Source organism: Lathamus discolor, chromosome 3 (genome assembly GCF_037157495.1).
Source record: "Lathamus discolor isolate bLatDis1 chromosome 3, bLatDis1.hap1, whole genome shotgun sequence".
Classification (NCBI taxonomy): domain Eukaryota; kingdom Metazoa; phylum Chordata; class Aves; order Psittaciformes; family Psittacidae; genus Lathamus; species Lathamus discolor.
The window spans coordinates 65263247-65324194 of NC_088886.1; the positions used below are offsets into that span (position 1 = coordinate 65263247).

At 47.2% G+C, this 60948-nt stretch overlaps 2 protein-coding genes, 2 long non-coding RNA genes and 1 pseudogene across 5 annotated transcripts; 3 read left to right on the forward strand and 2 right to left on the reverse strand.

The window, feature by feature from the left end:
• The first annotated feature begins 859 nt into the window (after window positions 1–859).
• On the forward strand, window positions 860–6078 carry LOC136009618 (pancreatic alpha-amylase-like). Of its 2 annotated transcripts, XM_065669608.1 has the most exons (11): window positions 860–1038; window positions 1508–1751; window positions 2334–2480; window positions 2688–2885; window positions 3710–3940; window positions 4314–4447; window positions 4538–4660; window positions 4774–4873; window positions 5079–5200; window positions 5311–5436; window positions 5762–6078. In XM_065669608.1, the coding sequence occupies exons 2-11, from the start codon at window positions 1584–1586 to the stop codon at window positions 5949–5951; spliced, it is 1539 nt and encodes a 512-aa protein (XP_065525680.1). In that variant the 5' UTR covers window positions 860–1038; window positions 1508–1583; the 3' UTR covers window positions 5952–6078. The 2 variants fall into 2 exon arrangements, with proteins under 2 accessions (XP_065525680.1, XP_065525682.1); XM_065669610.1 differs by lacking the exons at window positions 860–1038; window positions 1508–1751 and adding an exon at window positions 2066–2206.
• A 3599-nt stretch (window positions 6079–9677) lies between these two features.
• Window positions 9678–14790, forward strand: LOC136011028 (pancreatic alpha-amylase). The gene is made up of 11 exons (XM_065672714.1): window positions 9678–9856; window positions 10326–10569; window positions 11152–11298; window positions 11506–11703; window positions 12538–12768; window positions 13142–13275; window positions 13366–13488; window positions 13602–13701; window positions 13902–14023; window positions 14134–14259; window positions 14585–14790. Exons 2-11 carry the CDS (start codon window positions 10402–10404, stop codon window positions 14772–14774), a joined length of 1539 nt encoding a protein of 512 aa, XP_065528786.1. The 5' UTR covers window positions 9678–9856; window positions 10326–10401; the 3' UTR covers window positions 14775–14790.
• Window positions 14791–26839: 12049 nt separating this feature from the next.
• Window positions 26840–32019, reverse strand: LOC136011029 (uncharacterized). The gene is made up of 3 exons (XR_010611153.1): window positions 31881–32019; window positions 30494–30612; window positions 26840–27220 (listed from the first exon to the last, which is right to left on the reverse strand). It is a non-coding gene; the product is annotated as an uncharacterized LOC136011029 (long non-coding RNA).
• A 6645-nt stretch (window positions 32020–38664) lies between these two features.
• Window positions 38665–53218, reverse strand: LOC136009620 (uncharacterized). The gene is made up of 4 exons (XR_010610600.1): window positions 53075–53218; window positions 50662–50773; window positions 43902–43993; window positions 38665–40006 (listed from the first exon to the last, which is right to left on the reverse strand). It is a non-coding gene; the product is annotated as an uncharacterized LOC136009620 (long non-coding RNA).
• Window positions 41431–42489, forward strand: LOC136009619 (G-protein coupled receptor 35-like; annotated as a pseudogene).
• Window positions 53219–60948: the final 7730 nt, after the last annotated feature.

Genomic DNA, 60948 nt, shown 5'->3' on the forward strand with positions numbered 1-60948 from the left:
GGTCTCATTTTGAAGCCTGGAACCCACATCCTCCGGGGGTCCGCTGCCACCAGGTTTCCAACTCTATGGGGAGATGAAATGGATTAAACCACACAGTTTTCAAACGGGGGCGGCAGAGGGCTGGGTTCCCATCTGCCTTGTGTTGGAACACCCCTGAAATCATTTTCTACCCGTTGCGTCCGGCTGTCAAGGACCGGTCCTTCCTCTTTTTTGGCTGATAACATCGTGTTTCGGGAGCAAACGCAGGTCACTGGAAACACAATGTCAGGCAGCGATATGCCATGACATCAGTGGAAGCACACCGGGACCAGCGATGTAGAAATTAACTGGGTGCACGTTTTTGGTTGCTCTTGTTAGTACTGAGGAATGGTGGGGAGGGGTCTGTGCTCACTTGACCGGTAATCGCAAGATGTGTAATCATCTTACAGGTTCCTTGCTGTCAGCGAGTAGGCAAGGTCGTTTGCAATAATTTAGTCTGTCATAGTTGTAGTGGAAAAAGAAACCTTTCATAAGGCCCGTGACATGTAAACGAACAGGTGGGCAAATGGGCCCCGCTTCTGCTTTTTGTCCTTGAAGACCGATTCTGGCAAGGAGAAGAAGGCATGTGACATGTTCAGTGGCGTGGCTACTTTCAGAAAGAGCATGCCTGTGACAGTTGAGCTATAAAGTGCACTGAGGTTTCTTTTATCTTGCAGTGGGTGTGCCGTTTGGCAGATTCTTTGGTTTCCTCACAGATATTCCTTGAATGTCAGGGTCTCCCTGCTCTCCATGTTCTCTCAGAGTGTTGTTATATCCTTGCTGCGAGTAGAGAGAATAATCCCTTTAGAGCTGACTTTGGGTTTCCTTCCTTGACTCAGGTGAACCACTGGTCACTGAAACTGCTGGTCAGCGTTACGCAGAGTCTCTGTTGGAGAGGGAACCACGTGCAGCTCCAATCACGTTTAATCGTGTAGAACAACATTTGCTCTGTGCAACTGAGGGAAGAAAACCAGCAGAGACTGGGCAGCGATGCCAGAAAACCGTCAGACATGAAAAAAGGTCAGTTTGTGGTTACCAGTGTGGCTCACCCGGTGCAGCCCTCCCCCCGCCCCCCCCCCCAGCCCTGCGACGTATTGTGCGATACTTCTGTTAGTGACTCGAGAGGTAGCCTGGTTTGAGCTCGGACTAATCCTGAGCCCTGGACACCTGCGAATGCTGGCAAAGTCATTCCTTCTGCTAGCACTGTTAAAGTTCCAGGTGTCTTTTTATCGCCTTCCTTTCCTGTTTCCTTGCAGAGCCCCCCTTGAGGGTCTGTGCGTTACTTCTTGGAATCCCTTGGATATCCATGCTTGCACGATTGGAAAGAGTACGATTCTGAATTTGGGTTTACGATAAAGTACAATCATTGTGAAAAGGTGTTTTATCTTCAGCTGTTGGGCAATCCAGGAAGAAACAAAACGGAAGAAGGGTATCGAGCCAGCTAGCCAAATAATAACTGATAGCATCTGCTCTGTGTGAATTTTGACAGCTGCGGTAGGAACCGTGTCATCTTGCAGGAGTATAAATTGCCAGCAGAGAGACCGCAGCCCCACACTGAAGGCATCATGCGAGTCCTCCTCCTGCTCGCAGCTCTAGGGTTCTGCTGGGGGCAGTACAACCCCAACACTCAGGCCGGGAGGACGTCTATCGTACATCTCTTTGAATGGCGCTGGGCCGATATTGCTCTTGAGTGTGAGCGCTATTTAGCTCCTTATGGATTCGGAGGAGTTCAGGTAAGCTGTTTCCTGTGAGTAGGTCGGGAAACGGCAGCGTAGCATTCGATTAATAAATCAGAATGCCTGAATTAGAGCCAGCCAGCCCCAAGTCACTTTGGGGGTGGGAAGGGGAGGACGGAAGCAGTAACCCCACAGCCTGCAGGGCCAGTGCCTGATCTTGTTTCTCTAGCACATCAGTTAGAAAGGGGCACGCTTTCTTCTGAAGGGCTTCCGCCGAAAAGCTCGGTTTTCCTCTTTGCCTTCTTCCAAGGGATGCGCATAAGAATTGAGGTTTGGCTTTCCTAAGTAGTCACTATTGCAGTGAAAAGAATTCCTGTGTCTTCAGCCCTGCCATGTGCGTGTCCATGGAAGCAGGCCCACGCTGGACCCGGGCAGCCCACAGGAACGAAAGCAAACTTCTTTCTTGCCAGCCTGCAAGAGAGACACCTCGCAGAGCTGAGCTCACGCTGTGGGTGAGAGAGACTGGGTTAGGCGCGAGCCTGCCCCTGAGGGGCGGAGGTGCCGAGTGCAGGTGTGACCCTTAAAACCTTGAAATAAACCCAGTGGATTTCCTCTCAAAGCGCACCATTTCCTCCGCAGGTTTCACCTCCAAATGAAAACATTGTCGTTACTAACCCAAACAGACCCTGGTGGGAAAGATACCAGCCCATCAGCTACAAGCTCTGCACTCGGTCAGGAAATGAAGACGAGTTCAGAGACATGGTGACCAGATGCAACAACGTTGGAGTAAGTGCACTGACAATCTGTATCTGGTACGGCAAGGAGTGCCGTATCAGCTGAGGGAATTTAGTGCTTCTCTCCTCAAAGGAGGCATCAACTGAGAACGAACTGTAGGGGACCAGCAAATTCGAGTGAATGGTGATGTGATGGAGCTCTGTCTCTCCCTTCCCCATCTCTGCAAACCATACTGAAATGCACTTGTTGCTTTTCCAGGTGCGCATTTATGTGGATGCTGTCGTCAACCACATGTGTGGCTCCGGGGGTGGCTCAGGCACTCATTCTACCTGCGGAAGCTACTTTAATGCCGGCAACAGAGAATTTCCAGCTGTGCCGTACTCTGCCTGGGATTTCAATGATGGCAAATGTAAAACTCGAAGTGGAGAAATTGAAAGTTATAGTGATAAATATCAGGTAACTTTCTCGGACAAAAGTTGGAAAGCTTTTTCTTTTCTTGCTTTTCTAATTTGTCTGCTTGTTGGGTTTTGTGTTTTGTTTTGTTCTCCTTTTCTTAAACCCTGCTGTGTAAACATTACAGGGAGGCCAAAGAAAGGCATTGGTTTCTCACCGAAGCTGTGCTTGGTCACCTGACAACTGAATGAAGTAGTGAGCATGGGGTCAAGAAAGGCACTTCTCGTGCCAAACGTTCCAAGTACTGAGAAATCAAGAACCCTCCGCACATGTTGCCCGTAGGCACATGCAGGACCTGGCTCCTGCAGTGGGCCCAGTGTGCTCAGCTCAGCCAGTGAGCTCTTTCTTACAGCTCGTAAACTCAGCTGATATTGATCAGGAGCCCCCATGGAAACCTGACAGCAGCGCAAACTGGGCCCTTGGCTGAGCGACTGACTCGTTTTGGTTGGTGACGCGTGTGGCAGTTCTTTTCGCAAGGTTGCCGCTCCTCCTTCGGGGTTGAGATAAAGACAAGCTGAACAGGGAAGGCAAAAGCCACACACGCAAGCAAAGCGGAACGATGAATTCAGTCAGCACTTGCCGACCGTAGGCAGTTGTTCAGCCATCTCCAGGACAGTGGGGCTACATCACAAACCCTCCTCTCTCCCAGCGTCCCCCCTTCCTTCTTCTTCCCACAGCTTTATTATGCCGAGCATGAGGTCATATGGCAAACAAACAGAATTGATTTCATGGCTCTAAAGGTGTAAGCATGTCACTGGAAGGTGTTACAAGCTGACAGAGTGGCACCTCCTAACTCTTCTGGGGTTTTTTTTCCCTTCATTTTCCAGATCCGGGACTGTCGCTTGTCTGGCCTTCTTGATCTGGCCCTGGAGAAGGACTATGTCCGCTCAGAAGTTGCTCAGTACATGAACCATCTCATTGATATTGGCGTAGCAGGCTTCCGAATTGATGCTGCCAAGCATATGTGGCCTGAGGACATTAAAGCATTTCTGGACAAGCTGAAAGATCTAAATACTCGATGGTTTTCTGCAGGAACAAGACCTTTCATTTACCAGGAGGTAATCTCCATCTTTTCTCCTCAATGGTTTGCCTTTGTCTTTAGTACCTCTTGTACCTCCCTCCTTCGGAGGCCTTTGCTGTAGAGAGAGCTAGGCTTTTCTTGGGAGCAGCCCTGCAGCCCTAAGTACTTCTCTAAAAATGCCTCCACATCTTCTTGCCCTTGAGCTTCACCTCTTCTTTCTTTAGTCGTGTTCTCTCACACGTGTTCACCGTGTATTCTGCCAACTCTGAGCTGACCTGCACAGGAGAAATAAACATACTTGAATCTTTTCTCTCCAAGTGTAAGGCAAGAGCTAATGCTGCGGCCTGTACACTGCCTTTTTTGTCTCTGTGAGACAAGAACAGGGGCACAGTTTCTCCTCTGTGTACCAGGTAATTGACTTGGGTGGAGAGCCGATCACAGGCAGTGAGTACTTTGGAAACGGCCGAGTGACGGAATTCAAATACGGTGCCAGACTGGGGACGGTGATCCGCAAGTGGAATGGAGAAAAGATGTCTTACTTAAAGTAAGGATGAAGATGTTGCGACTTACGCACTGGGGTAGCCTGGGTACAGCGGTGGCCAGGGTAAGTTCAAGTCTCTGTGTTTTTGGCCAGGAACTGGGGAGAAGGCTGGGGCTTTGTGCCTTCCGACAGAGCCCTGGTCTTTGTGGATAATCACGACAACCAGCGGGGGCACGGGGCCGGTGGGGCTTCCATTCTGACCTTCTGGGACGCCAGGTAAAGGACGGCTCTTGTCTGGGCGGTGCTTCTTCCGTCTGCTTGTTTGCGTCTCTGTTTTCTGGCACGGTTTCTCGTCCCATGTCTCGTGACTCTCTTTGTCCAACCAACAGGCTTTATAAAATGGCAGTTGGTTTCATGCTCGCTCATCCGTATGGGTTCACACGTGTGATGTCAAGTTTTCGCTGGCCAAGACATTTTGTAAACGGACAGGTAAGCTCGTCATGCTGAACAGAGCTTCGTGGTGAAAGAGGACCAGAAGAGGGCCAGAGAAGCGGTCTGGCGTGTTCAGATTAGTGAAGTGATTTCTCTGTCCCACGTGGGATCTAGCAGGTGGACGCCCCACCTAGCTTTTGTCTACAGATAGGCTCTCTGAATTTTTCAGTGAGAAGTTTTAACCTTCTCCTTTGAACTACAGGACGTCAATGACTGGGTTGGACCACCAAGTAACTCCGATGGATCAACAAAGGCCGTTACGATCAACGCAGACACTACCTGTGGCAATGACTGGGTTTGTGAACATCGCTGGCATCAAATCCGGTAGGTCGCTGTGGAGACGAAAAGAAGTAAGAGTTGTTGCTTTTGCTTCGAATTCCTCGTGGCTTTAGAGCCCTCGCAGCCCCAGGGACAGCAATCCCTTGCATTTTCAGGAACATGGTTGTCTTCCGTAACGTGGTGGACGGTCAGCCTTTCTCCAACTGGTGGGACAACGGCAGCAACCAAGTAGCTTTTGGCCGCGGCAATAAAGGCTTCATCGTTTTCAATAACGATGACTGGTAAGTCAGTGGGAGAAGACCGTGTCCTCAGAGAAGAGCACAGCATCCCTGACGAGCAACGCTGATGGGAAGGGGAATGGCCTTTTCTCCTGATGAGGGCGCTCGCGCCAGCCTGCGCCAGAGATCCTTGGCTCGCATGCCTGGTCTAGAGAGCCAAAATGGGAGCGCAGGGAGCAAAGCGGGGATAGGATCGGAAAGCTCACCCTCTACATTGCCAAATGTTCAAAGTGAGGGAGTAGCATCAGGTTCAGAAAGCCTCTATACCCGGTTTGAATTACCTGTTTGGGAAGCACTGGATAAAGAGGTTCCACTTCTTTTCACGCAGGGATATGAACGTCAGTTTGCAAACTGGGCTGCCTGCTGGTACCTACTGTGATGTTATTTCTGGAGATAAGGAGGGCAACCGATGCACTGGGAGTCAGGTGTATGTTTCTGGGGACGGAATGGCTAATTTCCAGATTAGTAACCAGGCTGAAGATCCATTCATGGCAATTCACGTTAATGCCAAGTTGTAACTCGGGAGAAACATCCTTCTCCGTTTGGTCTCTGCATTACCGTTTCCCCCGTAACCGGTGACTCCCTGGTATTTGAACAGCAGTGATTCTCTGTATCTAGTGATTAATAAATGTCAAGCAAATTGAAGAGTCGTGTATTTTCCCTTACTGAACCGGACGGTAACTTTATCGCGTCACAAGTAGTGGCAGTGCAGTGCTGTGTTTTAAGGCAATGCAGCACTCCGTTTCCCACATCAGAGAAAGAGGGGAGAGCGTAAAATACAAGAAATAAATGGGACCCAAAGCAACACGTGGGCGAGTTAGAAACGTGTTACTTCTAGGGCCGATACGTACTGACACATCTACATCCCAGATGAGCCACGCTGTGGGCAGTCAGCTGCCAGTAGTGCGTAGGCACCCAGGAGAGTTGGATCTGTTCCTTGCGGCAAAGCAAAGCCCGGGCTCTGCATCAGCAGAGGAAGCTGGGCCATGCCAATTCAGTTATTCCAGCCCATGACACCAGTCAAGCCAGCGGGCTGCCTGGTTCACAGTCCGCCTCTGCCTGTACAGATCTAAAGCACAGACCTTACCTGGTTAGCCGCAGTGTCCTGCTGGGAACAAATGTTCACTGTGGCCGTTCCAAAGGTGCCTGAGAAGGGCGCCGTTTACTCAAGCATCGGTTAGAGCTCTGGACAGTGGCGTCAACGCCAGCATATGCTTGTCTCTGTGGAGGGCTTGGCTTGCCTATCCAGTAACATCTCTGAGCACTACGCAGAAGGAGCACAGACTTGGCGGCTTTCCCGACTTCATTGTCAGCCGTGAGGAAATGCCGAGGTCAGTGTGAGTCTGCTTTAAGTCAGAATGTCTGCTTGGCTACAATACTCATTGCAACGCAGTCCTGAGGGGCCACTGTCAGAGGAACGCCCGGACGTCTTCTTTTTGTGGTCAAGGTGTACTCCTAGGGACAGGCCTGCCTTTTGTGGTGGGAGAGGGAGAGCGTGCAGCTGCTGGAGGGTGGATAATGGCTCTCAGCGTGCCCAAGGGCTCCGGGTGCCTGGCAAGGCAGCGATGGTGTGGGAGGAAGGGGCCAGGTAGTGTGCCTGTCCCAGAGGCCAGACCTTCCGCCTGTCTCCGTTGCTCGCTGTGGCCAGCACCGCCTTGCTGAGGGCAGGGGACCTGCAGGCAAAACACAGCCCCTGGGGCTGCTCCCTGGAGCGGTGTCAAAGAGTGGGAGAGCCGTGTGGCAGGATGGTAAGAGCTATTTGCAAACCTGTCGCTTGCCACCAGGGTCAGGGCAGGGAGCCCTTCTGCTCTTTGGAAGCAGACAGGCTCCTCTCTTCGTCATGCAAACGGGGCTGGCAAAGGGATGGATCCACATCTACTTTGTGCTACAACATCCCTGAAGCCATTCTTCAGGAAAGCTGGTCTAAAAGCGTGACATCTCATGTAGCGGCGTGACAGTGGCAGTATCTTGGCAGCTGAAAACTGCCCATCAAGGTGATGACTGTGTCTCCCCTGTGGCATGACTTTCTAGGTCTTTCAGCTAGGACAGCTTTATCTTTTCCGGTAATAGCTGTGTCTGTGCTTCTCTGAGACCACTGTTTGCTACCCTTCCTGGGGTTGCCAGGGGTCTTGCTGTGGCAGATAACCACTGAAATCTGAGCACTGTTTCCTTCCTGAGAGGAGGGCAATCTCAGCCTTGGAGCGTATTAAGATACTCACCTGTCTGGAGAGCAGCAGTCAATGTAGACGTTCTTGTTTTGTGAAGATGATAAGTGAAGTCTAAGATCTCTCTGTGAGCAGCCTTAAGACTGCCATCTACCTTAGTCTTGTACGGATTCCTTTCTAATAATCCGTCTGGGGATGCTTGGATGGTGCGCTTAAGACGCAGGTGCGCTTAACTGCCTTTACGTACCCTTCAAGCCATCATCATGATACAACACAGCAGTATTGCTTATTCACTTGGTGAAGCTGAACAGCAGCAGGGTGGACGATAACATAGGGATTGGTCTGACTGGGTCAGAGTCGAATGCTCTCAGACCAGCTTCTTTTAGCTATTCCACACATGCAGGGCGTAACGTTTAATATCCAGTCTGCTTAGTTGAAGAAAACTGATGCTAGATCCTTTTTCTGACTCAGCCGTGTGATACAAAATATACTGCAATCGTAATACAAACGTGACACCTGGCAAAACAGAACAATTGCGATATACGGTTCGACCACAGTATCGGCGTGATCTCCGTTAGTGGAGTCTATAATACCCTCGCTGTCAGGATGCCGGGCATCTCCTGTCACTGGAAAGAAGTACGTGGGTTGAAGCCAGCTAGAGCCCATTGCCATCTTTGGAAAAATCTTCTGTTAGCTCTTTAGTTTTTAGAATCTCTGTTGTGCTGAGCCATGTGTAAACTCCCCACACCTGTCTGGCTAAACCAGGAAGACACTGATATTGTTTGAATTATTTCAGGGATAGAGTGTTATCATTGCAGCAGATGCACTCCAATGACATGGCTGTTTACCTAAAATAAAGGCCACCCTCCAGCCCTCTTTGTGCTAAGATAAGTCAGCATTCTTTGCAACACCTGTGGACAACCAGCACCTGCATTATTTTCCACGAGGCTCCTGGCCAGGTCACTTTCCTCTCTCCTCTGAGCTTTGTTCTTGTGTCAGGGTTTACTGCTCAGTCACATGCTGGTACGTCTTGCGTACACATTGACGCTGCAGCACCGCACTGGGAAACCGCTGCCATTGTTAGCATGGTAGCGATGGGCAGAGCTGTAATACGGCCACATAGGGACATAGAAGAACAGGCCCGCTTGAAAGCAGTTTTACTCAAGTTAGTAAGTAAAGTCAAGTTTGACATTTGCAGTGTCAAAGCCTGCTCATGAGGAGGTCTCATTTTGAAGCCTGGAACCCACATCCTCCGGGGGTCCGCTGCCACCAGGTTTCCAACTCTATGGGGAGATGAAATGGATTAAACCACACAGTTTTCAAACGGGGGCGGCAGAGGGCTGGGTTCCCATCTGCCTTGTGTTGGAACACCCCTGAAATCATTTTCTACCCGTTGCGTCCGGCTGTCAAGGACCGGTCCTTCCTCTTTTTTGGCTGATAACATCGTGTTTCGGGAGCAAACGCAGGTCACTGGAAACACAATGTCAGGCAGCGATATGCCATGACATCAGTGGAAGCACACCGGGACCAGCGATGTAGAAATTAACTGGGTGCACGTTTTTGGTTGCTCTTGTTAGTACTGAGGAATGGTGGGGAGGGGTCTGTGCTCACTTGACCGGTAATCGCAAGATGTGTAATCATCTTACAGGTTCCTTGCTGTCAGCGAGTAGGCAAGGTCGTTTGCAGTAATTTAGTCTGTCATAGTTGTAGTGGAAAAAGAAACCTTTCATAAGGCCCGTGACATGTAAACGAACAGGTGGGCAAATGGGCCCCGCTTCTGCTTTTTGTCCTTGAAGACCGATTCTGGCAAGGAGAAGAAGGCATGTGACATGTTCAGTGGCGTGGCTACTTTCAGAAAGAGCATGCCTGTGACAGTTGAGCTATAAAGTGCACTGAGGTTTCTTTTATCTTGCAGTGGGTGTGCCGTTTGGCAGATTCTTTGGTTTCCTCACAGATATTCCTTGAATGTCAGGGTCTCCCTGCTCTCCATGTTCTCTCAGAGTGTTGTTATATCCTTGCTGCGAGTAGAGAGAATAATCCCTTTAGAGCTGACTTTGGGTTTCCTTCCTTGACTCAGGTGAACCACTGGTCACTGAAACTGCTGGTCAGCGTTACGCAGAGTCTCTGTTGGAGAGGGAACCACGTGCAGCTCCAATCACGTTTAATCGTGTAGAACAACATTTGCTCTGTGCAACTGAGGGAAGAAAACCAGCAGAGACTGGGCAGCGATGCCAGAAAACCGTCAGACATGAAAAAAGGTCAGTTTGTGGTTACCAGTGTGGCTCACCCGGTGCAGCCCTCCCCCCGCCCCCCCCCCCAGCCCTGCGACGTATTGTGCGATACTTCTGTTAGTGACTCGAGAGGTAGCCTGGTTTGAGCTCGGACTAATCCTGAGCCCTGGACACCTGCGAATGCTGGCAAAGTCATTCCTTCTGCTAGCACTGTTAAAGTTCCAGGTGTCTTTTTATCGCCTTCCTTTCCTGTTTCCTTGCAGAGCCCCCCTTGAGGGTCTGTGCGTTACTTCTTGGAATCCCTTGGATATCCATGCTTGCACGATTGGAAAGAGTACGATTCTGAATTTGGGTTTACGATAAAGTACAGTCATTGTGAAAAGGTGTTTTATCTTCAGCTGTTGGGCAATCCAGGAAGAAACAAAACGGAAGAAGGGTATCGAGCCAGCTAGCCAAATAATAACTGATAGCATCTGCTCTGTGTGAATTTTGACAGCTGCGGTAGGAACCGTGTCATCTTGCAGGAGTATAAATTGCCAGCAGAGAGACCGCAGCCCCACACTGAAGGCATCATGCGAGTCCTCCTCCTGCTCGCAGCTCTAGGGTTCTGCTGGGGGCAGTACAACCCCAACACTCAGGCCGGGAGGACGTCTATCGTACATCTCTTTGAATGGCGCTGGGCCGATATTGCTCTTGAGTGTGAGCGCTATTTAGCTCCTTATGGATTCGGAGGAGTTCAGGTAAGCTGTTTCCTGTGAGTAGGTCGGGAAACGGCAGCGTAGCATTCGATTAATAAATCAGAATGCCTGAATTAGAGCCAGCCAGCCCCAAGTCACTTTGGGGTTGGGAAGGGGAGGACGGAAGCAGTAACCCCACAGCCTGCAGGGCCAGTGCCTGATCTTGTTTCTCTAGCACATCAGTTAGAAAGGGGCACGCTTTCTTCTGAAGGGCTTCCGCCGAAAAGCTCGGTTTTCCTCTTTGCCTTCTTCCAAGGGATGCGCATAAGAATTGAGGTTTGGCTTTCCTAAGTAGTCACTACTGCAGTGAAAAGAATTCCTGTGTCTTCAGCCCTGCCATGTGCGTGTCCATGGAAGCAGGCCCACGCTGGACCCGGGCAGCCCACAGGAACGAAAGCAAACTTCTTTCTTGCCAGCCTGCAAGAGAGACACCTCGCAGAGCTGAGCTCACGCTGTGGGTGAGAGAGACTGGGTTAGGCGCGAGCCTGCCCCTGAGGGGCGGAGGTGCCGAGTGCAGGTGTGACCCTTAAAACCTTGAAATAAACCCAGTGGATTTCCCCTCAAAGCGCACCATTTCCTCCGCAGGTTTCACCTCCAAATGAAAACATTGTCATTACTAACCCAAACAGACCCTGGTGGGAAAGATACCAGCCCATCAGCTACAAGCTCTGCACTCGGTCAGGAAATGAAGACGAGTTCAGAGACATGGTGACCAGATGCAACAACGTTGGAGTAAGTGCACTGACAGTCTGTATCTGGTACGGCAAGGAGTGCCGTATCAGCTGAGGGAATTTAGTGCTTCTCTCCTCAAAGGAGGCATCAACTGAGAACGAACTGTAGGGGACCAGCAAGTACAAGTGAATGGTGATGTGGTGGAGCTCTGTCTCTCCCTTCCCCATCTCTGCAAACCATACTGAAATGCACTTGTTGCTTTTCCAGGTGCGCATTTATGTGGATGCTGTCGTCAACCACATGTGTGGCTCCGGGGGTGGCTCAGGCACTCATTCTACCTGCGGAAGCTACTTTAATGCCGGCAACAGAGAATTTCCAGCTGTGCCGTACTCTGCCTGGGATTTCAATGATGGCAAATGTAAAACTCGAAGTGGAGAAATTGAAAGTTATAGTGATAAATATCAGGTAACTTTCTCGGACAAAAGTTGGAAAGCTTTTTCTTTTCTTGCTTTTCTAATTTGTCTGCTTGTTGGGTTTTGTGTTTTGTTTTGTTCTCCTTTTCTTAAACCCTGCTGTGTAAACATTACAGGGAGGCCAAAGAAAGGCATTGGTTTCTCACCGAAGCTGTGCTTGGTCACCTGACAACTGAATGAAGTAGTGAGCATGGGGTCAAGAAAGGCACTTCTCGTGCCAAACGTTCCAAGTACTGAGAAATCAAGAACCCTCCGCACATGTTGCCCGTAGGCACGTGCAGGACCTGGCTCCTGCAGTGGGCCCAGTGTGCTCAGCTCAGCCGGTGGGCTCTTTCTTACAGCTCGTAAACTCAGCTGATATTGATCTGGAGCCCCCATGGAAACCTGACAGCAGCGCAAACTGGGCCCTTGGCTGAGCGACTGACTCGTTTTGGTTGGTGACGCGTGTGGCAGTTCTTTTCTCAAGGTTGCTGCTCCTCCTTCGGGGTTGAGATAAAGACAAGCTGAACAGGGAAGGCAAAAGCCACACACGCAAGCAAAGCGGAACGATGAATTCAGTCAGCACTTGCCGACCGTAGGCAGTTGTTCAGCCATCTCCAGGACAGTGGGGCTACATCACAAACCCTCCTCTCTCCCAGCGTCCCCCTTCCTTCTTCTTTGCACAGCTTTATATGTCAAGCATGAGGTCATATGGTAAAGGAGAGATACAAACAAACAGAATTGATTTCATGGCTCTAAAGATGTAAGCATTTCACTGGAAGGTGTTACAAGCTGACAGAGTGGCACCTCCTAACTCTTCTGGGGTTTTTTTCCCTTTACTTTTCAGGTCCGGGACTGTCGCTTGTCTAGCCTTCTTGATCTGGCCCTGGAGAAGGACTATGTCCGCTCAGAAGTTGCTCAGTACATGAACCATCTCATTGATATTGGCGTAGCAGGCTTCCGAATTGATGCTGCCAAGCATATGTGGCCTGGGGACATTAAAGCATTTCTGGACAAGCTGAAAGATCTAAATACTCGATGGTTTTCTGCAGGAACAAGACCTTTCATTTACCAGGAGGTAATCTCCATCTTTTCTCCTCAATGGTTTGCCTTTGTCTTTAGTACCTCTTGTACCTCCCTCCTTCGGAGGCCTTTGCTGTAGAGAGAGCTAGGCTTTTCTTGGGAGCAGCCCTGCAGCCCTAAGTACTTCTCTAAAAATGCCTCCACATCTTCTTGCCCTTGAGCTTCACCTCTTCTTTCTTTAGTCGTGTTCTCTCACACGTGTTCACCGTGTATTCTGCCAACTCTGAGCTGACCTGCACAGGAGAAATAAACATACTTGAATCTTTTCTCTCCAAGTGTAAGGCAAGAGCTAATGCTGCGGCCTGTACACTGCCTTTTTTGTCTCTGTGAGACAAGAACAGGGGCACAGTTTCTCCTCTGTGTACCAGGTAATTGACTTGGGTGGAGAGCCGATCACAGGCAGTGAGTACTTTGGAAACGGCCGAGTGACGGAATTCAAATACGGTGCCAAACTGGGGACGGTGATCCGCAAGTGGAATGGAGAAAAGATGTCTTACTTAAAGTAAGGATGAAGATGTTGCGACTTACGCACTGGGGTAGCCTGGGTACAGCGGTGGCCAGGGTAAGTTCAAGTCTCTGTGTTTTTGGCCAGGAACTGGGGAGAAGGCTGGGGCTTTGTGCCTTCCGACAGAGCCCTGGTCTTTGTGGATAATCACGACAACCAGCGGGGGCACGGGGCCGGTGGGGCTTCCATTCTGACCTTCTGGGACGCCAGGTAAAGGACGGCTCTTGTCTGGGCGGTGCTTCTTCCGTCTGCTTGTTTGCGTCTCTGTTTTCTGGCACGGTTTCTCGTCCCATGTCTCGTGACTCCCTTTGTCCAACCAACAGGCTTTATAAAATGGCAGTTGGTTTCATGCTCGCTCATCCCTATGGGTTCACACGTGTGATGTCAAGTTTTCGCTGGCCAAGATATTTTGTAAACGGACAGGTAAGCTCGTCATGCTGAACAGAGCTTCGTGGTGAAAGAGGACCAGAAGAGGGCCAGAGAAGCGGTCTGGCGTGTTCAGATTAGTGATTTCTCTGTCCCACGTGGGATCCAGCAGGTGGACGCCCCACCTAGCTTTTGTCTACAGATAGGCTCTCTGAATTTTTCAGTGAGAAGTTTTAACCTTCTCCTTTGAACTACAGGACGTCAATGACTGGGTTGGACCACCAAGTAACTCCGATGGATCAACAAAGGCCGTTACGATCAACGCAGACACTACCTGTGGCAATGACTGGGTTTGTGAACATCGCTGGCGTCAAATCCGGTAGGTCGCTGTGGAGACGAAAAGAAGTAAGAGCTGTTGCTTTTGCTTCGAATTCCTCGTGGCTTTAGAGCCCTCGCAGCCCCAGGGACAGCAATCCCTTGCATTTTCAGGAACATGGTTGTCTTCCGTAACGTGGTGGACGGTCAGCCTTTCTCCAACTGGTGGGACAACGGCAGCAACCAAGTGGCTTTTGGCCGCGGCAATAAAGGCTTCATCGTTTTCAATAACGATGACTGGTAAGTCAGTGGGAGAAGACCGTGTCCTCAGAGAAGAGCACAGCATCCCTGACGAGCAACGCTGATGGGAAGGGGAATGGCCTTTTCTCCTGATGAGGGCGCTCGCGCCAGCCTGCGCCAGAGATCCTTGGCTCGCATGCCTGGTCTAGAGAGCCAAAATGGGAGCGCAGGGAGCAAAGCGGGGATAGGATCGGAAAGCTCACCCTCTACATTGCCAAATGTTCAAAGTGAGGGAGTAGCATCAGGTTCAGAAAGCCTCTATACCCGGTTTGAATTACCTGTTTGGGAAGCACTGGATAAAGAGGTTCCACTTCTTTTCACGCAGGGATATGAACGTCAGTTTGCAAACTGGGCTGCCTGCTGGTACCTACTGTGATGTTATTTCTGGAGATAAGGAGGGCAACCGATGCACTGGGAGTCAGGTGTATGTTTCTGGGGACGGAATGGCTAATTTCCAGATTAGTAACCAGGCTGAAGATCCATTCATGGCAATTCACGTTAATGCCAAGTTGTAACTCGGGAGAAACATCCTTCTCCATTTGGTCTCTGCGTTACCGTTTCCCCCGTAACCGGTGACTCCCTGGTATTTGAACAGCAGTGATTCTCTGTATCTAGGGAATAATAAATGTCAAGCAAATTGAAGAGTCATGTATTTTCCCTTACTGAACCGGACGGTAACTTTATCGCGTCACAAGTAGTGGCAGTGCAGTGCTGTGTTTTAAGGCGATGCAGCACTCCGTTTCCCACATCAGAGAAAGAGGGGAGAGTGTAAAATAGAAGAAATAAATGGGACCTAAAGCAACATGTGGGCGAGTTAGAAACGCTGCAATCGTAATACTGCAATCGTGGAGTTTTTAGAATCTCTGTTGTGCTGAGCCATGTGTAAACTCCCCACACCTGTCTGGCTAAACCAGGAAGATACTGATATTGTTTGAATTATTTCAGGGATAGAGTGTTATCATTGCAGCAGATGCACTCCAATGACATGGCTGTTTACCTAAAATAAAGGCCACCCTCCAGCCCTCTTTGTGCTAAGATCAAGTCAGCATTCTTTGCAACACCTGTGGAAAACCAACACCTGCGGAAAACCAACACCTGCATTATTTTCCATGAGGCTCCTGGCCAGGTCACTTTCCTCTCTCCTCTGAGCTTTGTTCTTGTGTCAAGGTTTACTGCTCAGTCACATGCTGGTACGTCTTGCATACACATTGAGGCTGCAGCACCGCACTGGGAAAACACTGCCATTGTTATCATTTTATTGATGGGCAGAACTGTAATACAGCCACACAGGGACATAGAAGAGCAGGCCCGCTTAAAAGCAGTTTGCACCTTGTTAGTATTAGAGGTTGTTCAAAAATAGCATTCTTTTGAAGCACAGAGTATGTCTGTCACCCAAAGCTTACATCTTTAAGCACAGAGTGTGTCTGTTTAATTCATGGTATTTCAAACCCTTTCCTTCCTTCCTTTAGTAACTTAGCCCCAGCCCCAATATTGCAAAGTCTTAACATTACAGAACCTTAATATTGCAAAGCCTCAATGTTAGAAAACCTTAATATTGCAAAGCCTCATCCCCAGTATGCAAACCCAACTGTGTTTGTCTCTCGTGCATGATTTTTCCTCATAGCGAAAACTGCCATTTCCTTTTCACAGAATCATAGAATGGTTTGAGTTGGAAAGGATCTTAAGTTCATTCACTTCCAAACCCCCCTGCCACAGGAAGGGACACCACACACCAGACCATGTCATTCAAGACTGTCCACCCTGGCCTTGAACACTGCCAGGATGGATCATCCACAACCTCTCTGGACAACCTCTTCCAGGGCCTCACCACCGTCACAGTAAAGAACTTCTCCCATATATCTGACCTGAACTTCCCCTCTTTAAGTCTGAACCTGTTATCCCTTGTCCTGTCACTACAGTCCCTGATGAAGAGTCCCTCCCCAGCATCCTTGTAGTCCCCCTTCACATACTGGAAGGCTGCTGTGAGGTCTCCACACAGACTTCTCCAGGCTGAACAGCCCCAACTTTCTGAGCCTGTCTTCATACGGGATGTGCTCCAGGCTCTGATCATCCTCGTGGCCTTCTCTGGACTTTTTTAGTAAGTATCCACCCAAAGCAATTGTAAATGCAGTTGTACAGACACAACTCTGACAAAGTATTACAGTACCCCAGAAATAATAGGTCTTTATACCTAACGACCAGAAGTCTGTTTGGCTTGACGTACTTAATTCTAGCTATGCACTTTGCAGAACAACTGAAACACTTCTAACAGTGGCAATATGAGCAGGATGGAATGTGAAGCATGGGACAGATTTTTGCTTGAATTCTCTAGTGAGTGGGAAGAATTTGCAGGGGTGGGGGAAAGGGTGAAGTCCAGGGATGGAGTTCAAGAAGATGCCATCTCTTTCATTTTGCATAGTGCATGTGGAAATGACTTGGAGAAGAAATCTTGCTTCAAAGTGGAGAAAAGAAGTTTCAAAGTTCAATATAAACCTCTTCCCATTCAGTACCATGGCTGTAGCTAGTCTACATAATACACAAGTTGCCAGGTGCAGACCTAATAACTGAAAAATGGGAAAGTTGCCAAGTGGGAGGTCAGGAAATGTTTTAATTTCCAAAGTGAGAGTTTGTTTCCATTCATAGTGCAAATGGGATCCGTTAAATTCAGTCACACCTTGTATTTATCTGTCACACCAGCAGTTAATCCCATGAATTTCAATACCATTGTAATGTTGTCAGCACTCAGATTTGTCTACATTGTTAACTCCTCTTCTTTCCCCTTTTGATAACTGTCAGTTTTTAAGTACATTGTGTTGTATTTGGATACAACCCAGATACACGTGCCCTGAAGGTAAAAAGCGAACTGGTTTGCTTTCTTCCTGATTCATCCATCTCTTAGTTCAGTTTAATTTGGCTTATATTTTTGTGTTTCATTAGGAACTCTACAAATCAATACTCTTCAGTGGTGATCAACAGAGATTAAATGGTACATTAGAAGTGATACATTTTCATGCTGGTCTGCTTCAACTACTAACTGTGTGCACTTGAGTAACATGCGAAAAGGCAATGCGTGTGTTTGCAGGTTGGGTGCATGGCGGCCCCGGGAAAGTGATTTATCAAACTGACAGCTACGGGCAGTTCTGTGGTCAGAAAGATGCTCCAGTGAGTGAGTACTGGATGCATTCACATACCTCTATTACTCATGCAGTGTGAATAATTTGTGAGGTTTCAAGTTTCTCTGTCTGCTGGGGGTTCTATTGGGAAGCTGAAGAAACAGCAACACTTACTGTATTTTTATACCACATAAAGGCCAGAAATAGATGAGTTGCTCAGCGCATGCGTAGGTCCAAATTATTACTAGAATGCAGTTGTTTTCATTATTTAGAGAATTTTTTTTTGTAAAGGATCAACATAGCTTAAAGATGGCATCACTAACTGCATAGCAAGTGACTAGCTGGCACAGCTTCTAACTACCCAAGTTTGGATCGTTAATTCTTTTATCGACCTTGGAGCAAGAGTAGTCCTAAAGCATTGTTGCCTCATTCTTAGTTTTTCTCAACATGCATCAAGTAACAGTAAAGACCATAAGGAAGAATTTCCTGGGGTTTTATTTCTGGTGTTTACCCAGTGCCAGTAGAGAGGAGACTTAGAGGTCTGGGAGACAGGCAGCTGTAAGCACACCTTCCCTGGGATATCTGCTGAGCAGCTTGCTTTGCTTGTCTCTGTTTCCCAGTGGTTTTAAATTCTGAATTGTGAGAGTTAAATTAATCCACTGATCTCGATGAGCACTTCTGCATGGAAATAGCTGCTCAGGAAGGAAAGATGTCACCTTGATGTTTCCTCTGAAAAATCTAAGTGCTTTATGAAACAGAATTGTAAAGACAGTTTGTTTTTTCCCCCTCAACTTCTCCCTTTTAAAAAGTAAGTTATGCCCTTGTCACTGTCAAGAGGCTCAAGGCTCTGCAGGAAGCAAACAGAAGCTAGTGTTCGGTAACAGCTCTTTGCTTCTTCTTTCTTTTCCCATTTAGTTTTCTAATGGGGAAAAAACGTGAGGAAGCCTCTGTCCAAAGGGCATTCAGAAAGGAAGGAGCAGGAGATAGGGAGTGGAACAGAGGCAGAGCTAGGACTTCATATCCGCCAAAGTTTTTGTTACAGAAGAAACAGACTAAATGGTGTAAGAAGACCTGTTCTACCCTCTGAGATTCTTCACAGCAGTTTTTGGAGAGCCCAACTTCCTGAAGAGGAAAAACTAGGAGCAAAAGTTGTTGTGTTGCGTGTTCCCCTCACTGCATCCCTTCTCTGCTCCCCTTCTCACTCCCAATTTGCCCTTGTGCCCACTGAGATCAGTAGGAAGCAGTGGTCAATTGGGTTTGGGAGCCTCAGCCACACAGTGTCCGTGCACGGTGTGGTGTATAGCCAGACGTGTGTCTCTGTTATCATCCACTACCACTTCTTCTTCTGCTTTTTACACTCCCATTCCTTCTTTCTCTTTGTTAACCAAGACTTCCCTTTGGTTATTTTTTACAATGTGATATCCAGTTCCTATCCAAAAATGTCCCTTCATCTATACAATTGCTGGAGAATAATGCAGCTGCTGAGACTGCATTTTGGCACTTAATGGCTATGTTGAGGAGTTTCTCATGAAAATGTAAGCCAAAGAGAGACATAATGCAACCTACTGGGAAAGCAAGAGTGTTCGTGGCAATAGGCCAGGAGGCCCCTCTGAACAGATCCCTCTGGTCCCTAAAAGTGGAGGTGTGGGATGTGCTCTTCATGCCTCCACTGCTGGCATTGTCGGGGTTTTCTGATGTCCCGAAAGCAAGCACTGTGAAAGGCTAACCCAGGACTTTGGTTTTCCTGAGTCTCTAAGGCCTTAGTCTGAGAAGTTTTCCTTGGAAAGTGATCACAGTCTCTGTGTTTTGAGTCTTGTGCTTGGAACAAGCATTCACAGCAGTCTCACTGAGGAGTAGTCATGAGCACTGTCAAGAACCTATTGAAGAGTGATGACATTTCAGTCCAAAAGTCCACTCTGTTGATTTGAAGAAATCACAGCTAATGTCAGTGAAACTGGTTTTACCAGGATGTGTGGTTTGTTACCAGTGCACCGTAGAACAGACCTTGGTGAAAACAATTGAACCTTGTAAAATGTCAGGCAGTTCAGCTAATCCCAGTTTTAAAGGGAACTTGAATGTGCAGTGAAATTCCAGAAGCTGTCAAGTGTGAAGATTCTGGGGTGCAAACTCCTCAGACTATCCCTTCTTTACATCACGGGAGGTTTATCAGGGTTACCAGCACATGCTATTATCATTCTGTTTCCTGGCCAGCTGCTTTTAGGTTTCAGCCGTAAAAACCTTTTGATTGATTGTGGTGCCACCTTCTGACCAGCCGGAAATAGCCAGCTTTCACAGTGTAGCGTTTGTCGATAGTGATTTCGCCCGAAGGGCACACACAGTATGTTCAGTGCAAGCAGAGGGACCACAGAGTTTTTGCAGGGGTATTTTACAGACCTCACTTCTCAGAGGCAGGACTACAGATGCCTGTAACAGTGCCTAGGTTGTTTCAGTTTAAAACCGTGCTGTGAAAACACTTTCTCAAAAGTTAGCATTCTTTAGCTCACACAGTCCTTTAGACCAAATGCTTCTGGTTTCAGAGATGTCTTGGCATGAAATACCCAGGGTCTGCTTGGGATTTGTTTGGGGTTTTTTTTGTTCGTTTGTTTTGTGTTTGCAATATGACCAATCACAATAATAGAATTTAAATATCAATATATGCTGTCAGGTTTTGAATGGTAGGATGTGCAAGCACCCATAATTAGAACATTAATTATGTCCACTTCCATAGGAACAAGACCATTTTGTTTCACTCCAACATTCTGAAATGTACCAGCCCCATAGTGTTAATAAACCTCCAGTGTCCTACAACACAGGTGACTGAAATACCAAGATTGCCTCTTAGTCATGGTGCTTAAGAACTAGACATATATTTGTTTGATTTAAAAATTCATATCCTTCAAAATATAACATGGTTGCTTTATAGATGACCTGTAGCACAACGGTCTCTGTAGCCTGTCGTGGTCAGAAAAAAATAAATCAGTGCATGCAGAAAATACTTCTGATTGACATCTAGGGTTTTCCAAAGTAGACGTGTTCAAGAAGATGTGCATATCCCCAGTGACAGGAGTATCTGGGTATGAGGCTGAGGGAGCTGGGTCTCTTTAGTTTGGAGAAGAGGAGACTGAGGGGTGACCTCATCAATGTTTACAAATATGTAAAGGGTGAGTGTCAGGACGATGGAGCTAGGCTTTTTTCAGTGATGTCCAGTGATAGGACAAGGGGCAATGGGTGTAAACTGGAGCATAGGAGGTTCCATGTGAACATCAGGAAAAACTTTTTTACTGTGAGAGTGACAGAGCACTGGAACAGGCTGCCCAGGGGGGCTGTGGAGTCTCCTACGTTGGAGATATTCAAGGCCCGCCTGGACAAGTTCCTGTGTGATGTACTGTAGGTTACCCTGCTCTTGCAGGGGGGTTGGACTAGATGATCTTTTGAGGTCCCTTCCAACCCTTGGGATTCTGTGGCACTTTGAAAAGTGAAGCTTGTTCTTGCCTTGTGCCACAGTTCATACTCCCTTGGCTATGCTGCAGCATCTCATGAAGCTGTGAAATAAACCCAGTCACTGAGCTTGTGCAGGTTAACCTCATCCTTCTGATGTTTTTTCTACAAAACCGTTTCACTGACCTGCTTTGTTGTACAATTGCACAAACAGTTATGCTCATCTGTTCCACCATCTAAGGCGACAATGTATGGCATGGGGTAGGTCAGAGGACTTAGGTGATGGGCTGCTCTGATACAACTTTGTTGCCAGAGTAATTGTACTGTGTAACTAAACTGCAGGTGACCGAGTATGGTCTTGGCCATGTTGACAATATTCAGTGAGGTCCGGTATTAATTCGGATGAGGTTTGTTACATGGTCACCAATTTACTGATTCCAGATGTTAAGTGTCTTTGACTATCATTTAAAAATGCTTCCCATTCCAGCTTGCCCTTACTCCTGATCCCTGTCTTTGATAGATGTTTCTGGCCTATCAGTTAGTGTGACTGTATGGACTATTTGACACAGCTGAAGAGATGGAAATCTCCAGCAAGGAAGAGCAAGAACCCTCTTAACACTGACCAGCTGCTGTCGGAATGGAAACTTTCTGTCAGCAGCAGCTTTGCTCCAGGAATCCCTGTCTGTGCACATGCAGGTACTGACACTGTTACCCTGCAGTCTTTAGACAGTCCAGCCTGTTCAGAAATCCTGAGGTCATCGTGTGGGATTTGACTGGGGCTGTGGGCAAGTTTGCAGTGGTCACAAATAGAGTAAGGTGAAATACTTGTTGAAGGAGAGTTTGGGGGAGCACAGTAGTTATTTTGTTTATTTCCAAATGTACAACATCTCCAAAGCAGAGAATGGTTTCGGTTGTTCGCTCCTGCAGATGGTTAATTCTCCTGTCTCTTGTGAAAAGGCTCGTTTGATAATTCCTCTTTTGAGCTACGAGCAAGGTCTTTCATTCCTGTCCCATTCATATCAAACAGCAGGAGGGAAAAACCCAGTAACCAGTGTGGGAAAAGCTTCAGTTCTCGAGTAAGACACTGGATTTGCAAACTGTTATTACAGTTCACTGGATTCATAGACAGCGTGTTTCGTTGCCTGTTTCATAGCTGGGAAGCTGAGGTTAGAGTGAAGTGTATACTTGTTAGTTACCTGTTGTCCCAGCAAGACAAAACTTCTTTGTTCCTTGGCCTGTGGGTAGTGTGCAGGACTGTAGCACTCGTGTAGAAAGACCTCTTGCAGCATCTGCCCTGTTCTGAGAATTAGTACAAGATCTTTTTGCTAAAGTCCTTCAGGTGAATCACGTATGATGGAATCCCTTGAGGTGAAGCACGGCTTCATGCATGATGTCCTTTGGTACTTGGATAGCAGAGCTTTGCAAAGCGTATTTGGTTAGCACAGCTCTAGAAGCAGTCAGCAGCCTTCTGGAAAAGGCTGAAACTTGCTAAACAGATGGACTTCAGACTACATGGGAGTGTTTAGCAGAACTAAGGAGTCAGACCGGCTGTACACTTGCATGGTTCCAGAGCCCAGCAGAGCCTTTTGGGGGCATGGGACAACTGCTTCTCCATTCCATGAATCCTAACTTCTGAGTGGATGTTTCCCTCACTCCCCAATCCTTGCCTGATTTCTCAGGTAAATCTGGTTTATGATAGCTGTACATCAAGTGCTGAGAATTTCATTCCTGGCACATGCACCCTTCCTGCTTTTTTTCCCAGCAGACTGGAAGCTCTGCATATCCACTGGGATGTGTAGAGCTGACAGAGATACAGGCGGTGCTTGATGTGCCAGGTAAGGGGAGAGATTTTGAAAGTATTTACCAAAGAATTTGAGAAGTACTCACCTAGGAAATCACAAAGTGTCCCTTTCTAAATGCTGCAGTAAACATTACTGAAAGCAATTCCATAAAACAGGGCACTTTTACAGGTGGCCTTTTTTCTTGCTTTTTGATTGCACTGACTTTCCTTACCCTTCTCTATCCCCAGTGTGTCTTCTTTTCTTGCAGCTTTGTGTCTCAAAGTGCCCAGACAAGTTTGTGACCTACATTGATGTTCAGACTTCCTACAGATACAAACCCGATCAGTGGAATTACTTCAAGCAGTTCTGAAAACCTGGTTTTAAGAGTCTTTGCAAGGTCTGTATATACCAGGAGGTGATGGAATACTTTTTTTCTTCAAGTAATGTGTAATATGCATGATTTTACTCAGCTACAGCAAAGCTTTGAATTATTCTTATTTCACCATATAAGGAGTTATCCCATACATATGCTTTGACAGTGACTTGGGCAGGGATGAAGGTCTTGTATGCACATCAAATCCCTAACTCTTTCAGTGATTACTATTTGCTTAAAGAGTATCTGCAGCTACCCATGGCAAGTATCCTTTAATACTTAAGTATTCCACAGCAGCAGTGTGCCTCAAACCAGTTCTTAAGGCTCCTGAGTTATCTAGAGCTCCTCAGTAATTTAGCTAGGAAAAGAAGTCTGTCTTTCGTGGAACTGATTTTGGACTCGAATGTACTGTGTTATTTCTCCCATCTCTAAACCACCTTGCAATTCGGTTATGTTAGTTGTGTTAAATTCTTACTCTTCTTTAAAAGTAAGGGGGAGGCAAGGAACAATCACCCAGTCATTACTGCCTTACCTGCCTATCCAAAGTGAACAGGTCTTTTCTTTTTTGTCACTAGAAAAATACAGAATAGTATTTTCCCAAATCAAATTGAGAGGCTGGATTATTACATCATTAATGTGTCTTGCAGCTCCACCAGTCAAGTTTGGGGAGGAGGTTACAGAGTCCAGTTTGGGGCATTTTAGTCTGTTGCTCAAGACCTACGTGATGAAGATTGTCCTTCAATGATCATTTGAAACAGGCCTTGTGAGTGGTTCTATTTCTTGCATACATAACCCAGCTCCCTAAACGCAAACATCCTTAATCTCCTCCTAAGGACAGAAAAAGGAGCTGTGCATTTCCCCCAAATGGTAGCCTCCGGAATACTCCCAACAATACGGATAGCCTCACTTACACACCTAAAAGTCCACCTCTGTAAAGTGTCACTGGACAGCACTCTCCGCTGACCCACAAACCAGCTCCCTAAATACAAACATCCAAACCCCGATGCTAAGCCTATGCTGTTAGGACAGAAACCTGGTGCTGGCCATCAGCTACACATGGTGCTCTCTGCAACAGTGCCACCTACACGGCAATCCACCCTTGTTTAGTCGCCTAAAACTCCATCTGTGTAAAGCCTCACTGGACAGCACTCTCAAGTAACAGAGACACCGCCTCCCTAAGTGCGAATGTCCAGACCTTGCTCGAAAGAAAAATGGTTTAGGTCAAACCATGATTTGGGCATTTCCTACACAGGGTGCCCTCCAGAACGGTGCCACCAATATGGATATCCTCACTTACTTACACACCTAAAACTCCATCTGTGTAAACCTCCCTGGAACACACACTCTGCTGACCCACAAACCACCTCCCTAAGTGCCAATGTCCAGACCCTGATGCTAAGCCTAACTTGCCAGGAAAAAGCTGGTGGTGGGCTGCGCAATCCACCCTTTATGTCACTCTTAGTGACGTAAAACTCCATCTGTGTATGGCCTCCCAAGGCAGTGCTCTCAGGCACCCCATAGACCAGCTCCGTAAGTGGGAATGTCCAGAAACTGTGCCTAAACCTAATGTGTTAGGACAAGCACAAACAGCTGGTCCGGTTCTACACAAGGTGCCCTCCAGAATGGTGCCACCAGTATGGATATCCTCACTTACTTACACACCTAAACCTCCATGTGTGTAAAGACTCACTGGACAGCACTCTGGTGAATCACAAACCAGCTCCCTAAGTGTGTATGTCCAGAAGCGACTCCTAAGCCTAATGTGTGAGGCCAAAGCCAAATTGCTGGGCATTTCCTACACATGCTCCCCTCCACAACAGTCCCACCAATATGGATATCCTCACTTACTTACACACTTAAAGTTCCATCTCTGTAAAGCCTCACTGGACAGCCCTCTCTGCTGACCCACACACCAGCTCCTTAAGTGCCACTCTCCACACCCTGCTCCTAAGCCTAATGTGTTAAGACAGAAAGCTGGTGCTGGGCATCAGCTACACGTGGTGCTCTCCACAATAGTGCCACCAACACAGCAATCCACCCTTGCTTAGCCACCTAAAACTCCATCTGTATATGACCTTGCAGAGCAGTGCTTTCAGACACCCCATGAACTAGCTCTGTAAGTGTGAATGTCCAGACACTGTGCCTAAACCCAATGTGTTAGGACAAAAGCAAATAGATGGTCAGGTTCTACACAGGTTGTCCTCCAGAATGGTGCCAACAACTTGGATATCCTCACGTAAACACCTAAAAACTACCTCTATGCAAAGCCTCACTAGAAAGCACTCTCCATGGAAACACAATCCAGCTCCCTAAACACAAATTTGGAAAAAGTCCAGAGGAGGCCATGAGGATGATGAGGGACTGGAGCATCTCCTGTATGAAGATAGGCGGAGAAAATTGGGGCTGTTCAGCCTGAAGAAGGCTGCATGGAGACCTCAGAGCAGCCTTCCAGTACCTGAAAGTGGGCTATAGGGATGCTGGGGATGGACTCTTCATTGGGGACTGTAGTGGCAGGACAAGGGGTAACAGGTTAAAACTTAAACAGGGGAAGTTTAGGTTGGATATAAGGAAGAAATTCTTTCCTGTTAGGGTGGTGAGGCACTGGAATGGGTTGCCCAGGGAGGTTGTGAATGCTGCACCCCTGACAGTGTTCAAGGCCAGGTTGGACAAAGCCTTGGGTAACACAGTTTAGTGTGAGGTGTCCCTGCCCATGACAGGGGGGTTGGAACTAGATGATCTTGAGGTCCTTTCCAACCCTAACTATTCTATGATTCTATAAATGTCCTGACTCTCCTCCTAAGCCTAAGATGTTAGGACAGAAACAGGAGCTGCACATTTCCTACAAATAACCCTCCAGAACAGTCCCACCAATATGGGTATCCTCACTTAAACCTAAAACTACCACTGTGTAAAGCTTCACTGGACAGCACTCTCTGCTGACCCACAAACCCTCCGCAACAGTGCCACCAACACTGCAATCCACCCTTGTTTACCCACCTAAAACTCCATCTCTGTATGACTTTGGAAGGCAGAGCTCTCAGACACCCCATAAACCAGCTCCCTAAGTGTGAATGTCCAAACCCTGTACCTAAACCTAATGTGTTAGGACAAAAACAAGTAACTGGGCACATTCTACACAGGGTGCCCTCTGGAACAGTGCCATTAACATGGCAATCCACCCTTGTTTATCCACCTAAAACTCCATCTGTGTCAAGCCTCACTGGACACCACTTTACGGTAACAGAGACACCAGCTCTCCAAGTGCAAATTTCCAGACCCTCCTCCCACAACCAATGCGTTAGGTCAGAAACAACAATTTGGGGATGTCCTACATACAGTACCCTACAGAAAAGTCCCACCCACATGGATATGCTCACTTGCACACCTAAAACTCCACCTGTGTAAAGCCTCACTGGACAGCACTCTGCGGTGACCACCAAACCAGCTCCTCAAGTGCTAACTTCAAGGGAAGCACAAAGTTCATGCCTAGGGCTCACTGCCGTACTAGGAGATTGCTCTAACTGGGGGTTGCTCTGTGCCCTGCCACCACCCCGACCAGAGCTGCGCCAGTTCGAGGGGACTGTGATGGGTTTGCACACAGTATGGTGAATGAGGAGTAATTTGGGGCTCGCTTAACACAAAGGCATTGATTTGGGGTTGCATGGACCTGGCACGTCAGGCAGTCCCACCACTCTTTCAGGCACTCCCTTGATCACAGTGTTATTTCCACATCCAGCCTATGGTGCTGCAATTAATTCCACCTAACTGGTCCATCTTTGCCTGTCTTACTGCCATTATACCAGTCCATATGCTACGTTATTCCCACCCATCCCAGTTCTGACACCCACAAATGAAGCCAATGCCAAGAAACCAGCTGCCAGCCAGAAAACCATTTCACTTTATTCACCTTTCTATTATTTGTCACCCCATATGCTCATATTCCATAGGTTTCCATGTTGCTGGTTAATAGTCAGAGGGAAAGGGAAGGGGGGATTCTTCTGAAGCGTTTGTTTCCATACGCTTTTCCCCCCTTTCCTTAGCACTGCACAGATGGGTCACGCCTCAGGGTCTCATGACAAAAGCGGCCTTTTCCTGCTGGGGAAAGATGCTGAGAAAGAAACTTTCCTCCAAGCTCTAATCCCAGATTTCTTCAGGCTTCCCACGGCTCTTCCTATGCTAGAGCACAAGAGAGAGCGTGTCCTCCAGGCTATCCCAGCACACCAGTCTGGCTCCAGCGGTCACCCAGCCTTGCACATCTACAAAAATGGCACAGTAACGGAAATTGCCTCTAACAGGAGGAAATAACTTGCAGTGACTGCAAAAGCAAATGTCCCATGAGGTGGAAGGAGCCCACAATTAAAGCTAAAATGCGGTGTTAAAACCAGGGGAGGATGTAACCCTCCCAAAACACTATGGGCAAACCACACGTAGACTCCACTGAAGGCACAAAACCTGAACTGCCAGGGATTGCAGGCCATTAGCTCCTGGACACAGGGCAAGGAGAAAGGAGCTACCTTCAGCCATCACCTCTAAGAGGCATTCCAGTCAAAACAGCAAAAGCCCAGGACTCAGCACTGGGATACGTGGCTCTTTCTTGGCTCCCCCATGCTTGTTTTCTCTCTGGGCCTCAATTGATACATGTGAGAAATGGGGATGATAATAGCCACCTAACAGCAGCAGTCTCAGAAATATTAGTTCTGCTCAAGCAGGTGAGTGTCTGAGCTTACAGAAGCGACCCTGCTGCCATTTCCTGAGCCTGAGGTCTGTTTGTCTGCCCTTAACACTGAATCACCAGCTTGTTTCTGCTCTCTAACAGGGAGTCAGGGTAGTGGTCAGCTAGCAAATGCCCGCTCGAGCATCAACTGCAGCACTGCGAGAGGAGAGGAGGTCTAGGGCTGGCTCTGCCTCAGGACAGGAGCTGGTGCTTGGAATCACCTCCACACGGTGAGCTCCTCTACAGTGCCACCACCATCGTGGCAATCTGCCCTTGCTCTGCCACCTAAAACCCCACCTGCGTACTTCCCCTCTGCCCAGGGCACTTGGGTGTCCTGGAGCACGGCTCCAGAGTGCAAACATCCAGAACCTGCCCCCAGACCCGACATGCCAGGATAGAAAATCGGTGCTGGGCAACACCTACACATGGAGGCCTTCAGAACGGTGCCACCAACATGGCAATTCACCTTTCCTTTGCCACCTTAAACACCATCTGCCTACTTCCCCTATGCTCAGTGTGCTCCAGTGTCCTAGAGCATGGCTACAGGATGCAAACATCCAGCCACTGTTTCCCATGCCCATAGTGCCAGGACAGAAAGCTATCACTGACCTGCCTGGACTGGTGCCACCAATGTGGCGATGCGCCCTTGTTTGCCACTTAAAACACCATCTGTGAACTGCCCCTGCATTCAGCAGAGCACAAGACAAGACTGAATTTGGGGGTCCAGAGCTCCCTAAATGGTCAGTCAGTGGGAGCCTTTTAGTGCTCTTCCACACTTCCCACACTGAGAGACTATGGAGAGGAAATCAAGTGCTGTGATTTTGAACACCCCTAATAAGAGACTCTTGCCAAAACAAGGAGAATCCATATGCAAAACACCACTGTGCTGCAAATGCAAAGCCCCAGAGCAAATTGAATGAGTAAAGAACAGCTCAGATTAAAGTTAGACAGCATCCTGGGTGCTACCTAGTGAGATGACACTTGATCATCTTTCATACCCTTCTAAACCATGCCCAGCTGAAGTCTCTGCTAACCTAAAGGGGATCATTGCCTTGCCACAAAGCAGACAGCTGGAACAGCTGCAGAATGACCCTGCTTCTCTGCTCCAGACCAGCTCCTCACCAGCCAGTCCTTCCACCCCTTTTTTTCCTTCCCATGTTAACACTTTCCACCACAAGAAGGGCTCCCACCCACTGCAAAAACTCAGCTTACACCCTTTGCTTCAATGACCTCAGTTGCCATGCGAGCACATGTATCTCCCCCCAGGACTGCAGCCCCGTAGCTCTGCCAGAAAGGCTCGTTTACAGTTTGCTCCTTCATTATTACTTTTAAAGATTAAATTGCTTCCATTTCAAGGGAAACACTCTGGGAACTCCCACAGGATACAGTCATGCATTCGACCGATGTATTTCAGGGTTACAGACACCTCAACCCCACCTGATTCTCCCCCTCCACATCACAGCATCTACCCATTTCCATCACCCGCCACTTGGTTATTCCTTTCCATCTCTGCAAAACTGACTATGGCATTTGGATATTGCTGTAAAATTTCAAGTTTGGGGAGGAATTTTAAGCGTTTTTAAGTTCTTTTCTCTTTTCAAGGGTGGGGGAAGAACAAGAAAGCGCTAATTTCCTTCCCCAGTGCATCCATTCATCTCTCTGTTCTAAGCCGTGCCGGTTTTCATCTCACAGCTTGACTACTGCAGAGAGGTATATTCCACCCTATTACATTCCATTCCTCCCTCACAATGCGCCTCTAATCCTGACATGCTCAGTGAAATCCAATGCTAAGTCAGTCATTTAAACGGTTTAGGAAAGAGCATAATCCTTCATGTTTTATTACACTGCGTGTTCTGTGGAAACAGCATTACACAAACTGCTAGAACTACAGCAGAGGAAGCCTCAAAAAAGTACAGCATCAAACCCAAAGCAACACAACAATCTGCCATCAAAACCACCCCAACATTCCTCAGCTTGGTTGCAACATCTTTAACAGGAGATATTATCAGCCCTTTCCTTGCTCACAAGTAATCATCCACTTGCCTCCTCCCAACTCAGCCTCCAACTGACCAGGACAAAATGCGTCTTTCCAAGGCAACCCTTAGAACCTGCAGCGGCCTCTCCTCTGCATGTCCAGTTTACAGAGAAACCATTGCAAGGCGGATCGGGCATTTCTGGACATCACTCGCAAACCCCAGTGCAAAGCTTGTCAGCAACAAACAGATGAACTGCTAGGGACGTGAAGGTAGATATGGGCCAAGCTTCCAATCACCAGAAATGCTTTTCCCAGGCCAGCAGAAACCTGGCTTTTAACCTAAGGGCGCAATGACGCTTCCTTCATAACAGACTTTAAGAATTCAAAGTTACTAAGCACCTATCTCTCTTGCTTCAGCTCACACAACTACTTCTTTCTCGTTTTCCTTCCATCACAAGCATTCAAGTCCCAGTAAACATTAGCAAAGCCCTTTACACCTCCCATCAGATTTCCAACACCCGGGTGTGTTTCTTCAGGAGCCTTCCCAGCCAATATAAGTGGCCCAAGCTAATCATACTTGTTACTTAGAGCCATCCTTACTTGCCATCTCTTTCAAACAGACTTCAGCAGGAGCATAAGGAACAACATCTTTCCAGATAGAGCTGAGTCTGATCTAAGCATAGGTATTTTCTACAGAAAGACAGGCTTCAGATTCCTCATCTGTATCTATATACAAAGCTAGCCCCAAATTTCTCAGTTGCTTCTGGGTAATACATAACTTGAAATAAAGCAATTTTACAGGTTGTGTATGATGTACAAAAGCATATAGATATTACTTGCCATCAGACGATGGAGTTCCTGGTATGCAGGGAGAAGATAGAAGGCCTCCCAGCAGTCTTCCCTGGATTTCCCGTACTCTTGCTCTGGATGATCACATACAGACAAGAGCAGCAACAAGGCTGAAGAAAAACAGATAAGAATTAACAACATTAGCCCAGCAAAAGCATTACTAGAGTGCTCTAAGCCTATTTGCTAGTGCAATCCAGCAGCATCACAGCTCCTTGAAACGTCAGGCAGTGCCAAAAAGATGCAACCACTTCGGAGAATGCGCTAGAACCCTGAAAAATGGCTTTAGACTTTCCTGTTTCCCCCTATTTTCCTTTGAACCCTTTGCTTACTGTCCGTGCAGGACTACTGTTGCCAGCACACTCTATTTGCTGCAGCACAGAATGGCCAATACCTGTGTAGCTCACTCAGACCTGAGGCTGAGAAGGACTATTTGGTGCTTCCTGGTGGCAGCTGCCTTCCAGAGGAACATGGAGGGGGGCTAAATAAAAACAGCAAACTGGAAAACGCAGAGAAACAGTGGAAAATTGCTGTTCTTCCTGGTTTACAGGTAGGGAAACTGAGGCACAGACTGCTGAAATCTGTCCAGAGAAGCTCTAAGGGGAAAGGTGGAGAACTTGTAGGCTTTACAAGGACACAACCTGAATCTTCCTTCGATCTAAAGGCCTCACTTTGCCACCTAAAAGTCCATCTGTGCACTGCCTCTCTAGCACCCACTCCTGGGCTTCCCGGAACACAGCACACAGGGCGCAAGCATCCAGCCCCTGCTCCCACAGCCGAGGAGCCAGGACAGAAAGCTGCCACTGGCCATCCCCTACACGGGGTTGCTCGTCATATTGGTGACACTGTTCCAGATGCCTCCATGTGTAGGTGATGCCCAACACCAGCTTTCTGTAGCGGCTCCTCAGCTGTAGGAGCAGGAGATGGATTCTTGTGTTCTATGTGCTGTGATTGAGGATACTCAAGAAAGCTCAACACAAGGGCAGTGAAAAAAATTAAGAGGATAAAGCATGGCTGGACTGCTAGGTTGGTGGAACTGCTCATGAGATCACCAGCTGGAGATGATGGGCAACAACCACCAGGCAACGCTGCCACCTTCACCAAGCTACTGACATTTCAAACATGACTCCTGCTTCCACCTCCTTGTCACTGCTCTACTTTGGGTCTCCTAGCAGTAAAGATTTCAGCTAATAAACCAATACAGAACAGAAGTGGCAAAAAGCAACCTCAGAACTCTGCTTCCAGTAAAAAATATTCGGAGCCCAATAACAAAAAAAGCAAGATGGTCCAATAAGCAACCTTAGGAAACCCTAACACCTTCTATAAAGCACAACCCCTTTGGAAAAGGAAATCTTACAGAGACAGATGTTAATGCACACACCAGGAAACATTGACATATCCTGAAGCCCTTCACTCAGCTGATTCCAGTGCAGCAAACATCAAAACACAACAGCACAAAACACCAGAGGACTCTAAAGCTACAAAAGACAAAACAACCCCCAGAGCAGTTAACCTGCAGAAGCCCAAGAGCTAAACGACCTTCTCTCTCCAACACTGCGCCTTTATACCCCCAGCAACACTCACAACCCCTCCCTCAATGCCCTGGGGCAAACCACCACCTGGGATGAAAGAGGTAGGATGAGCAGTGCTTTGCTTTTGGGCTGATGTCTGTAGCCCAGAAGGGGTCCCGGAGAGAAAAGGGCTCTTCAATAGGGCAAATCCCAATTTGCTTTCTCCAGGACTACGTTTCTATCCTTTGGACGCTGGAGAGAGGGCACTAGGGAGGCCGTGCGCAGACGCAGTTTTAGGTGGCCAGGGCAGGAGCTCTGTGTGTGTGTAGGTGATGCCTGCGTGAGAAATGCTGTTGGGTTTGCAAAAACAGAAAAACTGCTCCAAGGAGCACGCCCGGGGGAATGGGAACTGGGCGGGGCGCAGCAGTTTCGGAGCCCGCTGTCTCTGCGGCACCGATAAATTGAGCGGCTGCTGCCACCATGTGTCCAGACGAGGGTACTGCAGGTGGCGGAGACGGGGAAGGCGGAGCTGCTCCGGGCGCCGCTCGCTGCTGCCATCACGTGTCGAAATTTCGGTACTGATGGGGGCGGGGTCCGAGCTGTGGCGCCGGGCACCGCTCGCTGCTCCCATTCTCTGTCGAAAAGTCAGCATTGAAGTGGGTGGTGATGAGGGAAAAGCGGCTAGGGGTCGCTTTCCGGTGCTACTCCGTGTCCAAAACACGGCCCCCCACGGGCGGAAGCAGAGGTATGCACCGGGAGGCGATAGGTGCTGCCATCATGTGGCCAATATTCGCTACTGCACGCGGTGTAGACAGGCGGCTGCAAATGTGGCGCTGAACCAATCAGAACGGCGGGAGGGCCGGGCTATGAGTGATTGACGGGCTTCTCTGCCAATGGCGAGCGTGGGTGGTGGAGGCAAGACAGAGCGGAAGAGGGGCTGGGCTGAGAGTGATTGACAGGAGTCTAGGCCAAAGACGGCCGTGGGGGGGAAGCTAAGACTGATTGACAGGAGCCTCAGCCAATGGCGACCGCGAGGGGCGGTGGCAAAACAGAGAGAGAATTTGACAGGCCGGTCTGCGAGTGATTGACAGGGGTCTCGGCCAATGGTGGCCGCGGGGTGCCTCAAAGCTGCTTCCGATGCCACACTCCACCTGCAGTACCCAGTTTTCGCCACAGGACGGCAGCAGCTAGCGCTGCGCTGAGCCACTCCTTGGGCCCCCTCATCTCCACCATCCGCAGTACCGAGGTTTGGACACATGATGGCAGCACACGCTCACTTTTCGGTACCGAAGAGGCAACGGGCTGAGCGCAACGGCGGCTCCCAGCCCAGTTTACACCCTCCGGGAACACCGACTGCTGACTGGGGACTTGAAGACTTTGCAATATTGGGGCTGGGGCCAAGTCAAGTTGCTAAGGGAACTTTTATTTGAGATTCTTTCAGGCTTGTTCATTTTTATCACTTCGTATTTGCTTTGTAGGAGTTTATAATCACATTCTTCTCTTTTGCTTTTTATTCCCTTTACGCATTTTTACTTGCTTTTTCATTCATGGTTTTTTTTCAGCTGTCTTTGCTTTTTAGTCTCTGGTAGTAACTTTTTTTTTTTAGGCATCCCAAACCTAAAACGAGATGAGAGATGGGCAAAAATGGGTTAGAAAAGGAAAAAAATGGTTTAAAAGACATTACAAATGGTCAGAAATTGGTTAGAAGTGGCAAAAAAAATGGCATAAAATGCGTTAGAAGTGGCCAAAATTGGGTTAGAAATGGCAAAAATGGTTTAGAAATGGGAAAAAAGGTTTAAAATGGGTTACAAATATAAAAAAAAATGGCTTAAACTGGTAAGAAATGGGCAAAAATGGGATAGAAATGGCTGTAACTGGCTCCTTTTTTCCCTTTTTTTCCTCCCTCCCTCCTTCCTTTTTATCTTCCTTTCCTCCTTTCCCACCCTCCTTCCTCCTTTCCCTCCCTCCTACCTTCCTTCAGAATGAGAGTGAATACAAGAGCGGAGGTTCTGAGACAATCTAGTGGAAGAGAATGTAAGAATACAATTGAATATGGGGAAGAGAATAGAAGGGAAGAGAATTTGAGATTACTAGAGAAGAGCATCTAGGGGAAATGAGTATCAGGGAACGTAAAAGATCTAACAGAATCTAAGATTATAAGATTAGAGAATTCAAGAGCATCTAAGAAGAGAATATAGGAGAGAATATCATTGAATAGAAGAGAATCTAAGATTAGAAGAGAATCTAAGAGAAGCCAAGAGAAAAAAAAATTGAAGTGCATACAGGAAAAGGGACGAGAAATTTAGAGAATCTAAGAAAAGGAAATGGAAGAGACTATAAGCGTATATAACCAAATAAAATAGAAGAGAAGGGAATCTAAGAGAATATGTAAGCAAATATAGAAGAGAGACAGGAATAAGTGAAAACACTATATAAGACAATAAGAGAAAATAAGAAAATGTAGGACTATAAAAAAGGGGAAGAGAATATAAAAGAGGGAAGAGACTCTAAGAGACCATAAGAGAAGGGAAAAGAATGTAAGAAAAAGGAATATGTAAGACTATAAGAGAATCTAAGATAAGGGAAGAGAATGTAAGAGAAGAGAATTTAAAAGAAAAAAGGGAATATAAGAGAAAAGAATATTAGAGAACAGAAGGGAAGGGAAGAGACTAAGAGAATATAGGAAAACAGAAGAGAGTAAAAAGAGAAGGGAATATAAGAAAATGCAAAAGGTTAGAAGAGAAGGGAGTAGAAAAGAACAGAGATTAGAATAAGAGAATATATGGAAAGAGAATATAAAAGAATCTAAGAAAACAGAACCAAAGGGAAGAGAAGAGACTATAAGAAAATGTAAGAGAATATAGGAGAATAGAAAAGAGTACAAGAGACAGGAAGGGAAGAGACAGATGGGAAGAGACCATAAGAGAGTATTAGAGAAGACAAAAGAAACGTGCTCCTGGCCTGATAACATCTTTATTTTTTCAGGACAACTATTTAATTTCATTAAAAGCAGGAATCTTTAAATATATATAGTCTTGTCTGTCATGGAGCTTCAAACCTTTGCAGCAGTCATCAAGCTGTGAGAGGGAGCTGCACAAAGGAAATCCTTTCCCGAAGGCAAGCAGCTGAGCAGTGATCTGTTATAGCCACCTATCAATGTTAGCTGTGCAGTGACACTAATGCCACCAACAGAGCAGCAGCCACCGAACACGAGGGGATGCTGCTGTGTGCATGGAACGCAGAGGCAAATTCCCAAAGTGCTTGCTGGGTGTGCATTAAGTAGCAATTACAGGAGTTTTCCATTCACGTCCCCAGTGGCCTTACCTCTTCCTCCCATGCCACTTTGCCATGCTTCACTGCAGCATCCAAGGATCTTGTCCCTGTCTGGCTGGGGGTCATCAGCACACTGCGTGCTGGGCAGCACGCATCACCTGCAGGGCTCTGTGATCACCAGGGTGCGGCAAAGGCAGCAGTAGAGAGGGGTCCCTTGGAAATGCGTGCTGTCTGCCTGCATGCACTGCTCTGTTATGGTATCTTCTTGAAACCAGGGCCTAAATACGCATCTCTGTCCCTGCAAGTAGTGCCCGGGGCTGCCGGGAAAGTGAATCTGTGTAACAGGCTGTGTGTGTTCTGGTCTGTAAGCCCCTCATCAGCTATGGTACAGTTGAAGTCTTGTCACTGTAAAATGTTTAGCAGATAATACCCTTTAGTGAACTAGAAACCTGCCCTAATCTGCATGGCTGGCAGGCTAGGAAAGGTAGATACATTTGGGGTTATGCACACAAAAGCTCTACATCTGCTGTGGTTCAAGTGTCATTGTTCTTATAGGTAAATGGAAAAGCAGCCTTAGGCTTCCTGCTGGGCTCAGGGGTCCATCAGCTGCACCAGAGGAGCTTTGCTTTCAAGATGTGATACTTGCTATGCTGGTAAGTGACCAGTTCAAATAGGCTGAAATAAAACTGAATTTGCCCAGAGCTGGGTGTTGCTTGCACTGGTACTGGTATGTGTGGTAGCAAACATTTAATGTGAACCACATGCTGAACAGACCTCAGTATTTCAAATAAGCCAGTTTCCCCTCCCTGGCTGCATTAAAATATGTTCCTCCAGATGAATTTAACCTCATATCAGCAAAGCACTTTAGCTCAAGGTACCAAAGACGAGCTTCAGCAAGGGCACAATCCCACCAGACACACCAAGGAGCGTGAGGATGAGAAGCCTTTCCATAAGAAAGAAGGATAATTGTGGCTTTGAGGTTTTAAAGAGACCCTCAGCAGCTGTAGGGAAACGCCTGCATTCACTGGGGTTCTAATCATAGGATCACAGAATGGTTTTGGTTGGAAGGAACCTTTAAAGGTCATCTAGTCCAATCTCCCCTGCAATGAGCAGGGACATCTTCAACTAGATCAGGGTGCTCAGAACCACATCTGGCCTGGCCTTGAATGTCTCCAGGGATGGTGCATCCACCACCTCTGGGCAACCTGTGCCAGTGCTTTACCACTCTCATTACAGAAAAATAATGTGGCTGACTTGCAGTTCCTGGTTCTCCCTCCCTCCAGCCCTTGCCTTCTCCTCAACAGTGCAGCTCCTCTGCTGCAGAGCCGGGATCCCTCTCAGGAAAATCAGCTCTTAACCCTGAAACTGCCCCATGAGTTTCTGCCCACACAAGCAGATCAGGATGGCAAAGCTTTGTCAATTTATGTACATCACCTAGACAGAAGACATCATAAACAAGGACAACACATTGTGAGTACTGTGGTGGACTCCCATTGGGTTGGAAAGACTGCATGGGTACTAATTCAACAAAGATAATACCAAGAGCTGTAAACTCCGCTGGTAGCACCCAAATGTCAAGAGGAAACTGGGGACCTGCATTGTTACAACATCCAACAGGTTGATTAGAAAAATAGCGGCAATTCCCCAAAGAGCCACTGCAAAACAGCCTGCAAGCAAATCAACTGCTGTTTAGGCAAAATGCAATGCAAAGATCTCAAATCAGGAAAGCAAATCAAGCTGAGATTTCGTGTGGCAATGTTTTCAATTACATGAATGTAATTGACTGGAAGGGAAAAAACGTCTTGAATTAAGCACATAAACAAGTTGAACAAGGAAGAAATTATTTTGTTCAAGCAGAGGATGTGATTTTGCTCTGATTTACTGGCCCCAGGTATTTCTATAGGAGGATCTAGATCTGTCCAGCTGCTAAAGTGTCACTCTGCATTTATGCCAATGTAAGAGGAAACAAAGTCCTGCATCCAGATCTTGAGCCCCAGCTCAAGAGGGATGCGGAGCTGCTCAAGTGAGCCAGAGGAAACCATGGAGATGCTGCGAGGGCTGGAGCACCTCTGCTCTGGAGCCAGGCTGAGAAAGCTGGGCTGGGTCAGCCTGGAGAAGAGAAGGCTCCTGAAGGGGAGAGCTTAGAGCAGCTCCAGTGCCTAAAGGGGCTCCAGGAAACGTGGAGAGGGGCTTTGGACAAGGGCCTGTAGGGACAGGACAAGGGGAATGGCTTTAACCTGCCAGAGAGGAGACTGAGACAAGCTCTCAAGCAAAAGTTCTTCCCTGTGAGGGTGCGGAGGCGCTGGCACAGGGTGCCCAGAGAAGCTGTGGCTGCCCCATCCCTGGCAGTGTTCAAGGCCAGGTTGGACAGAGGGGCTTGGAGCAACCTGCTCTAGTGTGAGGTGTCCCTGCCCGCCCGTGGCAGGGGTTGGAACTGGATGAGCTTTAAGGTCCCTTCCAACATGAACCATTCCATGATTCTATAAAATGCAGAAATGGGGAGGATAACTACAGGCAAATTACAGACCAATTGGTGAAAGCACAGGGTAAATGGATTTCCTCTCTTGGCAAGGTCAGAGGAGCATGTGCTACAATTACCAGACATACCTCCACTCTCCTCTGTTGCTTCCCATTAGCAAAAACCTTTATGTTCTTTTTGGTCTTGCAGCTGGAAGAAAGAGGTTAAAAAAATCTTCTGGAGCTCTTGAAAGGGTCTGTTCTGGCACTCACAATGTCCACACAAGTGCACACTGCTCTGAAACAGAAGGGTTCTTATATTTACCTAAGAACAAAAACTGGGTTTTTCTTCAGCTCAAGAAACCACTGATGTGAGTCCACAGCATCAACACTGATGAGGCTGATAGGCTGGTGTGCAGCCTAAAAAGCACGCATGATCAGTGTGCAGGTCATGCGTAAAACTCGTTCAAGACAGATGCACTCATATATAGCATCATATAAGCAAGGTATTGCTGCAACTGTCCCTTTAATAAATGGCTTGTTCTACAAACCTATCTATCCTTACATCATCTTTATGTTCCTCCTCCTTGTACATATGAACATAAATTGTTAATAAGTTAAGCTTTGATTTTGGAATTTTAATAAAGGTGAAGACACCCAAAGGACTGCACAGCAAAGTGACATTTCAAATGGATAATGCAGGAAAGAGATGTTCATGGTTGAAGGGTGGGAAGCCAAAATCCCAAACCAGGTTTAAGAGTGTTTTTATCTCGCTGCCAATGGAAAAGGTGGTACCTTCAAAGGTCACCCAGGCTGTCTCATGAAATTTTGTAACATCCCATGTAGCTGTTCCCCCTGTTTCACACCACAACCAAAACCGCAGACAGAAGCAATGGGCACGAAATGAAACACAGGACAGGAAAGTCCATTTAAACATTAAGAGAAAATGTTTACTCTCAAGGTGATCACTGGAACAGGTTGCCCAAAGAACTTGTAGAGATCTTCTTGGAGATGTTCAAAACCAGAGTGGACAAGGCACCAGAGTCTGAGCAAGGGGTCTGGTGCATCTGCTTCTTCATGGGCATCCTGCTAGGAAAACCACTGGATGCTTGCCACCACGGTGCTACTGTGGCATCCACAGTGCCTTCAGCCTCTGCCTTGTTTCTCTTCCTCCAAGCTCTGTTGAGGGTCTGGAAGAAGCCTGATACTTGTTGAGCTGATGGAGGAAACAAGCCCACCCTGGCCTTCCATGGAGGGGGATGGCTACTGCCCAGTTCTCCCCAGTCTATGATGGGGGGAAAGCAGGACACATGCCACAACACTGTTGACTTTGTCCATGGAGCCCCAGCCTGTTCCTGGTCCTCCAGCAGCAACAAGATGCTGTTTTACAGCCATCTCCATCCTTTTCTCACAGCTGCATGTTGCTGCCTAGCTCCTCTGATGCTGCAGCCACTTTATCTACCCCACCGTAAAGCACTTCCAGCAGCCACAGGATATGCTAGCTTATCAAACTGCATCTCTTTAAAGGTATTTTGTGCTCAGCCATACCCCCATCTGTGCTATATGGCCTGCTTTAAAACTCTGCTTATTTCCTCCCTCCTCCCACCAGTTTCTGATCTGCCTGGAGCACTTCTGAGCCCTAATGCTGGGAACTGCATTTGGGCCACATCTCCAGCTCTAAGGGTGGTGTCAGCCACAGCCCTTTCATGCAGCAGAGCACACCAGGCCAGTTTGCCTGCCTTGTGCTCAAGCACGGAGACTGCTGCTGGCATTGCAGACCAGGGCTGATGAAAGCAATCTGGGCATCAGCCATGCCAGCAAAGACATGTGCTTCATGCAGTTACTGAGCATAACAATGTGGCATCTTCAGTCTTTGATGTAAGCTATTTCTCTACTGCTACTTACTGTAGTTCAGAGAGGTCTTCCTCAGGTGACAGCCAACAGCTTCCTTCCAGGGTGCAGGCAGCGAGCAGCAAGCCTCTCTTGGGAAACCCAGAGCTGAGCACACAAGAACTGGAGAGAGCTCTGTGCAGGAGTCACATTAGCACCTGTGAGTGCCTAAGACACTTACGTATCCCCCAGCAATTGAGTTATATGTGTGTTTATAGGTCATTGAAGTCTGATTTTGCAGCAAGTGCTCTCACCAACTGACCACAAGGAGGTTTGAGTTGCTTGCAGAGGCAAATAACTGCTTAACCAGACCTGTTCAGTCATGGTGTTCCTTCCTAAATCTCTGAAAGCTGTGGGGTTTCACCATTTCAGTCTCCTGTAGGAATGGCAAAAAAACATACTTCAGATTCAAAGGTTAAATTCCTTCCAAAGTGCATTCAGATGCAAGCATAAATTCAGTGACGTATACACAGAATCAGCAGTTCAGAGAACTGTTCCTTCTGCAGGCCACATAGAGCCACTGTGCACAGGGCTCTGATAAAAGCTGATTTTTATCAGTCCATGAACTCACACTCTTCACATAACCAGTTTTCTTGCAGAATATCCTGCAGCCAGTGTGAAATTCTTTCCTGTTAGGGTGGTGAGACACTGGAATGGGTTGCCCAGGGAGGTTGTGAGTGCTCCATCACTGGCGGTGTTCAAGGCCAGGTTGGATGAAGCCTTGTGTTGGATGGTTTAGTGAGAGGTGTCCCTTTCCATGGCAGGGGGGTTGGAACCAGATGATCTTGAGGTCCTTTCCAACCCTAACTATTCTATGATTCTATGATTCTATGACCTAGACTCAGTAGCTACTACTTACATCTGATGGACTTCACAGGGTGGCAGAATGCCTGCCCTGAGCAGGAGCCATCTCATGCAGCCCTTAATGGCAAGCTCCTTGTTCTGCACTGGTGTTCCCTCTTTCAGGTGTGTCTGTCTGCTTTACATCCACAGAATTGAACTCTCTCCTGGAATGCATGGGCTTAAAATCAAGTTAATCCTTGTGCGCCCCCCATAGCCCTCACAAGGAGTGGACAGCTACATGCCTCACTCACTCTCTTAGGATTTCAAGCATGCCTTTTGGATGCAGGAACTCAGATTCATCTGCCTTCCTCAGCTTTGAGCAGGAGCCCCAGGTTTGCAAGGCACCCCAAAGGCTCAGAAACCTGCCCAGTTAGAGCCAGAACACGAGCATGTCTACCAAGTGACATCTGCTATGCCCCTCCAGGCCTTCACACCACTCCTCTGTCTCCCAAGCCAGTAGACCTGGTAGAAGAGCTTTTGTTCATGGGTTGTGCTGGGCTTTTGGTTTGGTTGCTGCAATTCCTGCCTAGCTCATAACCAAGCTAAGGGTAATCATCTTACCTCATTTGCACAGCCTGGCCTAAGGAATCCCATTGTCACAGGGTGCCCTCACTGTCTATAGGGGTTCTTCTCACTGCTATTCCACCCCTCCATTCAAGATGCCACTATTTAATAGACTGTCTGCCGTGTCCTGTTGGAAGTGTACTTGGAGATACTTACTCCTAAACTGAGTAAATATAAACAAAGCTTGACAAAGGATGCATCCCAGTTAGAGGCTGACTGAGGAGGCCAGCTATGTAGACTCAAATTTACATTTGTGATGGGCAAAGTAAATAGTTACTTAAATACCTTATTTTAAATGGGATATGCATCTATTAAGAGGTAGGAGGAAAGTCTTACCATGTCTTTTCCTATTTCAGGTCTCAGAACATCATACAACTTCTGCACAACAGGACAATGAATGTGTCCAGCAACTGCAGTATCACAAGTCTAGAACTTTATCACCATGTCAATCTCCTTGAACTTGCTCTGTATAATGTCATTCCTTTTTTGGAGCTCTATTTAATGCCCTTGCCCTCTGGGTGCTCTTCTGCAAGATAAAGAAGTGGACAGAAACAATGGTGTATGTAATCAACTTAGCATTTGCAGACTGCTTTGTCATCTGCAGCTTGCCTTTCATGGCTTATTTGCTCTGGAATAAGTCAGCCCGAGATGAACTCGGCCAGTTTACAGAGACAACATATTTCATCAACATGTTAGTGAGTATCTACATAATTACATTTATCTCCATTGACCGATACATTGCCATAAAACACCCCTTGAAACATGGCCTTCAGGTCTCCAACAAAGGCAGCCCTTCTCTGTGGGTTTCTATGATAATCGGTGCCATTGCACATTCAGAAGGACATCACCATGCCTGCTGCTCTGAGCCTGCTTTCCATGTTCTTCACTTTTATTCTTCCATTAGCAATCTTGACTTTTTGTTCCACAGAAGCGATCAGGAGCCTCAAGAGATGCCTGAACACCAATTCACCAGAGGAGAAATGAATCCAGAAAGCTGTTCACATTATTTATGCTAATCTGATTGTATTTCTAGTATGTTTTTCTGCCAGGCTTCTTTGGCTTACTTGCCAGGTTGGTAATGGATACCGTTAGAGCTACCTGTTTCATGCTCCACGTTATGAAGAACATCGCCTCCATGACAAGGTGTGTTGCCACATCTAACTGCTTCATGGACAGTGTCTGCTACTACTTTGTGACCAAGGAGTTCCATGAAGCCCTTCTACCACCCAAAACCAGCAGTGAAAAAACAGATCAAATCCACCCCTTGCACACTTGCTAAAGGAAAACACGGGGTGGAAGGAGGGAAGCAAGAGGGATGAAAAACAGCAAAACCAAAAAAAACCCCATCTCTGCAACATCAGGTTAAGACATCTTCAGTGTTATTGGGATAACTGTTGCTCTTTCTCTCTGGAGAGATCATAGAGTCATAGAATAGTTTGGGTTGGAAAGGACCGTCAAAGCTCATCTAGCCCACCATTCCAGCCACCGGATCAAGTCACGACATAAATAAGGTGTTGCACAATGTAAGTGTTAAGAGCCACCAGTGCTGCTGAAGTTTTGAGGCAGAGGATATGGGACCTTCTACAGTACTTGCAATCATCGTAGGTACAGGCGTACCTGCTAAAAAGGGGCAACCCTCTCCAAAGGGTCTTGAATTTTGTCCTTCTGTCCTCAGTGACTTGACTCCAGCTTTGACTATGGTCTTAGATCATTTTATTGCAGCTTCAAGAGGGAGAGCTATGTGGGATGGAGAATAGATGCTAAGGCCAGTGTTTCCACCATGCACTTATTTGTACATAACATGCAACTAAACATAGGAAACTGAGCACCCACACAGCAGTACACAAATCCACTTCTGGTACTGCTATATAGACGGTCACTTAAAACCAAGAAAAATCCCATGTACTACAATGCCAAACCTAATACATCTGTGCTGCTCACACCAAACCATACACTGGTAGTTTCCTGCCAGCCTATAATATTTCAAAGCTTGCAGCAATTACCAGGACACAGCTATTGCTGTGCATGGAGTAAAGACAGTGGCCTGAGACTATTGCCCCATTCGTGCCATTTAACACTTGAATCAGCTTGTGGCAACACCCTAGCATTTGTGAGACTAAAATCATTGTGGATATAAATAAAGCCATTACTGCATGGAAAAGTAGAGCCCTGCAAAGCATTGTAGACCCCAGAACAGAACTTTTTCATTGTGCCTATCAGGTATAAATCTGTGCAGATCTGATCTCCCTAGCTGGATCCCAGACCACGTATCAGTGTAAATGGCTGGCTTTCCAACTACAAATCTCCTCTATAATACCTGTACTTGCTGACTATGCACCATGTATCCCTCCAGCCCCACAACGAAGTGACAACAGAGCAGCTCAAAACAGTTAAGCCACAAATGGAAATCTTGGGGCACTAGAAGGAAGTGCCCCACAGAGTCAGCATGGGAAACATTACAGAGTTGTTGAAATGCATGTGATAGCTGTATCTCCTTTGGCTTCGTGGTTCTTGACTCCGAGTGTCTTCTGTCTTGTAAATACCTAAAATATTCTTCCAGGGAATGCAAATCCATATTCTGCTCATTTAAACCTACAGACAACTAACTTTCTTGGTGACAGCTTACAAAGAGTTCCCTAAAAGTGTCCTGTCACCTTCTAGTGCCTGCAGACCACATGCTGAAACCACTGTCTAGACACCAGCCAAACAACATATGAAACAACCATTCCCATCACAGAAAACACTCCTCATCCGAACATTAGATCTAACTGCTTTGTGTCAACATTAATTACTTTGAAGAGAGATGAAGGTTGAGCCATATCAACCTGTTCTCCTACTGTTAACCCAGAAAGCAAACTACTTACTTGTTCTGCAAGCCCTGTCATGTTCCTGGTTTCTGCCTGTTGACATGGGCACCTTGTCCAATTTCCAGTGAGCTCCAACGAAGTTGTCTACTCTGAAATACAAAACAGTAATGCGTTTGTGTCTGCGGCCTCCTGGATAGGCCTTGTAGGATGGCAAATAAAAACTGCTGTTGAGATACCATTTGCTACTGTTTTATAACCGAAGAATTTCAGAGCAATTTCTTCTTCCCCAAGTGCAGAGTTTTCAAATCCAGGAGGGACCACAGACAAGACACTCTATTAAATAAACAGCTTCCATGGTTTCAGCCCGGCCAGCAACTAAGCACCACACAGCCCCCGTCGATGCCAAAACCAGTACAAATGTGCTAAAGCATTTATAGTCGGCATTTCTATACATAGCCAAGCTTGCTGCATACAGAGCTGTATGGAGTGAGTGTTTTTCTCTTGTAGGAAGCAAACTGAGGCCTCCCGCTGTTCATGTTCTACATTAAAAACATTAAGTGTTTCTTTTTCTCATTGTGAAATAGGAATTTGTTGACTTCACAATCCCAGTCATCATGAAGTAATGGTTTTTGTTGTTTGCACTGACTGCTAGGAAAACAAAAAAGGAAGCACTTTTAGCAAGTGGTAATAAAACTATTTCATAGTATTATATCTATAAATAAACATTCATTCATCACCCTTATACATCAGAGTCCTCTATTATTAATGCTAAACCTATACCAGAGATTGCGAAAAGAGACTTAGCTAACATGATATAAAAGCTTCCTTACAACAGGCTACTTACAGTGTAACCCAAAGATGAGCAAGCAACTTCCCGATTACCTGAAGATGCAGATACTACCTGGGACAAACATGATTATCTGCTTTACATACCAAGTTATAATGATGTTAATGGTGGGTTTCTGACACCTGTCTTTAGTCAGAACAAAACCTCAGCTCCATGAGCGCTCCCAGTAAATGGAACAGCACCTTTGCCACAACAAACTATGGAACCTGGCCCATAACAAACTAGCAGCCATCACACAGCACTGGAATAGCAAACCATGAGGACAGCGACACTGTGATCCACACATCTTTCTGATTTCCTTGCACAGTAGCCTCGCCCACAACAGGAGGGAGCAGCTGTCCCAGTCCATCAGAGCTCCAACAAGCAGGGCTGCACCACTGCATTCTGCTAATGTTTCAGCAAGACAGAATCTCTCTGTCCCTTGAAAGGAAAAGATGCTGGCAATGGCTTAAACTTTAAATGAGGAAATTGATGCTGCAGTAACAACTTGGGCTGTGGGGAGCAGGGGGACACAAATAAAATGCAAAAATAACATGCGAGGAAAGTAATCCAGATTCTTGCTTCTATGTGAGCAGCCGTCAGATTCAGCAGTTTTGGCTCTTCTAAGCAGAAAAGGCAGGGGCTGGCATGAGGCATTATTTTACTGTGTTGATGCTGTGGGAGTATGGAGAGGGCTATAGTACAGAGAACCCTGCAAGGCAGACAAGGCCAAGATATTCCCCAACAGAAAAAGGAGGCAGGAAGCCCATCAAACCTGTCTATTAGCAAACCGTACCAGGAGCACAGGAAAACCTCACAAGAAGGGCTTTCTTTGACTGAGAAACAACCTCAAGCAGGACATCAGGCAGAGCTTACAAGGGAAGGAAAAAAGGCTCTACAAAACACAGTTAAACCTTAGAGATCAAGAAGTACAAAGATCAAACAGGTCTCAGCAAGTTCCTCCCTTAGACATGAAAAGTTACCTATAAATTACAAGCAAAGAATTGAGATCACCTAATACTGCTGCTGCTAAAACCAGCAAACTTGACCAGATGTGGCCCGAAAACCACCCTATTGCTTTGTCACAGCTTTCAGTAAGGATGAAGAATACAGAAAGTCCAGAATTTTAAAGGAATTGGCACATGAAATCTCACACCAGCAACAAGGCTTTTAAATAAGTCAGACAAAAGAGGGTCAGGGGGCAAAGACCATCAAACAGAGCCCCTGCTCTTCGTACAGGCACTGGTTCCCAGTAGTGCCCCCAGACTACCCCAGTGGAGAGCTGCCAGCAAGGAAGGTAGAAAACAGCACACGTCACCTGCACTGTGCCACACATGACAGCGCTCACAGGGCTGAAACAGGCTGAGAACTGCTAGGGCAGGGGAAAACACCAAGTGAGCATCACTGGTCCAAAGCAGAGGTGATATAACCTGCAACTGGATGGAAGAAAGGGGCCATAAGGAGCTGCAAGAGCTTAGAGGGTAGCTGGTACGGAGCTAAGGTGCAGAAAAGAAAAGCATGAGGATCCTGACTCAGTGCTGTCCAGGTATCACACAGAGACCCAAGAGCCACACCAGGAGATGCGCAAGGTCTCTGCAGGTAACACTTCATCATAGTTTTGCCTGCTGGTAGCTGGTGTTGAGTTGCACTGACATATCCTGGTGAACCTGATGATCACAGTCAGCTGTTTTGTGCCCGGTAACATGATTTGTCCCTCCCTGGAAGCCTCACCAGGCTCATGGGAGACACAGCTGCCCTTGTCCGCTGACCACAGCACCAAGGTGTGGATGGGAAGCATCACACCAAAGCAATGTTACGAGCTGAGCTCCCTTCAGGCTTCATTTTGCCTGCTCATGGTTAATACTGCTAGTGATTGCCTTGATACAGACAATAGGAATGTGTGGACAACATCTGATTATGATGCAAAATGAAGTGTTTTCTGTACAGTGGTGAAACTATCACAACCCAGGAGCTGGGTGACTGAAAACTAAAGTACTAACAAGGACCATGACATGAAAATGACAGTGGTTGAGGATCAGCGAGTTGGGCGTACTGAGTCAGTAACTAATTTATAAGCTTCCACCAACAAGCAGCCTAAGAAAGGGAAAATCAGTCCCTGGAAATGCAAGAGAAGCATTTAAACCAAGCTCTATACTGAGTATACTCTAATAACAAGGAATTAATCTCAAAGGCTGCTTTGTAATGCACAGACAGACAATGCAGAAACACTTCTGAAGCTGCTTTAAGACAACCTGGAAAGTGGGAAGGAGAAATGCTCTTGCCCAAGACAGCATTTTTGATGCGTATCTCCAAAAGCATTCTGAGCTGCAAGGATGCTGGCTGCCTTGTCCTGAGCACCACTATAAGGGGAAGTGGTAAGAGCTGGGTTTAGGCATCCCTTTTCCATTATCACCTGGTTGTAACAGTTCACATAACTCCTAGGTGCAGGATCCAAGTCTGGCCCAAAACAGAGGCCCAAGCATTTTCCCCTGCTGTTGAGATTGCTCTGGAACCTCAAAAGGCCCCAGCTCTGCTCTACTTCACGGCTGCACAGAAAGTGTCAAACCACTACAGTGGAACCAGACCTCAACTCAAAGCCAAGTAAGGTGGATGGAGGAGGAAGGAAACACAAACTGGGGTTAAATGAAAGGGAGGGAGGAAAAAAACGGGAGTAAGGCAAACTAACCATGAGTGTCAGTTCTGGTACTTTTGAAATGCATTCAGCTCCACTGAAATAACTAGTATTCATGTTCTTACTCTTGTCACTTCCATGGGGGCAGGATAGGAAGCAGGAACTTATTTAAACAAGAAATGTGTTTTTTTCAGTGGAATTCCCATTTAGCTGCAGAGGGCTCATAAGAACAATTCTCACAGTCATGGCAAGGCGCTGGCACAGCATGCCCAGAGAAGCTGTGGCTGCCCCATCCCTGGCAGTGTTCAAGGCCAGGTTGAACACAGGGGCTTGGAGCAATGAGGTGTCCCTACCCGCCTGTGGCAGGAGTTGGAACTGGATGAGCTTTAAGGTCCCTTCCAACCCAAACCATTTCATAACACAACATTTTTCCATCCCGGGTGATAGGCAGCAAGGTGCTAAGTCCCCAGCTCCCCATCCCTCTCTGGGGATGGGCACTCACTGCAGGGGCAGCTCTCCAGCTCACAGGGCAATTCTCCTTTCGGAGACAGCCTCCTGGAAGGATGCAGCCATTTCATTCTGTTTCAGGGCAACACCTCTCCATGTGTTATCATTGCAATTGGCCACCAACTTCCCCTTTGTTGGGGGAAGAAAGGGAAACCAATGTGTCTGACTCCTGGAAAAGCTTTGGTGTGTGATGAGAAACATCCTGCACACAGAAAAAAATTATCAAGCAGTTTTGGGAAGGCCTGGCAAACTGCTGGACCTTGAGAAGAGCTTCACAAAAACTGTACTTTCCTGTTATTGTCGATCATTTGAGCTATATAGGCTGAGATACCAGGAACATTGGAGCTCCTGGAGATAAAGACTGCAAAGGTAGTATTTTATCCTGGCTCCTCTGCTCAGCCAAAACAACTGCAGCAAGCTGGGTTAATGCACGGATTCACATGCTGCTAGCACCAATGCAGCCTCTGCTGCTGCACCTTTCTTTGCACAGACTCACCCCAGCTCTAAACCTGGCTCCCACCCACATTTGCCTAGGAGCTCTTGTGCCTCTCAACACTCCCTCATGTTGTCTAGGTCTGAGGGTGCATTGAAGATGCTGCTCAAATGCTAGAAACACCAGATGAAGGGGCAACACTTACAAGGAATGCTCTTTAAAAAATACTTAAAAGTAGTGCTCTGACCACTGTTAATTTTCTTGCAATACACAAATAAGCACACTGGGACAAGCTCTCCTCATTAAATTTCAGTATGACAGAGCAGAATCTCAGTGTTTGTCATAAGTGATTCTCTTTAACAGTAAAAATACATCATTACTTTTACTGTTAAGCAGGTATCCTGCTTGTATAGGTTTACTAGATTATTTTCCATGCTAGATAAAATAACCAACTGGAACAGTCAACAATGAGTAGTAAGCTCCAGGTTTGTCACCTACATCAACTGCAGCTGGATAGCATCTCTACCCTTTTCTTTACACAGCACTCATGATCTTGGCAGAATAATGTATTTTAAAACATTTAGACATTGTTTAGCCAAATGCTCCTCTACGATTCCATGATAGAACATTAGATACAATGACCTACCTTCTTTTGCTAGACAAAGCTCCAGGGTAATGGATATTTTGTAATATCAGAATTAGCAGTGAAATTCAGAACACTCTTTAGCCAGGCCCTGAAATATTTAACATAAAATAAGATACAACCTCCATTACCTCAACTTCCAGACAATAACCCAGAAAGGACTGCTTCAGGGAAGCTTACTCTTGCATACAGATAACAGATAGCAAAAAAAAGCATCTGAAGAAAATAACATTATTTTTCAAATCCTTTACTCTATTTTTCTCCCCCAACCACATTTTCTTACTGCTTTCTGTTGCTGGGTTTCTTTTTTATAGAGAGCAATGATATACAAGAGAAATCCTGACTTTCAACCAGCCGTAGCCACTGCTGAGATCAGGGAACAAACCTGGGCTCAATTAGGCAGGGAGTAACCCGCTTTTTCTCCACACACACACACATACCCCATCCCTGTTAAATGAACACAGTGTAGTTGAAAGTATTTTTCTTGAATGAAAAACCAACACAATCAGCAGAAAGAAATGACAGAAATCTACAAAAATGAATAAACAAAGTGCTCAAAGGCAGAAAATGAGCACTTTTCCACCTACAAATCCTAGTCTAGTAACTGTATGTGCTATAGTATTAAGTAAAACAGTTCAGAAATGAGTTGATGATTAAACTGAAGCTGATTGAAGTTTCTCAATCTATTTTCACCTTCCAGTTGCGCTGCTGGAATCACATAAAGCTTGCTGTAAGGTTTGAGAGCTGAGAGCACTGTGTCCCGGAACATCTCCTCTCTTAGTTGTGAGCAGTGTTTGATTCATAACCCAGATCTTGTTTAAAGAGTCGGCTTCTGTCTGATTTCTATTTGTGTCAGTTCAAATCCTACTGCTGCAATAGGAAGTAAAAGAATTCTCTGGACTCCACCTCAGGAAGGCAGTCTTAAGATGCCTGAAGCACACCTCCTCTGACCCTGAGACACATCCGTTAATTCCAGGTGCCTCAGAGGGGTAGACAACATCTAAACCAGCCCAGCAGTGGTGGATGGTTACACACAGCAGGCCCTGTCTCCTCCAGCTGAAACCAAGAAGTTTTGCGGAGGCAGAGGAAGACAAAGGGACGGTATCCCTCAGCCGTGGGGTGTCTGAAGGTTTGCACAGGGACAGGGGAATTGGCTTCAGGTCCCACAGATCTGACACAGTCTCAGAATACAGACCCAGACAGTCAGAGATGATGCTTACACTGCAGGCTGTCTTGTTCCAGTTGGATTGTTTTAAATACGCTGCCCTTGTAAGAGAAAGCAGTGAAGCACTTGCAAAAACCACAAGTGATGACATTTGTGATGGTTCGTTCCACAGCTTCAGGTCAGCATCCAAGAAAATTCAGTGACCTGAATGTAAACAGGTCTACAAAAGATGCACAGCGTTTTTCATCTCAGTTCTGGGGCCCCCAAGGAGGAGGCATAGACAGACTGAGAGAGAAAAATGCTCCTCCTTATCTTCATCAGGACTTAGTTATTGCCTTCTGCTTCCCCATTGTGAAGGCTGAACACACAGCAAGTAGATGGCTAGTAACACAAGCATTTTTCACTCTCATCACTACTGCGACTGCATTATGACCCCTTACACATACACTAGTAGCCTTGCAGAAAAAGTATAAAGAGAATCCTGCTTACTGCTATGAGCACCGTATGTAGAGGAGATTTACCAAGGAAGAAACTGTAGCAAGAGAGCGACTGAATCTCCTGAATATCTATTAACAGATACCAAGTTTAAAGGGCACTTAGTAAATGCTAACCATGTTTGCCTCAGCTGCAGGTACACTCTGAAGTCTCTCTGGAATCCAGTATCAGAAACAGTGAGGTCAGATCCAGGTATTCCTTCAAGATGGTCGTAACAATGCCATATGCCTGTTAAAAAACAATCAAGATCAAATGAGTGTTTCTGAAGAGTGCAAAGACAAGGCTGCAGTTGTTTTAAACCTTGACAAGTCAAGTGTTTTGCCCTCAGAAAGTCAGGTAAGCGAAACCCAAACATGCATTACTGCAAGACTAGCCAGCTGTAACATCACATCTATAGAAAAGCAAGATCAGTACAAGTGAATGCAGACTAAGCACACTGTGATCAGATAGTTCAGGTTGCTACATCTGCTGCTAAGTATCAGCACAGCTGGATTCTTACTAAATTTCGCTGCCATTTAAGCCCTTCTCACTTACCTGTGTTTAAACCTGGGCACTAGTTCTCCCAATTACTGCATCTAATTGATGTAATCACTTGCTTTCCATGCCCAAAATTAAGCAATACATAACTCGGCACATAACTCATTAAGCACATAACTCAGGAGCCTTAAGAACTGGTTTGAGACACTCTGCTCTACTGCTGTGGAGTACTTGAGTACTTAAGTACTAAAGGATACTTGCCACAATACCACAACCACATGGAAGTATTCCATCACCTCCTGGCACATACAGACCTTGCGAGGACTGTTAACACCAGGCTTGCAGAACTGCTTGACTATCTTTGTACAACCTATGAAACTAAGCCGCTGCAAACTGCTGCTGTAGTTAAACGGTAAGCTGACATACCACATGTCTGCCAGAGAGGTCTGAAATCAAACCCTAAAGGACATAAAAAAAGAAAGAAGAGGAAGGGGCCTGCTGGACACCTGCACAGACAAAATACAGCCAGGAGCCTGTCCACAGAGCATCAGGACAGTCTAGAAACAAAGAGACTTCCCCAGAAATAAGTCCTGGAACATTTTCAATTCATCTTCAAATAACCTCCTGTGACACTACACTCATTTTCAGCTGCACACAGTGACCAGTCAAGTCAGACATATTCTGTCCTGTAGGGCGCTGCATGCACAGGCTGCGCACTGGGACATCCACACCTGTCTCATGCATTAAAAGGGCTAGGATTCAGAGGGCATTTGTAAAGCTTTAATGAGAGAAACTTCATTTAATCTTTAGACAGCATAATTTTTAGATGGCAGAAAATTCCATGAGCAAGCCTTAGACTAACTGCTCCCATATCTAAGGCCTTCAGCTCGACGGCCAGGGCAAATCAGCAGCACAGCAAATAAAGATTCTGCCTGTTCTCAACAGACTGAGACTTGAAATCATTCAGCATAAACAGAGAAGCCCTAAAGCCACCTAGTCTGGTAACTCGATGCGACTGCTGCTACAAGCACCTTGATCTGGATCAGCTCCCTCACAACGCTGTCTCTGCATCTAGAACACGAAGCATTTATAAAGAAACCTGATGACTTTACTGGATCAAGACAGGTGTCCAAACCGGGGGAAAACAGGAGAGCAGCCACTGAAATCCTCGCTGACAGTCTCCACAGAAAGGCTGTGATGAGCTGGGCTCCCCCAGGGCACAACACATCAAGGTGTATTTGCAGAACAAAAGGAGGGCAATGAGCCCTGCCCCAGCTGCTGCTGCAGACCTCACTCATTTCATAGAGAGAGAATTTCAGTCTCCAGATCTTTCAGCACCTTAAAGATACAGTGAACAGTCTTATTTCCAAACTAACTGCAAGTTTAGAACAGGAGAAATAAACGGGGAATTCCTTGGCTACTTTCTAAACGGCTATTTCCATCTTTGCCCCTTTCCCTACCAATGAAGGTACAGTGTGAATTAAGGACCTACGGGTAACCCCCCAGTTTCTTTACTTCTCCCAGTACCGAGCACGACGTGCTGTGGTATGTACGGAATACCCCTTTAGCTAGCTCAGGTCCGGTGTCCTGTCTCTGCTCCCTCCCGGCTTCTTGTGCCCCTCCTCACTGGCAGAGCACGAGGGACCGAGCAACCGCTGAAACACCGGCGCGTTACCAGCGTTATTCTCGGAGGAAAGGCGAAACTCAGCGCTGCACCAGATCCTAGGAAGAGAATTAACTCTGCTGCAGCTGACACCAGGGCAAAGGGGGAGAGACAAGCACAGTGGCAGGGCTAGGAGCCTCCGAGGCGCCTGAGATTCATCAAGGGAGGGGAAGGCAGAACCAAGCGCACTGGGGGCTCCTGACCCGGCTCGTCCCCGGCACACCGCAACCCTGCCGCGCCCGACGGACGGACGGACGGACGGACGGACGGGCGGGCTCGCCTGCCTGCCTGCCTGCCTGCCTGCCTGCCTGCCTGCCTGCCTGCCTGCCTGCCTGCCTGCCTGCCTGCCTCTCCGATAACCCCGGACCGCCGGTGGGCTCGGATCTCACCTGCTGCCGCCGCTGCCGGGACCCGAACCCGGACCATACCCACCGCCATGCCGGGTCAGCAGCGGGGGCAAAGAGAGCGCCACGGCTCATGCGCGGAGCCCGGGCTGCAGTACCGAGCTCTGCACACAGGATGGCAGCAGCCACCGGCACCACTCGCCGCACCGCAAACACCCCCCCACGCTGTACCAAATTTTGCGGGGGTATCCCCTCCCAGCATCCCCCCCCCCCCCCAACCGTGCCTATCGACGGGTTCTTGCCCTCAGACGGGTACCCGCCCATCGACAGGTACCCGCCCCGTGGCGTGTTCTCGTTCCCTCAGTGCTTCCCGCAGGGTTGAGTTGTGGCGTTTCTGATGCCGTGTGTTTGACAGGAGGCAGTTTCCCGAACGTGAAAGCAGACAAAGTTACCCAATTCCTGCTGCTAAACTAGTAAATGCTGGGGAGAGTGCAAGGAAACCCTCGTGTGCAATCAGGAGGTGAAGAGCAGCGCATCGATTTCTGTCTGAGTCTAGAGATGCAGAAGTCCAGTAAGAGGCACACAGCAGAAACAGCCACTGCAAACTAGCAGCATGCAGCAGCTCATGGGAGGCCTCTTGGTTTCCGCTGACACCATGGACGGACTAACAGCTGTTAACTATACCTATGCATTTCAAGACAATTGCAATATGTTTGAAAGAGTAGTTGAAAGGCACTGAAAAATGTAATTTGGTTTCCAGTCGTCAGCAGCTTGCTTTGCAGCTTCCCAAATACAGAGCATGGGCTGTTGGGTTTACAGTAATTGCACACAGTGCTGCATGAGAGTAAAACCATCACCCTCAAGTGATGTCAAGGGGCAGGCACCCGTTGGAGGGCAAGAACCCGTCGGGAGGTGGGAACCCATCAAGGGTTGGAAACCCGTGGTGGGGCTGGAACCCACTGATGGACAGGAACCCGTAGCTGGGTGGTTACCCATTGATGGGTGGGTAGCCAGTGGGGGGCAGGTAGCCATCAATGGTCTGGAGCCCATTGAGGTGGGATGGGTAGCCGTCGAGGGTCTAGAAGCCATCATGGGGGGTGGGTGATCCTTGAGAGTCTAGAAGCCATGGGGGGGGGGGGGGGGGAAGGCAGTACCCGTCAAGGGTCTAAAAGCTGTTGGGAGGTGCAGGTAGCTGTCAAAGGTCTAGAATATGCTGGGGGGGGCAAGTAGAAGTCGATGGTCTAGAAGCCATTCGGGGGGGGGGCAGTAGCCCATGAGGGTTTAGAGCCCTCAGTTTGCAAGCAAACTGCTGCCAAGTTTTGCCCGATTTGGAGGTTGCAATAATGCAACCATTTAGCTTTTCCTGTCTTTGTGACTTGCCCGTGTGCCAGAATTCAGCCAAGTGTTTCAAAACTCTGCAAACTTCAGTCTGAATTTTGAATCTGAAATGAGTGATCTTCAGCACTTGATGGGGAAAGGCTGAAGCAGCTCACATTCTTCTCGTCTGACAGGTAAACCTAGTTGCACTGGTGTCCCTTCATATTGCCCTATGTAGGATCAGCGCCTGTGACTGTAAAGCCTGCGGAAAGGAACAATTCCAGTAGCTTGTGAGCCTGTTTGTTCTGCAAATGAATCCCCAGGCCCCAGAGGAGTTACAGGTGATGCTACCAACAGCTTCCTGAGCATGCCCTCTTGAGGCTTTCACCCTTGCATGTTTTCTTAGATGATGAGAACATGCTATTCCCTCCTCATGCAAGGGATAGCTGTTGAGTGGTTAAATGCCATGGTGGGTTACTCCCAGAAGGCCTTGGAGAATTTGGCTATGTGCATGAAGCAAATGGGCATTGAGTTATGTGCTTTAACTGCTCTCCTATGTCTTTCTGTGGTGTGCTACCCCTTGCACAGAGGATTTCACCTTCCTTGATGTGTGGGAGGTTGCAGACATGTGCCAGCTAAGTGCTAAGTGCTACAAATAACATGAAGTACTCTAGTGCTCTTCAGGCTTTCTCTTGAATCAACAGCACCTTTAAGCAGCATTTCCCTGAATTTGCAATGTACATATGCAGACAGCTCAAGGTGGGGATGGGTTATTTTAAGCTGTCATGAGGCAAGGTGCACACAGCTTGATGTGGCAGTGATGTGAACCATGGCTTGCAAAGTTTATTACCACCTCCTTCCTTTTCACAGCAGTGAGAGCTGAAGGGTGCAGAAAGGAGGGGTGGAATAAGTTTAGGTTCTCTGCAGCTGATACTCATGATGGGACAGGGGTCCTGCCCCTGTGTGTTACAGAGAGGCTGTTGTATGTTCTTCCTGTGAGGCAACAGAATAAAGGAAGAGCAGCTTGGGCAACAGCACTTTTTCTGTTGGAGAGCATCTGGTAAACTGAAGATGTGAGAGCTGCAGCCTTACTGAGTTTGGTGTAACTTATTAAGTTAATTGATTCATGGCTTTTGAAAGTGGCTTTTAGAACAAACCCAAAAACTCTGTTTTGAGCGCTTTACCTGACAATGAGATCTGTGAGACCGGCGTGGTTAAACAAGGAGCTGCTGGGCAAACTCAAGTGGAAAAGGAGAATATATGGATTATGGAAGGAGGGGCTGGCCGCTTGGGAGGAATATAGGACAGTTGTTAGAGGATGTAGGGAGGCAATTAGGACAGCTAAGGCCTCCTTGGAACTCAATCTTGCTAGTCGGGTTAAAGACAATAGAAAGGGCTTCTTCAAATACATAGCAAATAAAACTAACACAAGAGGCAATATAGGCCCACTGCTGAACGAAGTGGGTGCCCTGGAGACAGAGGATATAAAGAAGGCAGAGGTGCTGAATGCCTTCTTTGCCTCTGTCTTTACTCCTGCAGACTCTGCCCGAGGGCCCCGGATTTCTATAGCCCCAGAAGGAGTCAGGACAAAGGAGGAGTTTGCTTTGGTAGATGAGGATTGGGTTAGGGATCAGCTATGCAAACTGGACATCTGTAAATCGATGGGTCCGGATGGAATGCACCCACGGGTGCTGAGGGAGCTGGCGGAGGTCATTGCTAGGCCACTTTCCATCATCTTTGGTAAGTCGTGGGAAACGGGCGAGGTGCCTGAGGATTGGCGGATGGCAAAGGTCACACCAGCCTATAAGAAGGGCAAGAAGGAGGACCCGGGTAATTATAGACCGGTCAGCCTTACCTCCATCCCTGGAAAGGTGATGGAACAACTTATTCTTGACTCCATCACTAGGCATATCAAGGATGAGGGGGTCATTAAGAACAGCCAACATGGTTTTATGAGGGGGAAGTCATGTATGACCAACCTTATAGCCTTCTATGAGGAAGTGACTAGGTGGAGGGATGATGGTAGAGCGGTAGTTGTAGTTTTTCTTGATTTCAGTAAGGCATTTGATACTGTCTCCCACAGCATCCTCATAGATAAGCTAAAGAAGTGTGGGCTTGACGATCAAGTAGTGAGGTGGATCGAGAACTGGTTGAAAGGAAGAAGGCAGAGAGTTGTGGTCAATGGCGCAGAATCTAGCTGGAGGTCTGTGACTAGTGGAGTTCCTCAGGGGTCGGTGCTGGGACCGGTGCTGTTTAATATTTTCATCAATGACCTGGATGAGGGAACTGAGTGCACCCTCAGCAAGTTTGCTGATGACACAAAACTGGGAGGAGTGGCTGACACACCAGAGGACTGTGCTGCCATTCAGCGAGACCTGGACAGGCTGGAGAGTTGGGCGGGGAGAAACTTGATGAAATTTAACAAGGGCAAGTGTAGAGTCTTGCATCTGGGGAAGAACAACCCCATGTACCAGTACAGGTTGGGGGTTGACCTGCTGGAAAGTAGTGAACGAGAAAGGGACCTGGGGGTCCTGGTGGATAGGAGGATGACCATGAGCCAGCAATGTGCTCTTGTGGCCAAGAAGGCAAATGGCATCTTAGGGTGCATTAGAAAGGGAGTGGTTAGTAGGTCAAGAGAGGTTCTCCTCCCCCTCTACTCAGCCTTGGTGAGGCCGCATCTGGAATATTGCATCCAGTTCTGGGCCCCTCTGTTCAAGAAGGACAGGGAATTGCTTGAAGGAGTCCAGCGCAGAGCCACAAAGATGATTAAGGGAGTGGAACATCTCCCTTATGAGGAGAGGCTGAGGGAGCTGGGTCTCTTTAGCTTGGAGAAGAGGAGACTGAGGGGTGACCTCATCAATGTTTACAAATATGTAAAGGGTAGGTGTCAGGATGATGGAGCTAGGCTTTTTTCAGTGATATCCAGTGATAGGACAAGGGGCAATGGGTGTAAACTGGAGCATAGGAAGTTCCACGTTAACATCAGGAAGAACTTCTTTACTGTAAGAGTGACAGAGCACTGGAACAGGTTGCCCAGGGGAGTTGTGGAGTCTCCTACACTGGAGATATTCAAGGCCCGCCTGGACAAGTTCCTGTGTGATGTACTGTAGGTTACCCTGCTCTTGCAGGGGGGTTGGACTAGATGATCTTTTGAGGTCCCTTCCAACCCTTGGGATTCTGTGATTCTGTGATTCTGTGAATGTTTGTTTGGCTTAGCCAAGAGAACAACCAGATCTAATCACTAGGAGCAAGCTGGAAAATCAAATGTGGTTTATGGGGCTTTTTTCCCTTAGGCGGTGAAGTCTATTGAGAATCTGTTTCATTGGTGGACAAGTAACTGTGTTTGGTCCTGTCGGTGTGCTGTGACACAGACAGTGCTGCTGGACCTGCTGTGGAAAGTGGTGCACACCAGAAGGAGAGAGGCTCTTGGCTGTGTGACAGTTTTGGATCCCAAGCAGTTTGTACTTCCTCAGGGTACAATGCAGCTCTTTTCTTACCGCTGGGAGCTGAGTGAGTATACATGCTTGCATAAGCAGATAGCACAAATGACTGGCAAATGCCATGGTATCACCTCTGTAAATGAGTATTGCTCTAATAGTAAGAAAAGTACTAGGGTGATAGTGTAATCACACCACTGTACCACTAAAACTTGTTCAGAAGGTCATGCTGTGAATTTGGGTTCCTCAAGTACTGGCTTATATTGGATGCTTGAGTGTAGTCTTAGCAGACGTTTATCAGATGTTTATGTGGAAGGGAGAACGTACAACTCTTTTTCCACTTCCTGGTAACAATCAGAGCTGTTGTTTTGATTGTTTCAGTCAGTAGTTTAATAGTTAAGGCTCCATCTTTTTTGCCATCAGGACTAGTGCTTATTCTTGCTTGATCTTAAGGTCCTTTCCAATTCAAACCATTCTATGATTCTATATGCAGGCAGGACATAGAATGTCTGTGATGGTCCTTTGTCCCACAAGCAGCGATTTTTGTGTGGACTGGGAGGATTGCTGTAAGTAGCCAAAATGTCTTTAGCTACATACCCATGAAGACAAGCTTTCAAGGAGTATTGTTCTTCCTTCTTTTGCTCTTTTCTTTCCTGACAAAATGAGCTGGGTGATTGTAACGCGAGTATAAACATCACAGCTGACCCTTTTCTAGCCTTGTTATTTCCTGGGTGCGGAGGGATGGGTGGAAAGGATTTGCAGAAAAGACATGAGTGGGAGTTGCAAGCTGACAAGAGGTTTTCTGGAGCATCTCCAATGTAAAAGATCCAAGATAGCAACATTAGAATCAGAAGAAGAAATTTCATGGTGGTAGAGAGTTCATTGTTTCCATCTGGATGCTGCTAAAGGAGAAAAGTCACAGCACAGCTGGTGAACCTGTAAAGGAAAAGCCTCACAAGAGTCTGTGTATTCATGGACAGGGAAGCAGTGGTTTTAATCTATTGTCTTGCTCCACATTTTGCCTGTTCCATCCAAGAGACCTTTTCAGAGTGTTTCTGTTCAGCTTGGTGGACAACAGGTACCCAGATACTTGTCCAGGCAAGAAGTCCATTCTGAATCCTCAGTTGGATGGTGACAAGTTGATTGCAAAGACCTGACTTGCTCTCCCTGTGAGGAATCTTAGGGTCTGCCATGTCTTTGAGTTCTTCCCTATCCTGCAGCCTGTGCATGCACACTGCAAGAAGAAATGTTGGTGCGAAAAAATCATGCCCAGCTTGAGGAAACAGAGGGAGATCCAGCTTGGAAGGAGAAGTGAAAACATGTTGTTGAATAGAAGGCAACTGAACCACAAATCAGTGGATTCTAGCATGGTGCTGGGAATGTAGTTAACGTCCTAGGTCAGCTACACTCAGAACAACCTAGTTTTCTGTATAAATGTTATAGATGACATAGCAAAATGCCTTTTGCTTAGATTCTTCCTGTTCCTGTGGAGACAGGAAAGCAGGGTTCTGGGAGAGTTCATTACATGCATTGTGAGATTCACATCAGCAGAGTTAACACACAGTCTTTCTGGAGTTCTTTGGAGGGCAGCTTCACAAGCTTGCCTTGGTCAATCAGAATGTTGAACAGTTGTTTTTATTGAGCAATGGGAAAGGTCTGTGTTCCCAGAAGTGCGTGTTCACATGGGTTTTACTTCCATGTTGAGAGATTCCTTAATATTTACTTGGAGATTTTGTTGTCACTGTGTTTGTGGAAACTCTTTGTTGTTGTTGCTTTGTTTTCATAAGCATTGAAATATCTTAGTTGTCCTGAAGTGAATTCCCCACAATGTAACGCAAGGGCTGAGTGGATATTTGAGGTGTTTGAAACCTGTTCTGTGAATAAATGATTCACGTAGAACATGAGGGATTTCATTCCCAGATGTGCTGCAAAAACACAAGTCCTCATTTCTTCTATACTGTTGGCTGAGGCTGGAAACACTGCAGATAGCAGAAAGTCGGGAGGATGTTTCAACTGAGCTAATGTCTGGGGAGGAATGGAAGCCTTTTCCTTTGCTGCCTTAAATCGGTGTTTGTTTTACATCTTTTGGCCTCTGCAGAAGGCTGAAAAAGAACAATGTGTTTCTGTAATTTTCTGTGACTGTCTCGCCTTGGGGACAAGAGGTCTCTCTTTAAAAGCTATTTCCTGTTCAGTTTATCTCTTTAAGGGTTCCATGCAGTTCCCACTGTAGTCAGTTACAACTCTTCTGACTTCAGTTCGATATGATTTGGATCAAGATACTCAGTTTTAACAGTGTGGAGGTTAGAACTTGACACTTCAAAACAAGGGCTCTGTGGGCTCTGCTGGGGAAAGGAAAATGGAGTTTTTCTTTCAGCTGCTGCCAAGATGAGCTGTTTTTAAAGCAACTTCAGTGTTTCGCTTGCGTTAGGAGAAAACCATTTCAGGTTGAGTTGGAGATGCCCCAAGGAGCTGACAAGCTGGGAAACGTAGAATCATAGAATTGTGTTGCGAGGGACCTTCTTCATTGCAGGACCTCCTTCATTGCAGGACCTCATTCAGTCCAACCCCTGTAGTGAGCAGGGTGATCTTCAACTAGATCAGGTGGTCCAGAGCCACATCCAGCTTGGCCTGAAATGTCTCCTGGATGGTGCATCCACCACCTCTCTGGGCAACCTGTGCCAGGGTTTTACCACCCTCATTGTACAAAACTCCTTCCTTACATCAGCCTGAATCCCCCCTCTTTTAGTTTAAACCCATCACCCCTCATCCTGTCACACAAGCCCTTCTCAAAAGTCTCTCCCCATCTTTCTTATAGGCTCCTTTTGTGTACTACAAGGCTGCAATGATGTGTCCCTGGAATCTTCTCTTCCTCCGGGCTGAACACCCCCAACTCTCAGCCATGTCTTTCCTGTACTGAGGATTCCGGAGCTGGACGCAGGACTGTCGGTGGAGGGTCTCACCAGAGCAGGGCAGAGGGGCAAGATGTGGGACTCTGGTCAAGGTGAGAGAAGCTTTTTCCCTTTTAGAAGATTCCCACTGCACATTGTACTTACCCAATGTTCAGGTCTTTGTTGGTATCTGAAGAGCTTCTGATGAAGCCGTATCCAATTCTTCACTAAAACGGGACCCGGCAGCATTTGCAGTAATACTCTCATAGTCTCAAGT

Excerpts from the sequence above, each read along its gene's own strand:
- LOC136009618 (XM_065669608.1), top strand. The coding sequence starts at position 1,584 with ATGCGAGTCCTCCTCCTGCTCGCAGCTCTAGGGTTCTGCTGGGGGCAG. Across the intron at positions 2,481-2,687 it reads CCAGATGCAACAACGTTGGA|GTGCGCATTTATGTGGATGC; the intron begins GTAAGTGCACTG and ends TTGCTTTTCCAG. Across the intron at positions 3,941-4,313 it reads GACCTTTCATTTACCAGGAG|GTAATTGACTTGGGTGGAGA; the intron begins GTAATCTCCATC and ends TCTGTGTACCAG.
- LOC136011028 (XM_065672714.1), top strand. The coding sequence starts at position 10,402 with ATGCGAGTCCTCCTCCTGCTCGCAGCTCTAGGGTTCTGCTGGGGGCAG. Across the intron at positions 10,570-11,151 it reads ATGGATTCGGAGGAGTTCAG|GTTTCACCTCCAAATGAAAA; the intron begins GTAAGCTGTTTC and ends TTTCCTCCGCAG. Across the intron at positions 13,276-13,365 it reads GAAAAGATGTCTTACTTAAA|GAACTGGGGAGAAGGCTGGG; the intron begins GTAAGGATGAAG and ends GTTTTTGGCCAG.